The sequence below is a fragment of the Haliotis rufescens genome, unplaced genomic scaffold, assembly GCF_023055435.1.
Source record: "Haliotis rufescens isolate VD_foot unplaced genomic scaffold, xgHalRufe1.0.p SCAF_119, whole genome shotgun sequence".
Lineage (NCBI taxonomy): Eukaryota > Metazoa > Mollusca > Gastropoda > Lepetellida > Haliotidae > Haliotis > Haliotis rufescens.
In genome coordinates this window covers 186,050-236,956 of record NW_025963801.1, presented here as the reverse complement: position 1 = coordinate 236,956, position 50,907 = coordinate 186,050, and the positions used below count along the sequence as shown (strand labels likewise).

The 50,907-nt window shown below is 42.0% G+C and overlaps 1 protein-coding gene and 1 long non-coding RNA gene across 2 annotated transcripts; one reads left to right on the top strand and one right to left on the bottom strand.

Annotated features, from left to right (window-relative positions):
- Window positions 1-14,734: 14,734 nt before the first annotated feature.
- On the top strand, window positions 14,735-43,399 carry LOC124119975 (synaptotagmin-6-like). The gene is made up of 7 exons (XM_046482687.2): window positions 14,735-14,888; window positions 24,094-24,305; window positions 33,075-33,240; window positions 34,073-34,210; window positions 36,706-37,019; window positions 37,580-37,700; window positions 38,224-43,399. Exons 2-7 carry the CDS (start codon window positions 24,114-24,116, stop codon window positions 38,526-38,528), a joined length of 1,236 nt encoding a protein of 411 aa, XP_046338643.1. The 5' UTR covers window positions 14,735-14,888; window positions 24,094-24,113; the 3' UTR covers window positions 38,529-43,399.
- On the bottom strand, window positions 29,600-30,286 carry LOC125378205. The gene is made up of 2 exons (XR_007220097.1): window positions 29,945-30,286; window positions 29,600-29,662 (listed from the first exon to the last, which is right to left on the bottom strand). It is a non-coding gene; the product is annotated as an uncharacterized LOC125378205 (long non-coding RNA).
- Window positions 43,400-50,907: the final 7,508 nt, after the last annotated feature.

Sequence of the window (50,907 nt, the reverse complement as noted above, 5' to 3'; positions counted from 1 at the left end):
TATGACTCCCCTGGCCAGGTTCAAAACACTCCCTCCAGGCTCATCTAACTCCCCTACTGGGCCCATATGACTCCCCTGACCAGGCTCTACTGGGCCCATATGACTCCCCTGGCCAGGCTTAAAACACCCCCTCCAGGGTCATCTAACTCCCCTACTGGGCCCATATGACTCCCCTGGCCAGGCTCAAAACACTCTCTCCAGGCTCATCTAACTCCCCTACTGGGCCCATATGACTCCCCTGGCCAGGCTCAAAACGCCCACTCCAGGCTCATCTAACTCCCCTACTGGGCCCATATGACTCCCCTGGCGAGGCTCAAAACACTCTCTCCAGGCTCATCTAACTCCCCTACTGGACCCATATGACTCCCCTGACCAGGCTCTACTGGGCCCATATGACTCCCCTGGCCAGGCTCAAAACACCCCCTCCAGGGTCATCTAACTCCCCTACTGGGCCCATATGACTCCCCTGGCCAGGCTCAAAACACTCCCTCCAGGCTCATCTAACTCCCCAACTGGGCCCATATGACTCCCCTGGCCAGGCTCAAAATACTCCTTCCAGGGTCATCTCACTCTCCTACTGGGCCTATATGACTCCGCTGGCCAGGCTCTACTGTGCTTATATGACTCCCCTGGCCAGGTTTAAAACACTCACTCCAGGCTCATCTAACTCCCCTACTGGGCCCATATGACTCCCCTGGCCAGGCTCTACTGGGCCCATATGACTCCCCTGGCCAGGCTCAAAACACTCCCTCAGGGTCATCTAACTCCCCTACTGGGCCCATATGACTCCCCTGGCCAGGCTCAAAACACTCCCTCCAGGCTCATCTAACTCCCCTACTGGGCCCATATGACTCCCCTGGCCAGGCTCAAAACGCCCACTCCAGGCTCATCTAACTCCCCTACTGGGCCCATATGACTCCCCTGACCAGGCTCTACTGGGCCCATATGACTCCCCTGGCCAGGCTGAAAACACCCCCTCCAGGGTCATCTAACTCCCCTACTGGGCCCATATGACTCCCCTGGCCAGGCTCAAAACACTCCCTCCAGGCTCATCTAACTCCCCTACTGGGCCCATATGACTCCCCTTGCCAGGCTCTACTGGGCCCATATGACTCCCCTGGCCAGTACTTGGCCAATATGACTCCCCATGCCAGGCTCAAAACACCCCCTCCAGGCTCATCTCACTCTCCTACTGGGCACATATGACTCCCCTGGCCAGGCTCAAAACACTCCCTCCAGGCTCATCTAACTCCCCTACTGGGCCCATATGACTCCCCTGGCCAGGCCAAAAACGCCCCCTCCAAGTTCATCTAACTCCCCTATTGGGCCCATATGACTCCCCTGGCCAGGCCCAAAACGCCCCCTCCAGGCTCATCTAACTCCCCTACTGGGCCCATATGACTCCCCTGGCCAGGCTCAAAACACTCCCTCCAAGTTCATCTCACTCCCCTATCGGGCCCATATGACTCCCCTGGCCAGGCTCAAAACACTCCCTCCAGGCTCATCTAACTCCCCTATTGGGCCCATATGACTCCCCTGGCCAGGCCCAAAACGCCCCTTCCAGGCTTATCTAACTCCCCTACTTGGCCGATATGACTCCCCTGGCCAGGCTCAAAACACTCCCTCCAGGGTCATCTAACTCCCCTACTGGGCCCATATGACTCCCCTGGCCAGGCTCTACTGGGCCCATATGACTCCCCTGGCCAGGCTCAAAACACCCCCCCCCCCCCCCCCCCCCCGTAGGCTCATCTAACTCCCCTACTGGGCCCATATGACTCCCCTGGCCAGGCTCAAAACACTCCCTCCAGGGTCATCTAACTCCCCTACTGGGCCCATATGACTCCCTTGGCCAGGCTCTACTTGGCCCATATGACTCCCCTGGCCAGGCTCTACTGGGCCCATATGACTCCCCTGGCCAGGCTCAAAACACCCCCTCTAGGCTCATCTAACTACCCTACTGGGCCAATATGACTCCCCTGGACAGGCTCAAAACGCCCCTTCCAGGCTTATCTAACTCCCCTACTCGGCCTATATGATTCCCCTGGCCAGGCTCAAAACACTCCCTCCAGGGTCATCTTACTAACATACTGGGCCCATATGACTCCCCTGACCAGGCTCTACTGGGCCTATATGACTCCCCTGGCCAGGCTCTACTGGGGCTATATGATTCCCCTGGCCAGGTTCAAAACACTCCCTCCAGGCTCATCAAACTCCCCTACTGGGCCCATATGATTCCCCTGGCCAGGCTCAAAACACCCCCTCCAGGGTCATCTAACTCCCCTACTGGGCCCATATGACTCCCCTGGCCAGGCTCAAAACACCCCCTCCAGGCTCATCTAACTCCCCTACTGGGCCCATATGACTCCCCTGGCCAGGCTCAAAACACTCCCTCCAAGTTCATCTCACTCCCCTATCGGGCCCATATGACTCCCCTGGCCAGGCTCAAAACACTCCCTCCAGGCTCATCTAACTCCCCTATTGGGCCCATATGACTCCCCTGGCCAGGCCCAAAACGCCCCTTCCAGGCTTATCTAACTCCCCTACTTGGCCGATATGACTCCCCTGGCCAGGCTCAAAACACTCCCTCCAGGGTCATCTAACTCCCCTACTGGGCCCATATGACTCCCCTGGCCAGGCTCTACTGGGCCCATATGACTCCCCTGGCCAGGCTCAAAACACCCCCTCCAGGGTCATCTAACTCCCCTACTGGGCCCATATGACTCCCCTGACCAGGCTCTACTGGGCCTATATGACTCCCCTGGCCAGGCTCTACCGGGGCTATATGACTCCCCATGCCAGGCTCAAAACACCCCCTCCAGGCTCATCTAACTCCCCTACTGGGCCAATATGACTCCCCATGCCAGGCTCTACTGGGCCCATATGACTCCCCTGGCCAGGCTCAAAACATTACCTCCAGGCTCATCTAACTCCCCTACTGGGCCCATGTGACTCCCCTGGCCAGACTCCAAACACCCCCTCCAGGCTCATCTAACTCCCCTACTCGGCCTATATGACTCCCCTGGCCAGGCTCAAAACACTCCCTCCAAGTTCATCTCACTCCCCTATCGGGCCCATATGACTCCCCTGGCCAGGCTCAAAACACTCCCTCCAGGCTCATCTAACTCCCCTATTGGGCCCATATGACTCCTCTGGCCAGGCCCAAAACGCTCCTTCCAGGCTTATCTAACTCCCCTACTTGGCCGATATGACTCCCCTGGCCAGGCTCAAAACACCCCCTCCAGGGTCATCTAACTCCCCTACTGGGCCCATATGAATCCCCTGGCCAGGCTCAAAACACTCCCTCCAGGCTCATCTAACTCCCCAAATGAGCCCATATGACTCCCCTGGCCAGGCTCAAAATACTCCTTCCAGGGTCATCTAACTCCCCTACTGGGCCTATATGAATCCCCTGGCCAGGCTCTACTGGGCTCATATGACTCCCCTGGCCAGGTTTAAAACACTCCCTCCAGGCTCATCTAACTCCCCTACTGGGCCCATATGACTCCCCTGACCAGGCTCTACTGGGCCCATATGACTCCCCTGGCCAGGCTCAAAACACCCCCTCCAGGGTCATCTAACTCCCCTACTGGGCCCATATGACTCCCCTGGCCAGGCTCAAAACACTCCCTCCAGGCTCATCTAACTCCCCTACTGGGCCCATATGACTCCCCTTGCCAGGCTCTACTGGGCCCATATGACTCCCCTGGCCAGTACTTGGCCAATATGACTCCCCATGCCAGGCTCAAAACACCCCCTCCAGGCTCATCTCACTCTCCTACTGGGCACATATGACTCCCCTGGCCAGGCTCAAAACACTCCCTCCAGGCTCATCTAACTCCCCTACTGGGCCCATATGACTCCCCTGGCCAGGCCAAAAACGCCCCCTCCAAGTTCATCTAACTCCCCTATTGGGCCCATATGACTCCCCTGGCCAGGCCCAAAACGCCCCCTCCAGGCTCATCTAACTCCCCTACTGGGCCCATATGACTCCCCTGGCCAGGCTCAAAACACTCCCTCCAAGTTCATCTCACTCCCCTATCGGGCCCATATGACTCCCCTGGCCAGGCTCAAAACACTCCCTCCAGGCTCATCTAACTCCCCTATTGGGCCCATATGACTCCCCTGGCCAGGCCCAAAACGCCCCTTCCAGGCTTATCTAACTCCCCTACTTGGCCGATATGACTCCCCTGGCCAGGCTCAAAACACTCCCTCCAGGGTCATCTAACTCCCCTACTGGGCCCATATGACTCCCCTGGCCAGGCTCTACTGGGCCCATATGACTCCCCTGGCCAGGCTCAAAACACCCCCCCCCCCCGTAGGCTCATCTAACTCCCCTACTGGGCCCATATGACTCCCCTGGCCAGGCTCAAAACACTCCCTCCAGGCTCATCTAACTCCCCTACTGGGCCCATATGACTCCCTTGGCCAGGCTCTACTTGGCCCATATGACTCCCCTGGCCAGGCTCTACTGGGCCCATATGACTCCCCTGGCCAGGCTCAAAACACCCCCTCTAGGCTCATCTAACTACCCTACTGGGCCAATATGACTCCCCTGGACAGGCTCAAAACGCCCCTTCCAGGGTTATCTAACTCCCCTACTCGGCCTATATGATTCCCCTGGCCAGGCTCAAAACACTCCCTCCAGGGTCATCTTACTAACATACTGGGCCCATATGACTCCCCTGACCAGGCTCTACTTGGCCTATATGACTCCCTTGGCCAGGCTCTACTGGGCCCATATGATTCCCCTGGCCAGGCTCAAAACACCCCCTCCAGGGTCATCTAACTCCCCTACTGGGCCCATATGACTCCCCTGGCCAGGCTCAAAACACCCCCTCCAGGGTCATCTAACTCCCCTACTGGGCCCATATGACTCCCCTGACCAGGCTCTACTGGGCCTATATGACTCCCCTGGCCAGGCTCTACTGGGGCTATATGACTCCCCTGGCCAGGCTCAAAACACCCCCTCCAGGCTCATCTAACTCCCCTACTGGGCCAATATGACTCCCCTGGCCAGGCTCTACTTGGCCCATATGACTCCCCATGCCAGGCTCTACTGGGCCCATATGACTCCCCTGGCCAGGCTCAAAACATTACCTCCAGGCTCATCTAACTCCCCTACTGGGCCCATGTGACTCCCCTGGCCAGACTCCAAACACCCCCTCCAGGCTCATCTAACTCCCCTACTCGGCCTATATGACTCCCCTGGCGAGGCTCAAAACACCCCCTCCATGGTCATCTAACTCCCCTACTGGGCCCATATGACTCCCCTGACCAGGCTCTACTGGGCCTATATGACTCCCCTGGCCAGGCTCTACTGGGGCTATATGACTCCCCTGGCCAGGCTCAAAACACCCCCTCCAGGCTCATCAAACTCCCCTACTGGGCCCATATGACTCCCCTGACCAGGCTCCACTGGGCCCATATGACTCCCCATGCGAGGCTCAAAACACTCCCTCCAGGCTCTTCAAACTCCCCTACTGGGCCCATATGACTCCCCTGGCCAGGCTCAAAACACTCCCTCCAGGCTCATCTAACTCCCCTACTTGGCCAATATGACTCCCCCTGGCCAGGCTCAAAACACTCCCTCCAAGCTCATTAAACTTCCCTACTGGGCCCATATGACCCTTGGCCAGGCTCAAAACACCCCCTCCAGGGTCATCTAACTCCTCTACTGGGCCCATATGACTCCCCTGGCCAGGCTCTACTGGGCCCATATGACTCCCCTGGCCAGGCTCAAAACAGCCCCTCCAGGCTCATCTAACTCCCCTACTGGGCCCATATGACTCCCCTGGCCAGGCTCAGCTAACTCACCTACTGGGCCCATATGACTCCCCTTGTTTTGCATATTGTCACTTTGAATCCGGAAGCTGGCAGGTATTCTTTTTTTCAGATAAATACCCCGTCCGCACTTGGCAAGTAGATATGACGTAAATAGTAATAATCGTAAAAACCATCGAATCATCCACGTGTCGCTCTTATATAGGAACCACCAGCCTTCTAGAAACATCACGAAACTTCTTGAAAGATCAAGCTCGTCATGGTTGTTTACATCAACAGGGGCGGTAACACTTAATCACACTTTCCTGTTTTATCTTACCGTTCGACATTTTACGAGCGTTTCATTCATTTGCTGCCACTGACAATCACTATAAATATACTTACTTGCTCGGTATATAGTCGGAATCGACTTAGCAGAGATTGCTTATGGTTCTGTAAATGTTTTTATTTATAACAATCTCTCTGGCCACATAACAATCCTTCACATTGATAGTAATGCAAGAACGACGATTGAACGCTTTAAAATGATACATGAAATCATAATACTATCGTAATAATATTGATTTCTTAAACATATCGTCAACAAGTCAACTGGAATAACAATCAAGGGACACAAACAACCATCTATGCTTTGACTACAGTGCCTACGCATGTATGGTGATTATTGCTTCCATTGTCACCACAGCCCATCAACGACTCGCATCAAATTTGCGTCCACTAACAGATGATAACGACTGCTGTTATTGCTCATAACCTTATGATCACGTCGATATCAGCATCCTCCTCACTGAAACATACTCAGTTATATCACTCGGTCAATAGGCATGATCAAATGAACTGCGCCATGCCCCTTTCCTTGCAAAGGTTAATTTAATACTTTCTAGTGAAAGTGATAAGACATGTTCGACTGAGGCCTTATGTGCAGATGTGTTTAGTTTATGTAACGTGTAAAATAAGAATACATATGAGCAACAAACCCTTTACATAATCATAGGAAATCTGTGTTCATGAAGCACGATTTATTATATAACTAGCGTTGATTTCAAGTGTTTGCGAACAGGTGGGCGTATCCATTCCCACCAATGGCGCCTGTTACACATACATGCAAAGGCAAGACAAGTGTTCACCTAAAACATCACGGGAACATATGGTACACATACAGACCCACATATTCTTATGCCATATTTTTGCTGACGCCATATAGTATATATTGCCTGCATATTGTCCCGCTGTTTGCGATATAATAATGATCCCGATATCTGAAGCCGTTACGATACACATGACGATAAATCGGTGCTGATAGATATGTATTACGGCATGTGGGTGCTGATAGATATGTATTACGGCATGTGGGTGCTGATAGGTATGTATTACGGCATGTGGGTGCTGATAGATATGTATTACGGCATGTGGGTGCTGATAGATATGTATTACGGCATGTGGGTGCTGATAGATATGTATTACGGCATGTGGGTGCTGGCAGATATGTATTACGGCATGTGGGTACTAATAGATATGTATTACGGCATGTGGTTGCTAATAGATATGTATTACGGCATGTGGGTCCTGATAGGTATGTATCACTGCATGTGGGTGCTGATAGGTATGTATTACGGCATGTGGGTGCTGACAGATATGTATTACGGCATGTGGGTGCTGATAGATATGTATTACGGCATGTGGGTGCTGAAAGATATGTATTACGGCATGTGGGTGCTGATAGATATGTATTACGGCATGTGGGTGCTGACAGATATGTATTACGGCATGTGGGTGCTGATAGATATGTATTACGGCATGTGGGTGCTGACAGATATGTATTACGGCATGTGGGTGCTGGCAGATATGTATTACGGCATGTGGGTGCTGATAGATATCTATTACGGCATGCGGGTGCTGATAGATATGTATTACGGCATGCGGGTGCTGATAGATAATATGTATCACGTTATATTGGTACTCGTGGATATGAACCGCGGTTCACGGGTACTGATAAATATGTATCACGGTACATGGGTGCTAATATATGCATCACCATGAATGGGTGCATCATGGTACATTGTTGCTCTCCTTTAACATGAAGAAAGACATGTCTGTTTTACCAGGAGGAAGCATTCTACACCAGTGGGATCCAGACACTCCAGCATCTTTGGTACATGTGTGTGGACCTCGGAGGAACCTGCTCCATCAACGCAGTCGATCATATCAACGCTCTTCAGCTACCCCTCGTATGTGTGAATCGTCGCTTTGAATGCGACAGCAATATTGGCAATCGTTGAGCAGCTACTAAATACAATAAAATGTGTTCTCAACTCGCTCATGAGTGATGCCTACTGTACAGGCTATGTGACGGTGAGTCGTTGATCATCCGTAATAACATCACGTGTTTCATCAATAGTGTCCTCAGTGGTGGCATGTTATCTCTTCCCCTCTTGAACTCCGCTGCCAACCTTTTTAACACTGGCAAGAAAAGAGCATCATCCCCTAAAGGTGACGCCATGTTTGTACAGATAGCTGTTTCATTTGAAGAAACCTTATGATAGCGCGGTAACCAATGTCTGTGTATTTTCATCAACAGAGAATACCTAGTTACTTTCTAGTTCTACCAAGATTCTACCAAGATTCCAAAGAGCGTCAAGGTTTACAACATTCAAGGCCTCAGTAAAGCGTTCAAAAAAGGTTTTATGTTAGACAAGTGGAGGACATTTCCAAATTGGGCGCATCAGTGACAAAAATGATGTCCGATGAAATTCTCTTTTGACTTGTACCATATGTTCCCATGCTATTTTCAGGTGAACAATTGACTAACCTTTGCATGTGTTTGTGACGGGTGCCACCGGTGTGACAGGATACAATCCCCTTTTCGCGAACACCTGGTATAATTACTATTTGACAGTGATTCATAAACACATGCTCATGATATAGTCGGAATTGTACAATCGACTCTGCTTTACGCAGATATTTCTATTGGATATGGAAAGGATTTTGTCGCTTTATCTGTCTGACGCCCACGGACATATTCTGCCCGGTTGTGTATTTTGTTCAAATGCAGCTTGTGAGCATGGAAAGTATTGTACTCAATAAATGCAAACTGTTTTCAGCAACCCCTTGTATGTATTGCTCTATATTGTGATAATGGTAGCTGGTGTCCCTGTCGGTTTGCTTTATGGCATTCCGAGTTCCAAAACGGCCTATGATATAATATATCCTTCATACACCAGTGTCTGAGCCTCTGATAAAACAGGCAGGAAATCCCCTTCATTATCGCCGTTTTGGTCCTGCGCTGTGATTTGTAAGACCGAAACAGTGTCTCAAATATTAAAGCCCGTGTTAGGTACTTGATCGACCATTATCAAATTGTCTGGTGAACCTTCCCAAGGTTTAGAAGTTCATTGACTACACGAACGCCGTGTCTTGATGAATTAGCTGCGTTTAAACCATTCCTGCCATCGCTCGTCTATGGCCAAACTTGCTGAACTGTGTTAGCCTTGTGATATGGTAATTGTCATGATACAGGGCCCACACAGCCAGTACCTCGCCTTGGCTCGCTACATCTACCAGAACGCTACAGAGACAAATGGTTCAGCATCACGCGCCGATCACAAAGCCGTTATACTGGAGGTAACCAGTACTGTTGGTGAACTGTCCAGCGTGGTCAAGGCGTGTGCGAGTCACTGCAGCGCTCACATCAGCCGGGCAATTCCTGTCCATAAGTCAATAGCATCGTAAAGGACAGGACAATCCACTTGGCGTCATTGGCTACGGGTGACAACGGGGTTACAGGTCTCACAGAGCCTACTCAAGGGATTATTTCTGGTCTAATCGCATCTGGAAGTGTCCATATATCAGATTCCTTGCTGCAGCGTGCACCAAATCCAAGGATAGGGAAAGCAATATGTTTTGAGTCTATATGTACTCCCACCCTAAAGGGAAAGACTTTCCTGGAGATTCACCCACAGGTTAGTATAGATACTAATACTTTGAATTCAATGATTCTAGATGGTCAACTACGATCACGACATTCGTGTTTGTTTGGTAATGGTAATGGTTGTCTTATCGATTTGATGCAGGGCCTTTTATTGATTTCACTGTGGCTTGAGACAGAAAGAAAATATTGATGGATATGCTTTTTGATCGGATGCTCAACTGTGTATCCCATAACATGTTCCAATAACCCTTGGGGATAGTCGTAAATGTTAAGTCTAAAACCAAACATTACATTTCTGACATGTGAAGAAATCAATTTGCTCAGTGGATACGTGTGTTTTCTTCATTGTCTGGTATGAACTACGTACTTGTGTATTAAAGAATACATCATCGTTCAAGTGTATATTCATAACATTTACATAAATGTTTGTTAAAACTCATCTGATAGATGTTCGTATATTTTCTATGCATATGAAATCCCACACAAGAGGGCTTTTTATACATATTTACAAATGTAGCATGAATGATTATCAATTATCTCTTTAGTACTGTTTACTTTTGCATGAACATTTACGTGTTTCTAACAAACATAGCCTCTCATTCTTCCTTGTGTCCTCATCCATTGATAAACAGTCGACGTACTACTCACTGCAAGAATCTCTTCCTCTAGAATAATTAGTGCCCGCAGATGAGACACAAGGGATTGTTAGAAAACCATTGCAACGAGATTTGATTACCATAATATTGACTAACTGTGACAATGGACGATCTTTGCTTTGTGTAACAGCAATATATCTGCCATCCATTTATACTCTCTGATTCCAGCAACCGCGGTGTTCTACTGTTAAAAAGACTTTCGTTTTAATTAAAAAAATATAGCTGCTCTGTAAGTGTTAACGTCAGTAGGTTACACACCGTGTACACAGCTGATCACGTATTAAACGACAAAAATGTATGAACTATTACAGTATTCAAGTAAATATTTCGGTGGTGCTACGCCGTTATAATTGTGAAAGGATTCTCTGGCGTTGACGTTTCATATTAAAACGTTGAATGAGTTGACTATTTAACGCGGCTTAGGATAACCCAGTGAAACGGGATGAACATCTGATGAACATAAAAATACTAAATGGGATATTAATAATACCATCAACCTTTTTTGGATTCATAAAAGCTGCAACAAAAATATATTATTTTGACAGTTAAATTCTGCTGTAACAAACTCCAGAGAAACGTCGGGGGCACGGGGTCCCAGTCGTCTAAGGCGCCGCAATTGGCTGTGCAGAGTTGCGTCCCTTGGGCACGCCAGAAACCTATGACGTTGGCTTCGAATCCTGTTTCGCCCCGATTATATTTCTCGATTTCATGCTTATGTTCGTGGTAAACGTATGAGACCTGCATCACTTCGGGCTTTCCTCTCACATCAAGTTGACACGCCGTGATATAACTGGAATATTGTTCAAAGCGGCGTTAACCCTAACTTCTTCGCTTACTCACCAGGAGAAACGTCGACAGTATGTCGTTATGACCGCAATTCGGTGCAAAACGGTACATTAGCATAGTGACATGATCAATGAGAATTGACTTCGTCATACATGACGTTTCAATTTAGCAGATCTCACGTTTCTAAAAGCAGAACTTTTCACTTGACTGTATATAGTGCGTGACAATCACACAATAACTGTATCAACAACCTCCGACGTCAAAGCGGACGTCACTAGTGGCTCTCTGTGTATTGTATTATCAAACAATACCCTCAGTTCTAAACGTTTCCAAAGTAAAACATATTTTTAACTACGATCTATCGGTCAAATGTCATATATTACGACAAACTCGCACCAATTACAGAATTGACTTCAGAGATAAGTGACAAGTCACGAACGTATAGGACAGTGCTGTCTGTTATCGTGACATGCAATACCACACGGCGCACTGTTGATGTCCCAGCCTTAGGCGGACGATAATAAGCAACGATATGGTTACGTTATCTGCCAAAATCGAGCTTTCAAACGTCAGGGCCTTCTGGGTATATTATTTGTAGCTCTGCAGAAGAAACAAATAACCTTTCTGTGACTGCTGTATTCATTAACACATGCTCATGATATAGTCGGAATCGTGCAATGAATTCTGCTTTTAGTAGAGATTTCTTATGAATATGGAAAGGGTTTTGTCACTTTTATGTATTTGCGTTATCATACCCAGCGATTTCTGATTCATGGAGGATCCTTCAACCTGAGGGAAATGATTGATATCCTGTGGTTTGTAGTTCTAATACACCACGTCGTGTTTGCCTACCTATTGGCAGAATAAATATTAGATTGATCGACATACAGAGTCTTATCGATTTCGGACAGGTGCTCTGGTTCATCATCAATATAGAGAGAAAACAGGGGAAGAGTATACAGAAGCTGTTAAGGTCCATTGCCAACTATGACCATGAGATGTTGGGTTTATAACTTACAGTGGTATCTCATTAATCCGCCGTTGCACTTAAGATAACCATCAGTAAAGTCAATTTTCTGGTTTTCTGCATGCTCTTTTCAAGTATTTGGAGTCGGATGTTTGGTCACAAAAGATGCATCGAAGGTATCACGTCAATGGTTTTAAAAAGCATCTTTAAAATGTTTAAAAGAAACATGAAACATACCCTCTTCATAACAAGGTCACTAAAGGGAGTCGAATGAATTCTCCTTAGTGGTGCTTCAACGGCAGGACATTTCTGATCTAACGACATTTGAACATGATATTAAAGTAAGTGCTTCGCCAATATTCCCAATTATATCATGCTGATGACATTGGGAATAGGCTGTATATATTGCACCCATATGGGATCGCACAAGCGTTTTCAGCGTGATGGGCAAAAGCTTGAACTACTTTCCTAACTAATGATCCCAGTACCAGAAACAATCTGTTTCTGGTGAGTAGATTAATACATACCTGTCACATTTCAGATGGAATCCAGTATAATCTTTCTATCAGAACGTACGTGTGATGGTTCCTTGTCTTATAGTGAATGTTGAGCTTTCACTAATGCGCAATATTTCATTACGCAGACATTAATATCGTTCGTTAACCCCAGCGTTGCGTGGATTTGTTCTTTCCCTTCCAAGATCATGTTGTTTTTGTTATTTTGTCAGAATCATATATTTCATAGTGTTCATGGGTTTTATTACAATGAAACACATCTACGCTGTTGTCGAGCTTAGAGCTGACGCGCCGTGATATAGCAGTGTTAGTGAAATATATATTAGTCCAAAGGGGCCCAGTAGCACAAGAAGCAAAGGTTTGGCTGATCATGAATATCGTGTTGCATACAATGTGATTGCAACAAGGCTGAGTGACACCCAACTCCTTACTAAGTAATTAACAAGTGTCTGTATCTGCAATACTGTTGTTCAAGCCGCGGCGTAGACACAAGTTTTAATGTTAATTTATATCACATGCCAACGCATAAGAAAAGGTAAACTCTGAACACCCTGTATACTTGAATACCATGGTGCTCTTTCAAACAGTTTGCCCACTTCTTCATTCCCTCCAATCAGAAAGAACCATCAGTTTCCAGCCTGATATTTGCAAACCGTTAGCACGTTTCAAATTCATCAAGAGAATTCTATCTGAATGTCAAATGTTAAGACCACTCCCACGCCTTGTCATCAGCGTCACAGATCAATGCCTTATCACAAGCATAAGGACTCATACGTAAGGATATCCGACATGTGCCCGTTCTAATTAGGAATTGCATAGTCTTTTTGAAGAGTTTTATTTTTTATTTTTTAAAATTTAAATTTAGTAGACTTATATCTGTAACATAGGTACATGAGGTTTAGAAGTGTAGCACTTCATAGGATCTTGAAACATTATCAAGATGTGGGTACTATACATAAATTGGATTGACTAATATATCATAATAAGTAGGTTGGTAATTCTTTCCATTTTGTGTCAAATCTACTAATACTACTATTTTTGTCATTGCAATATTTATTTTATTTTTTTAAGAGTTAGAATATCAAGTTGAAAGGTGGTGGTAGATACGATGCTGTTGATGCTGTTGATGTGCTGTTATGTTAACATAGGTCGTGGACGTCATCATAGACATACAGAATATGTTGGTTCCTTGTACAGAGGGCCTTTCCTTGTGCAGAGAAAGTAAACCCCTCGGGTTTTAATCATTTTAAAATGGTTATGAATTCTAAAAGCATCGATCATGTCTGAAAAGGAATGTTATCATCTCCCACAACATATTAAGTGGTGTTTCGACAAAAACACATATACATGAATTTTGAAAAAGGATAGTTTAAGCAAGAGAATAATACAACTATATACATCGTATCCAAGGGCAAACGCTACACTTTCTCAATTTAATTTCAAATGCAGTCACTACCGAAACATTCTTTTCTTGATAGCGATATTATGGTCAAAGTAGCTAGATATAAGCTCTTACTATTGCCCACAATATGTTTGCATCAAATGATGACTATTTATGGTTATTTCTCCTATTTGAAGAAGATAATAACATCGATTCCCCACCAAGGACGCGAATGTGATGCTTTTGAGGATACTGGTCACATTTTCGAACCGTCGTAAACAAGTCCCCACTGAGCCAAACACAGGGATTGAGCTAATCCACGGATAATCAATAAACATGACCTTTGACCATAGCTCTTTCTCGCGTTAAGAGCAACAGAGACCTTGGTGCCCCTGAAGACCCATGGCAACCAGATTCTTGGACCAATGCCATAGTAGAAACGTATTTACATTGTATGATTTGAAATGACGTCAGTATGACTTCGGGAAGTTGTTGGTAATCTGAAACACAGCGAGCTTTTATCAACATGCCAGTCTGTAAATCGTTTGACGGTAATGACCCTTTAACAAGCGCCAACATGGTGCACAATGAGAGTCTTGTTAAATAACCTACATTGGCAATTCTATGCTTGACTAAGCATCAACTGATGACAAACAGTCACTATACATTGTTATACGATAGACCAACAGTTGCAAAATCGCAACCAGTTGTCATTATTGATCGGTTCAGACGTACATACACGCTAAGTGGGACGGGACGCGGTGCTCGGCCATGATACACCGAGGGAGGACTGTCATACGTGTACCACATAAACATATCCAGCATGGGGAAACCTAAAGTGTCGATCGTTTTCCCTGATTGTGAAACATCTAGGGTAAGTGTTTTGTTTGTCTGAATCCAGTTAGATAGGCTTGTCAGCGCTGCTGTCCCAGTTCGTTCAAATACGACGTGGGCTAGGCTACAATTTGACAGCAGGTGTTAGGCGCGAGTAATGCTTCGTTATGTTGAGGCTCTGTGCCACAAACAGTCTACCACTGAAGGGAATACATACAACGGGGGCAGGTCATATCGCTATCTTTAGCATTGCACTTCATCGATATGAATGTTGAGGGAACTACATAATCCTGCTACATTCTACATTAAAGCCAAATACCAAATGGTCATATTCCGACAGGTTGACAAAATGCTCTGTCTGTGATATCACTCTGGGGCTATTTGAGATATACATCTGTATTATGAACAGACTGATTGTGTAAAAACAAAGCATATACACATGTATTCAAATTCATTGCTTTTGTCAACCTGCTTAATCACATGGGCATCTATGTCAGATAATGTAAAAGCTAAATGAATTATGGATAATCATATGTGAAATGTTTAACATATCAATACAATGGCCACCTAAATGGCACGCACTGCATATACTAGTATATCAAATATACAACTAATATACACTCTGGCAGATATGTCTAATGGTTGCTACCGCGCCCTCGAGTTTTGAGTTGACGATTTCAATGGTAATGACAATTGAGAGCTGCGTAATGCTTTACCGTAAGGTGCAGAAGACATTTGATTCTTATGTAAGCTTTACCTTATGGTGGAGAAGACATTTGAGACCTATGCGATGCCTTACTGTATGGTTTAAATGACCTTTGAGTCATGTGTAATGCTTTAGCGTATTGTGTAGACGACTTCTGAGATCTGTGAAATGTTTTACCATATGGTGTAGAGGACATTTGAGCGAGAGAGTGAGTGAGTGAGTGAGTGAGTGATTTGGGTTTAACGCCGCTTTTAACAGTATTCCAGTTATATCACGGCGTGTCAGCTTAATGTGGGAAAGCCCGAAGTGATGCAGGTATTAGACGTTTATCACTTCGGCGAAACCCACGAGCACGGGTATGGTGATGACAAACCTTGAAACATAATCGGGGCGAACCTAGATTCGAACCCACAATCATAGCTTTCTGGCGTGCACAACGAATCGCGGCGCCTGCGACGACTGGGCCACCCGTGCCCCAAGGGGACATTTGAGACCTATGTAATGCCTTAGTGTATGGTGTAGATGACATATGAGACCTGTGAAAAAATATACCGCATGGCGAAGATGACATTTGAGTGCTGTGTAAAGCTTTATCGTATGAGGGAGAGGACATTTGAGACCTATGTAATGCTTTATCGTAAAGTTAAGATGACATGAGAGATTTGTGTAATGCTTTAACATTTGGTTTAGATGACACTTGAGTCCTGTGTTAAGCTTTACCGTATGATTTAGATGACATTTGAGATCTGTGTAATGCTTTACTGTATGGTGGAGAGGACTCTTGAGTCCTGTGTAACGCTTTTTCCGAATTCTGTAGATTACATTACATGTCAATGTAATAATTTACCGCATGGTGAAGATGACATTTGAGTCATTTGTAATAATTTACCGCATGGCGAACATGACATTTGAGTCATGTGTTATAATTTACCGCATGGCGAAGATGACATTTGAGTCATGTGTAATGTTTTACTGTATGGTGTAGAGGACATTTGAAATCTGTTTACTAATTTACATATAGATGACATTTGAGATCTGTGTAATGTTACTGTATGGTGGAGAGGACATTTTAGTTCTGTCGAACCCTTTTCCGTATTGTGTACATTACATTTGAGACCTGTGTAATGCTTTACCGAATGGTTAAGATGACATTTGAGATACGCTTTACCTTATGGTGGTGAGGACACTTGAGTCCTGTGTAACGCTTTTCCGTATTCTGTAGATGACATTTGATGTCTTCATTGTACAATGTACAGGACATTCGTGTTCTGTATAATGTTTTACCGTATGGTGTACAGGACATTCAAGTCCCTGTAATGTCTAACCATATGGAGTTGATTTATTTATACCATTTGTAATGTTTTACCGCAAGGTGGAAAGGAATAATAGGTCACTCGTATAACCAGAAGAGAAAATATCCCGTGTAATACTTCACCGTATGCTGTCTATCCCAGCTTGACATAGAGCAACAGATGTCGCAGTCCTAGTCCCACACACGCATCGTTACCCCACCATTGTGTACACCCATATTGATCTGTACATGCACACCGACATCACATGGATAGAAGATCCAATCGGATTATATTCCTTCGTAATATTATGCGTTGGTAGAACTGTATCGAATGATCCAACATACGATAATGTTTGTGAAACTAAATAACCTGACATACATACCGTTGGACGATTATAATATAATAAGAAATGGTAGTGTATTTTAGACATATATAGAAACTCAAAATATGAATTATTTGGTTCAATAACACGAACGTGACTAATACAGCCTATATACTTATATGTAGGTCACTTTATTTGAAGCATGACCTGCTACTGGAGTCATGACTATTGCATCCAAACACATTTTGATCTTCGTCACAAAGCCACACAGACAGCTGGTATCTCTTATCGTGGTAAGATAATTATCCTTTATGTTATGTATAGTTTTGTTCTCTACCATCAACCTATCCCCCCACGGCCATAATGCATCGTAGTCTATGAGCATAATCTTCAATCAGTGATATTTTCTACTCCATAGAAACTCATAAACTACGTTATTACGTTATGAAACAGAGCCTTATCCAATTATAAAGTTCTTGGTCATAATGTCCTATAAGATGTAGCCTTATTGTATAAACAATCATGTTCTGGTATTGTTATTATCCTTGTCCTGCATGTTCTGGTATTGTTATTATCCTTGTCCTGCTCGTCGTACTATACTCACTATGTTAGTATTTATAGGGATACGATCTTTTTCCCTAAACAATAGTATTGACGATATCACCTATGGCACCACACTAAATGCAGCCATTATGTACTAGGGATCGAATCCTTGAACTGTACTATTGTTCTTAATTTTCACACTGTGCTTATCCTATATTTAATATTCAAGTGTTCATGTTCACATAATACAAGATAACAACTGACAGAACGAACAAGTATACCTTATTACAACAGTTAATTAAAATTCATCTGTGTGATATAAAAGCATGATGATTCAATTCCATTATCACAATCATATTGCAGAAAAAGAAGCATTCAATCATTGTCGCCCGGTTCGGTCTTACGTGCAGAGATCTGTTATGGGTTATTGATATTTATGAGCGATGGGAGTCAGAGAAGAGAAAGAGAGAGTGAATATGGCTTTACGCCGCTTTTAGCAATATTCCATCAATATAATGGCGGGGACACCCGAAATTGGCTTTACACATTGTACCCATGTCGGGAATCGAACCCGGGCCGTTGGCATGACGAGAGAACACTTTAATCACTCGGGTACCCGGCGGAATGAGGAAGATGATACAAAGAAATATATTATGACCTTAGTCATTGCTGAGTGGAACAGGCCCCAGGCAACAAACACTATCCTATTTTATATATATATTGTGCAACGACATGCTGACCCTGTTCGCAAGCACCCGGTATCATCACTGATTGTTACTGATCCATTCATATAATTTTAACCACCAGTTGCATTTTACACCCAATAGAATCTGTTTCGGCAGATAATCATGACTGATTGTTCTCCGGAGCTGACGTTTTGTATGTACTTCTCATATGTTGATAATTGAAATCTCGACTGAAATTTCACCGCGCATTTTTTAAGTAAACGTTTAGATGGAATCTGAATTTGACCCGACTCAAAGGTTACAGTAGTTATCAAAAATAGCGTGGCGTCAGGTTACAGCGAAACTCCATCTAGTGAGAGCATTTATTATACCATTGGGCAGCTGTAGTTTACTGTTACCAGTGTTCCCTGTGGTATAACATGCTGATTACGTTCATAACGCGTTGGGTCATGTCATTTGTATGTAATTATTTACCCATTATGCTCAGTTATTGCTCGTAATATGTATAACTTCCTGGCACGACAAAGCATTCTGCATAGGTGTCGTTGAACTTATGACATGATGCGATAACGAGTCTCATAACAGATTTGCGTTACAAAATCACTGTTGATGATAAAATCAGCAATAAACACGATAATAACAACCAAGTTGTGTGTAAATGATGACGCTCACTATCATCATCATTGTACGTTTTTTGACCGTGTGTATATATATATAATTTTTATCAAAAACGATACAATTCATTCAAAATCATGCTCTGCACAAGACATGAATGACGTACAATTGATTCGCAGCTCGAGTATTCACGTCAATATATTTTTAAAACATAATTAGTCACCAAAATACATATTCTGACAGTAAAAACATGTTTTGGAATGTATGCAAAACTTGTTTCAGCATTTCAGGAAAAACATCTTGTCATCATAATTGACACGGTGTACTCCGGGGATGTGAAGTTATTTTTCAATGAAAAATGCTCATAATCAATAATAAAGGACGATCAATGCGCTGAAAATATCTGCAGGCACTTTTATTTTGCAAATTAGGAAAAACCTGACGCAGAGCTTTGGTCGAAACCGTGCGTACGAACGTGCTTTGAAGAAAGGTAACCTTGTCTTCAGAAAAAAACATCATTACAATTGACAAATTGACGGCAATCATACGTTACGGCAGTGCCGTCCAGCTGGCGCCCAGGGGACTTAATTTAGTCGTCCCCGTTAGGGGAAAGCAAGTGAAGAAAATAATTGTACATTAATGTCCAGCATCTCAAACTATTAGGAACGTGAAAAGTCTTGCGGAATCTATATTTGGACACAAACAGATGGTACACAATTGAAGTCAAGGTTGCTTTATGTTTTGTGTTTTCTTCAAACCTGAAATTGTCACTAAGGCTTTCACATCTTATTGGGTACAACAAATATGTTGTTCTCGTAAGTTTACACCACGATAAGTGTGTAAGAAGTGGGTAGTTACTGCATGAAAAGTATTCACATTTAGTGTTCGTAACGTCATCAGCTAAAATTTGGTATGTACTCCACATGGTATAACGGTCATGACACACACTTATAACGTTTGATAAATATATTCCAAGTGATTCCGTGTCATTTGGTTGGATGACAAACAACTGTTTTACGTTTAAGTGTCCATTAACTGAAAAATAGACTAGGCCACTAAATGAATACTCTTTCCTGATTGGTGGTTATGAAAATGGGCGGGGCTTGTGTTGGACAGTGAACCATGCTCTGAGTGCTTGTTTAAAGAATTGAGGGTGCGTTAACACGAAGACACTGTGAGGTGCGTTCAAACGTGTGATAAGCACTGGAACACGATGAGGGATGCATGAAAGTGTGGTTAACACTGATACTCAGTGAGGGATGTATAATAGTGTGGTTAACACTGGTACTCAGTGAGAGGTGCATGAAAGTGTTGTCACCACTGGTACTCGGTGAGAGGTGCATGTAAGGGAGGTTAACGCTGGTACTCAGTGCGAGGTGCATGAAAGGTTGGTTAACACTGGTACTCAGTGAGGGATGTATAATAGTGTGGTTAACACTGGTACTCAGTGAGGGATGTATAATAGTGTGGTTAACACTGGTACTCAGTGAGGGATGTATAATAGTGTGGTTAACACTGATACTCAGTGAGGGATGTATAATAGTGTGGTTAACACTGATACTCAGTGAGGGATGTATAATAGTGTGGTTAACACTGGTACTCAGTGAGGGATGTATAATAGTGTGGTTAACACTGATACTCAGTGAGGGAGGTATAATAGTGTGGTTAACACTGATACTCAGTGAGGGATGTATAATAGTGTGGTTAACACTGATACTCAGTGAGGGATGTATAATAGTGTGGTTAACACTGGTACTCAGTGAGGGATGTATAATAGTGTGGTTAACACTGGTACTCAGTGAGGGATGTATGATAGTGTGGTTAACACTGGTACTCAGTGAGGGATGTATAATAGTGTGGTTAACACTGGTACTCAGTGAGAGGTGCATGAAAGTGTTGTCACCACTGGTACTCGGTGAGAGGTGCATGTAAGGGAGGTTAACGCTGGTACTCAGTGCGAGGTGCATGAAAGGTTGGTTAACACTGGTACTCAGAGAGGGGTGCATGAAAGGGGGGTTAACACTGGTACTCAGTGAGAGGTGCATGAAAGGGGGGTTAACACTGGTACTCAGTGAGAGGAGCATGAAAGGGAGGTTAACACTGGTACTCAGTGAGAGGTGCATGAAAGTGAGGTTAACACTGGTACTCAGTGAGAGGTGCATGAAAGTGTTGTCACCACTGGTACTCGGTGAGAGGTGCATGTAAGGGAGGTTAACGCTGGTACTCAGTGCGAGGTGCATGAAAGGTTGGTTAACACTGGTACTCAGTGAGGGATGTATAATAGTGTGGTTAACACTGGTACTCAGTGAGGGATGTATAATAGTGTGGTTAACACTGGTACTCAGTGGGGGATGTATAATAGTGTGGTTAACACTGATACTCAGTGAGGGATGTATAATAGTGTGGTTAACACTGATACTCAGTGAGGGATGTATAATAGTGAGGTTAACACTGGTACTCAGTGAGGGATGTATAATAGTGTGGTTAACACTGATACTCAGTGAGGGATGTATAATAGTGTGGTTAACACTGATACTCAGTGAGGGATGTATAATAGTGTGGTTAACACTGATACTCAGTGAGGGATGTATAATAGTGTGGTTAACACTGGTACTCAGTGAGGGATGTATAATAGTGTGGTTAACACTGGTACTCAGTGAGGGATGTATGATAGTGTGGTTAACACTGGTACTCAGTGAGGGATGTATAATAGTGTGGTTAACACTGGTACTCAGTGAGAGGTGCATGAAAGTGTTGTCACCACTGGTACTCGGTGAGAGGTGCATGTAAGGGAGGTTAACGCTGGTACTCAGTGCGAGGTGCATGAAAGGTTGGTTAACACTGGTACTCAGAGAGGGGTGCATGAAAGGGGGGTTAACACTGGTACTCAGTGAGAGGTGCATGAAAGGGGGGTTAACACTGGTACTCAGTGAGAGGAGCATGAAAGGGAGGTTAACACTGGTACTCAGTGAGAGGTGCATGAAAGTGAGGTTAACACTGGTACTCAGTGAGAGGTGCATGAAAGTGAGGTTAACACTGGTACTCAGTGAGAGGTGCATGGAAGGGAGGTTAACACTGGTACTCACTGAGAGGTGCATGAAAGGGAGGTTAACACTGGTACTCACTGAGAGGTGCATAAAAGTGTTTTAACATTGGTACCTACTGAGAGGTGCATGAAAGGGAGGTTTACACTGGTATTCAATATCAAGATGTCAGGAATCCTACTTAAGTTCCTCGACATTCGCAGACCATAACAATTGTTTGAACTTATAAAGGCATTGGCCAAATATAGTATTTTATTGGATCTATCATTATCTTTTTAGCCAAATCATAGATTATGAAGAACTGCACGAGGTGCCGAATATCAAACACAGGCTAGGAGTTTCTTAATATCAATTGAAGGAGCCAGAAAAAGTAACTCTTTTTTAAACATTTTTACAATCCTACCCAGAATAATTCACATTTTGGAAATATTTCCCTGCGAACTCATCCCATATTCGAAGCAGATGGGATGGCACATTAACAAAAATATGTCTGCAGCCAGACCAGATTGTTCTGCTCCTTAACGAGCTCGACGCCCTGTGACAGACTGGGGCATGTTCCTTCCTGACACAGTGGAGCTTGCACACCCTGCTGTGAATACCAATCATTGGGCTATATTTGGTACATCATGGTTCTGACACTCTTATTACTATGGGAGGAAGCTGTCGGATTAGCGGCGAGTATCCCCTTCTGTTAGCGTGTATTTTTGGCAACGCGTTATCTCTTTGAAATCACCCAGAAACGTGGCAGGTGAAGGGAGATTCGGCGAATGGCAAACAATTGCGATAACAATAATAGCTTCTGCAGGAGGCCGAGTCAAACGAATCCCAGGTCATTTACACCCCCGCTTTGCCGCGAGGCTCTGCACGGGAGTCCACCAAAGGACGGCCAATATAATAATCAATCATCAATATCGATTGTTCTATATTTGCTCCTCGAAAGTGTTCAGTGTCGGTGAGTTGTGATTTTTTAGAACAAACAATTCCAACTATAGTTGATGCAAAAGGCCGGTCTTGTAAATATTGCAGCTATTGTTGCAGTGATGAGGGAGACAGGCGGAGCTGTTATTTTTACACTAATTCATTGCAGGTTAATGCTGATGCTGTGAGAAACAGCTATATCGGAAATGTCGCGCTTTACATTCTCACAAATTATGGTCGATAAGAGGCTGAGATTGATTCAAATAACAGTAAGTGGCAAGACTAATTACGCGAGTGGGCTACAGTCGGGTGAACCAGGCATTGTTGCTGATAGATTCTATAGCTGGATCTTACCCATGGAGATAGTGTATTGATAACGTACGCATGCGCAGTTGTGTCACAGTTCTCCTGGACAAATATTAGGCATAGAACTTTGTTTACATGGCATGCTGTGTATTTATACAAGGTTTAGGTGTTTTATATTTTTCAGATCATGCAGGAAAGTCGGTTAACGTCACCAAGATTTTACCCTGAAGTGATTTTCCAACAAGGGATCAAGTTATTATTGAACTAAACCTTGTTTTACAGTTGTTGTGTGTCAGTAAATGGGGAATGGCGAAGCATGCGCAAGGAGAGAGTGCAAACACTCCAATAGAAACTATTCGGTGATACATTATATGATACATTTGATCAGAATGATGATTATTAATAATAAGTTATTATATAATGATAATTTGCATACGCATTTGTCTTTCCAGTCACATAAACATAATCGCCAATTCGGTAAATTTATCTTTTCTATGGACTATTTGGCGACAATAAGAATGAGAAATGTATGCAACAAAATATATTTTAATATAAACTGTCAACTGTCACTGTTAAAATACCGATATTATTTAACTGATTGAATGACTTTGGTGTGAATAAGAATGAGACCTTTCTCACTTAATTTTTCCAAGGATGACTTTTTTTCAGATTTACATGTGAACAAGAAACATGCGGCAAATTCTTTAACTCATTCAGTACTAATATATTTCAAACTTATAAATACATAGGATATACTTTCTCTACGTGAATTTTTTGTTTTAAAGTCTCTAACTCATTTAATCTCTGCTTCAGATTTTGGTGTGCGAGTTGCCATGGTTTCCCCGCTGCTTCTTGGTGCGGTGTGTGGAGTCTCTGTGGTAGCTGTTGCTGTCGTCATCATCATCGTGTACATACTTTATCGTAAACGGCACAGAGCAACGTCTTGTATTACAAGCCACAGCGGATACGAGGCTGTCGGGGAGTGCAAGCCGCCATCTTTGTTGTCTTTAACGTCAGGGTCTCAGGTAGGAATCATGATTGTCCATATTATTTTTTAAAGATTACATTTAAAAAATGCAGTAAAGAGGGTTTGGGGGATCCTGGCACAGTCAGGCTTGTTAGGCTCGTCATCATATCAGGGCCCATGTCTTATTATCATCATCATCATCATCATCATCATCATCATCATTATTATTGTTGTTGTTGTTATTGTTATTATATGCTGAGCTTATCCTGCCCCGTCACATCTGTTACAAACACAGACAAAGCCAAGCCTACTGTTCACCTAAAAACATCATGGCGGCCTCTAAATAATCGAATCTGGGGCAGGTAAACCATTGGTTCCCCCGCCATGCTATATTGGTTAAAGCTGCTAACGACAATGCTCACGCACTCCTGTCTTCAGTCCCGTTTGCAAAAATAAACATCAGTGCTACAATTTTAGATAGGCGTACAGTAGTTTGCGCCAACAACGTTGACCATGTTGAAGGAAGGATATGTGAACATGTGCGACTGACGTATCGATGTACCGTGAATTTACGTGTGAAGCGCTTCGTGACACCCAAACCATAACAAATCGATTCACATTTGGATTCTGTATCGCTTTCCAGAGGTAATATTTATTAAAATTTTGCAACAGCTTTCTTTGTGTCACCACCAAGGACGAAACAATAATTGATTTAATTAATAGTATTAAAAGGAGAGCCGAAATTAGCTGACGATGAGAATTTTAAAACACACTAGTTGACAGCAAAGACCCATGAAGATCCGGGGTAGAATAGGTCTTCAGCAACTCATTCTCGTCCTAAAAGGCGACTATGCTTGTCGTAAGAGGTGACTACCAGGATCGGGTGGTCAGTCTCTCTGAACTTGCATGTCATGTTATAATTGCGAAGATTGATGCTCATGTTGTCAATCACTGTATTGTCTGGTTCAGACTGGTTAAGTGCGGCGTTGAATAACAAACAAATAACAAACAGACAGCAACAATCTCTACAACTAGGTATGAAGGAACATTGAGAATGTCAATAAGCAAAAACGACGCAAAATTGTAAGATAATCTGCACCGTAACACGATTATGACAATAACCTGGCTTCGAGATACACCAGTTCGTACTTATTCTCCATTTACTGTCATTACATCGATTGCAATGATTACAATAATGAGAACAACTACACGGAGATGTCCATAAAACAGATATTTGGGGTCATCAATCTCTTTATTGAACACGTATAGTGTATTCAAGGCCTAATGGCATGTCGATCTATTCTCCACGGCAGTTCATGTGTTGTTTGCGTTTGCACTCGTTCAGATACAACTTCATGATGTTTCATGTTAAAGAAGCCACGGAGTCACCACACTGCCACATTGCTTTATTTGTACTCGCCGCATAATCCGATTATCTGCTCTGCTGTCAGTCACAACCGTGTAAGGCCTCAGCATCCCTAAATATAGAGCTACTAATAAATATATTTATAGCAACACCGAACCAGTGAGACATTTCGTATGTTTATTCTCACCCAGCTCATCTCTCATTTTATGGTGGTCGTTGTACTCTTCGAAGAGCAAAATTGGATTTTGTACGACTCAATTTAAACTTTTGACTGTAAAATCAGCCTTTGTAACGTCTTAAGGCAATTTGTAACCTTTTACGGCAGTCAGTATCCTTTTTGCGTCATCTGTCACTGGTTTAGGCGCTGATTGCTGTGTCGTTTCTTCTATCTTTGGGAGTTATTCATACAACATTACTGTTGCTGCCCGTGACATTTCAGTCGACCAAACATCTAAAATGTCATTTCACTCACATATAAATTCTAACCTCACATGAGTGGTCTTTTTTTAACGCTTACCAGAAATATTAGAGGCATTAATTATGAAAATAATCAAGTCTGGACTCGACAAGCTAGTAGCTGCACCATGTTCAGCAATCCAACTATGATGGTACAATGACACACAATCACCAAGGTCAAACTGTGGAACGGATCAAGACCTGTTGGAGTGGGCTCTTACGACCAACTCTAACAGGCAATTCCACTGAGAACTAAATCCGAATAAAAGGGGCAGCAAATTAACGGTATTACCATATCAACAACCATAAATATCATCAAGTGCATGGCATTTCATGTTCAAGAACATCTGTGGGTAAGACGGCGTTTCAGCACACGGGGACTTTGCAAGGCAGATTTACTGTTGCGTGGGCGGTGTAATATGGTTATCCTGAGCGGTCTGTCCTACCAGCTGTCAATTTCTAACCCTAATGAACATTGACAAGGTATTTTATTCTGAAAAATATCGCATCGCGGGCTCAAGATGGACTTCTAAATATTCTATGCTCAGCTTAGGGGTGCTATTTCCAGCTGCCTCCCTATGTACAAAACGTACGCGTGTCAATTTTGTATAGACGCAAATAGCAATATTTTTAACAATTAAAAGCAGAGGTCCATGGAGGATTGCATACCGTATGGATCTATTGAAGTAAATATATACCGTTACGACGTTCCTGCATTACATGCAAAATGACATATTTGTCATACTTATCTTATTTGCGAACACCTGGTGTCATCACTGATCTTCAGTAAGCCATTCAGAAACTTTATCAACGCTAAGTTGCCTTTTAGGCCAAACAGAATCTGTTTCGTCGGATACTCGAGGCTGGCGTTCACGTTTTATATTTACTACCTGCCATCGTACCCCAACGTAATGGACCGTTGCTCATGCTAACAACCATTGGTTCGCCTGCAAGAAAAGAATATAACAAGCGCCGTGTCACGTCTGATATATTGCTGACTACGGTGTAAAACAACATTCGCTCACTGTATGATTTCAAACTGCTTTTCAAGATTTAAACAACATTTCTATGTGAAGTCGCGTCACCTATAAAAAAAACTGACAATGGTATTCTTTAGAAGAAAGAGAGGAGGTCTTTTGCTGATGAGCCGTTTAAAATGAATTTGAATGGACAGGAAAGACGGTAAAGATGATGCGAGGTTTAATTTCCTGGTGAACATCGATTGTTCTACTCACAGTCTTATTCAGATCAAGCAACATGTGATGCAATCTGGTCGCGCAAAACAAAGTTGATATTTTTTCGCGTTCATGTACAATGAATTTGATTCAGATGCAATCAAGAAGCGATCTCCTGTTTGTATCAATTACATCACTGGCACGTCGGTAAAGGTCACGTGATAGGCGGCAGACCGCCTGGTAACTTCCTGGAAACTTCCTGGGTATAACCTTTCTGTTCTGTATTGTTAGCGATGTTTGGATTCGAGACGACATCTTCAAGGAAATTGGCTGTCTCTGCACAAGGGACGAGATCCAGAGCAGCACAATAGGATAATCTGTTTTGTCATTGTGAGCGTGAAGAATAGCTTCAGTTTCAGCCTTATTGCGTTGTGGCGAGCGAAAGAGGCTTTTTCTGAATACTGGTTATTTTAGGGTTATCGTCCTAATCACCATTAATCTGAAACAGCAATAGCTATCCCCGACTTCAGTGTGACTTGGAAGTCAAAATAGCATCAATAACAGTTTAGATTGAGAAGAGTGTTAAGTAAGAGGGTTAATAAGCTGCCGGGCTAAGGAAAGTACACTTCCATGTTTGATGGTGGCTAAAAATGAAACACGAAATGGTTATTCGATGGCAGTTTGAGTGAGTGAGTATGTGAGATGAGTTTAACGCCGCTTTTAACAGTATTCCAGTTATATCACGGCGTGTCAGCTTAATGTGGGAGGAAAGCCCAAAGAGATGCAGGTCTCAGACGTTTACCACTTCGGTGAAACCCACGAGCACGGGTATGGTGCTGACAAACCTAGAAACATATTCGGGGCGAACCGGGATTCGAACCCACAATCATAGGTTTCTGGCGTGACCAAGGGACGCAACTCTGCACAGCGAATCGCGGCGCCATAGACGACTGGGCCCCCTCGATGGCCGTTCCCCCTCGATGGCCGTGCCCCCTCGATTGCGTTTGCAGTGTTTCAGCGACTGTTTAAGCCTAGTAACGTCTTGATAACGTTTTTAATTTTTGGTCTAATCCAATTTTCATGTCTACAATTTCATTTGCCCTGCAGTTTATTGAACGTTACATCTCCAATATAGGACCGACAAAGCGATACAGTGAAACGTAATATTCAAATAGAAAATTTGCAAAGAAATATTTATTGTTGTCAATGGTAGTAAAAAATGATTAAATACTATTCGCAAGTATATTATCTACTACACGTCAATCCGCATTTGCCTATATTCGTACGCAACTAGACTACCGAATTAATATCTGAAAATATATAATTTTGAACTAAATAACTCCATTTAAATTGAAAAGGTTCCCTTGTGAGATGGGAGATTCAAAACCCGAGGAAAATCAAGACTTGCTTCATTCAGCTTTTGCATTACAGAAAGGGCTGGAAGGAACATATTTTTATTCAGTTACTGTGAGACGCAACCAGGAGTCCTTCGCTTGGATGAAGTCGACTGGCCTGAAAAGTGAAACACTTCTCTCTAAGGCTTTCTGTTTGCTGATCGAGACCAGTCACTTCCCACTCGAAACCGTCAATGTGTGATTTTGCATCAAAATGTAAAAATGAAATGTAGAATGCAATGGAATGTATGCAATACATTTAACGAGACTGTCCAACACAAGATCAGTGGATGCCCAACTTTGGCACAAACACAGTATCTTAAGCGACATGCTTGTGGTTTTGACACAGAGGTCCATCCATGGTACGACCTAGAATATGAAGAGGGCGTCATTGAAAGTGATAATACAAATTGTTTGGGAATACGCAGCGATACAGCCTGATCTAGTCCTTTTGATAAATCTAATGAAATCATTGAATTGTCTGTCACTTTTGTCACTAAAATCATGAAAATCATGGCAAATATGCGGACTTCGCTTTCGAAATGTCACCCTTGCATCCCAAGTGCCAAGTTGTCCGACTACCGATTGTTCTCGGTGCCTTAGGTTTGGTACCTTCCAAACTGTTGACTGTTATTTGGGAGAGTATCCTTGTTTGCTACCAGGAATACAGCCCTTCTGACAATCTGGGTAATGCAGAAGGCTGCAGTGTTTGGAGAGTCTTCACATTCTCCGAACTTATATCCAGTGTGAGTTGATCCAGATGCCCATGGTGTTAATCATTGATTTGTCTGATCCAGACACGATTATTTACCGACCGCCATCAGCTGAGGCCTTGAATGTTGTAACCTTGATCACACAGCTTCTGAGCTCTTTGAAATGTTCGTAGAAAGAGCATGCTCGATTGTACCTCAACAGTTGTAGCAGTTTAGTGAAGGTCTTTTTAGAGCGAACAAACACATGCTACGGGGTTGAGGTCTTTATTGCGATGCGTTGAGTGTGATCAAGGATCTATATATCATACACCCTGAAACACATAATAACACAATAAATACTAAGTAAAACATTATCATTAATGCTAGATACATAGCATAGGCTTATTACAAGTAAGTATTTACATATATTAGTCATCCATTAAACACAAGATGTACATGATCAACAATACCGACATTCAAGGGAGATAACTCCTTGACTTTCATTTGACTATAATATATACAAAATATATATACATAATATAAATGCATAACGCTTAATGATATGATCTTACATTAAATGTGGTCATCACAATTATAAATAACACAATGCATACCCTGTGGGTGATACAAGGGTGTGGATCCCAACTGCCACACGTATGGCAACACCATAGATTATCTGATTTAATATTGTCTCTTTACACTTTGCTGGTCTGAGCAGTTCTGTCAGTTTATGTGCTGAGAGAGTATGCAGTGTAATCAAAGCATGCAGTTTAACAATAGGTGTTAGCTTGGCCAATCAGCAAATGAAGCTTCTGGCCATGGGGCAGTTAGTAGGTAAGACAGGTCAGATACACTTTGTTATAGCTGACTGAAACGGACAACTAGTTATATATGATAAATATACGTAAAAACCTAAAATGAAATTAAAACAAATATATACAAAAACTACATCGGCCACATAGACACCAGAGGCTTAGAGCTGCTGGAATACTGCTCGACACAAAGGACAAGTTGACAATTAGAAAGTTGTATGAGTTGTTGTCACTCGGAATCTGTATACATAGATCTAAGCATGAAACAGATGAGGCGGTCTCTTTTATTGCTCGTTCAGGTGGGTAAATGTGCTATTTGAACATTCTTGAGCAATATCAGATAATCGATAGACCTGAGGCTTAACTTAAAGTTCTTGGCACAATTATAAGTTTTGACTTTGCCAATCCGAGTAGAAATTCCGTCTCATATGCACGAAGAAACATATCAGCAAGGCCTGGAGCACACTTCACCGCCTTCAATACAATTCTCACGTATTATCCACTATCAATTACACTTTATTCAATACTGCACCCATTACCAACTATCCATCACACTCTATTCAATACTAGTATCCAGTATCAGTTACCCAGTGATGACCAAGGCTAGAACTGGTGTTCAGCAACCCAAGCTTGGTGTAAAAGGTGGTCATCGTATCCCATCGTATCATCGATACTCTTTACGTCAATCACTAGATTGTCCGAACCAGACGCGATTCTTCATCCCATATTGATGGGTTCAACAACAATCGAATATTATCAGTTACACCGTATTGAATATTATTCGCATCTATTATCCACTATTTTAGTTACATTGTATTGTATTCGTAAATAATTTTTCTACCATTCATTATACTTTATTGCTGCTATTGGTTATATAGACTTCATACCCTTCCATGTAGGTTAGAACAGATCTTCAGCAACCCATGCTTGCCGTATAAGGCAACTATGCCTGTCGTAAGAGGCGACTAATGGGATCGGTTGGTCAGGCTCGCTGACTTGCTTGATGCATGTCATCGTATCCTAATTGCGGAGATTGATGTTCTTGATATTAATCACTGGATTGTCATGCTAATACTCCGTTATATACAGAGCGCCGTCATATAGCTGGAATATTGCTGAGTGTGGCGTTTAACAACAAACAAAAACAGACAAACAAGTTGTCACGTCCATTATCATCGTAAGCCTCCCTATGTGACAAGGATACGAAAGCGAAAACATCAGACTAAATAAGTCGTGTCATTTCCATGACATAGTACGAATAGCACATACAATGTCCAAAATAGATGGTCGTGTCACCCAGCATACAGACAGCTAGTTACATGTTATCCAGAAAAAATGATATGACAATGTAGCACTGAACGAAGGTAAATGCAAAACCGTTCAACTGGTCATAACATTTTCTTCCCACATAAACAACACGCACACCTGATGTTGTTGTTATTGCTTGAACGCAGGGATGAAATTGTATCCACTGCAATTCAATACCGTAAGTGGTTTCAATGGAATCAATGTTGATGGCGGTTGTCGCGAAAACGTCCTCGAGTTAATGAGAAATATGTAAATGATTTATATGATTTTGTAAGCCTAAATCTGCCCTAATGAATAACAGTGTATCGTGTATACAATGTGAGGCAATTATGCCTGTTCCATCTATGTTGTTGTTATAGGAAGATATGCCCGATGTCATGCTAAACAACCTAAACGTATAAACGCAGCAGGTACTTGTATTTTCAGGCAATAATAAAGGATATATCCGCTGACATGCACACCTCGTGTATGTTTTGATGCTTTGCTTCAAATACTCTGTGGGAGTGATAAGCAGGGGCATTATCCTCCTTCAATCGGTATGAACTGATGGCAAAATGTCGGGCTAAATCGACCCATGGATGGTTGTCAAGGATATCGCGATATGTTTCATTACCGCTTCCGTCGGCAGTGTCGTGAATATCCCCTAGGCCTTGGTCCACGCCCTCCGCTGCCAGCCATAATCATGTGATCTACACCCAAAACACGGGAATTTTTCCATTACACGACAGGATTAATCCCTAAATTATAAGCCTTGACTTACTGACAACAAGCCATAGGAGAATCATTATTGTGGCGAACTTGACACATCTTATCAAACTCCATGTGCGTATTTTCAGATGTGAGATTTCCAGGTAATCACGGTGAATTTACCGACTGTCGAGATCACGAAAACGGGACAGAAAAGTGTCGTGACACACGCAGTCATGACTGACGTTAGCTGTAAAACCTGATTCGCCACTGTATATTTTCCTGTCGGGTTTAGAGTTTGTGAATTTGAAGCGGTATTTGAATTTTCAGTTTAATATCCTCCATGATAAATCCGACCGGGTTCGAATCCCGATAGATGTGTTACTGTGTGAAAGGCTCGGGGACGTTGTTCATTATATCGATCACTGGTAGGTATGAGACTCGGGCACAGGCATAAAGGCCTTCGTCATACAGCTGAATATTGCTTTACGGCGTTAAGCATCAAACTAAAACAAACAAACAAACAAACAAATTGCAAAATGGGTCCATGTTCACAGTCATATACAGACTTAAATACGTACTGGGATATGGCACACGTTTGTAAGGCCTTCAAGTTCCATGGTATAAGGTGCTTTAATTGGCTATGGAGAGATGCGTCCCTTAAGTGTGTCTTGGTTCGAACCCAAAATTCTATCTGATTTTGATTCCAGGTTTATCAGCACCATATCTGTCCTTCTGGGCTTCACCAAAAAGTTCAACTTCTAAGACTTGCATAACTTCGGTTTTCCTCCTACATCAAGTTGACACATGGTGTAAAACCAAACTCACTCACTTCTCAAGTATCCGAATACAAAATGCATCGTTTGACACTGGTTCCATATAATTATGATAATGTAAATAATGCACCTTACTAATCATAATGCATTCAATTATTCAGGAAATTTCTATCACCAAAGAGAATCGGCCGGTACAGCCTCGTTCTGCATCCATGTCTACTACGTCACGTGGGAGTCTGCGCAGTGAGCAATTCACCGACGACACCAGCAGTCTCAGTGCTAAGAGCGACGCTAGTGTTGACAGTCTGGTGTTTGAAGCCAACTTTGGTAAGAGAAATCCGTTGACGATGACATACTGGTTTAATATTCTACGAAGCCTATCGCATGTAGTTCAGTGACAGCATGTAACTGACTTCGCACACCTGGCTGTGAATGAGTGGGTGGTGAAATGGTTTAATCGGTCACAGATTGCATTCATGGTTACTGAGAATGTAGTACTCCTATAAATTCATGACGGCAAGGACCCATAAGAGATCCTTAAAGTCATTGATGGTCATGAGTTATCAGCCACTGATAACATGCGTTTCAGATTGGTCTCGGATGTTTATTCTGTATCCAAGGTATCGATGTTGCTCGATTCTTATAACCTCTACAAATGTCGGTGAAATATGTGTTCAAGGACCCTAGTGGGGCTAAGGCTGCAAGCACATCCATGGGTACTTGGCTTTAGCATTTCATAACAGCACAAATATGTACTCTGTATTCTTAAAACACAGAGCCATATTACATGTCATAGTATTATAGTCAGGGTCAACGATGTGTATGTTGTAATAGGGTTTTCAACTCTCACGCCTTACCCTTTCCTTTATGTACCACGGACGCTGCAGCCCTGTTGTCTAAGGTGCAGCAAGTCGATGTTTAGAGTTGCTTCCTGATCCTGAGATTCGTTAGTTGTAGGTTCGAATCCCAGAATTTTCCCGAATATTATGACTTGCAGTACCATATCTTTTCGTAGATTTAACAAATTGTAAACGTTTTCGAAATGACTGGGCTTGGCTTTGCCTTCAACTGGTGCATACTGTTCAGAAAAGGCGTTGATCTCACTCACTCACTCACTCACTCACTCACTCACTCACTCACTCACTCACTCCTATTACAGGTGCTATTCGTCCAGATCTGTACCCTCGTCGAGACGTTGTTCTTCAGCAGTCTTCCCTGGATGGCGGGCACGGTCGTCTTCACACAAGGCTCAATTACGACTTCAGAACGTCGGATCTGGTCGTGCACATGATCGAAGGTCAGGCGAGTCTTAGTGATAATGTCGTGCGAAGTAACGTGTTACTAATTCAGCTGTCATTTGTAACGGCACCACCCTCAAGAACATAATTAGGAGTTATTTTGTTAAGACCTTGATCCTGACATTTGTGTAATCAATTCATGTTTCTTTCTTTACATTTTTTGGTCATTTTGATAATGGTTTGTTAGTTTTGTTACATATAAACATATTAATGGACGGACAATAAAACTATAAAAAACAGTTTGCGAACTACACTTGATTACCACCTGGGTTTCTGACAAAGTAAAATGTCGGCATCAGTCAACTTGACCTGTTGGATAAAAGCTGTTTAACCTTTAGTGAGGACCTAATGTAGAATGGTGAAGATAGCTCATCAAATGGGACTATTTTGGTTTGTCTGAATTACACAGTTTCCATTCTTCCTGGTGTACTCCTCGTTAAGCAATATGTTTGATTGCATCTTCTACTTTTGTCTGGAATGTAAATGCGATCTTGTTCATACTTCACTACGAAGGAGACCATATTATTATATTTCATGTGTATCACCTTCCGAGGGTCCACTTTGCCCTTAAACCTTTCCATCATAATCACCAGCAACCACCACTACAACCACACCCACGCCCCCCCCCCCCCCCCCCCCACACACACACACGACCACACCCACACCTACATGTACACCTACACCCACACCCCCACCCACGCCCCCGCCCCCGCCCCCGCCCAAGTCCACGTCCACGTCCACGTCCACGTCTTCACCCACATCCATGACCAAACCCACCCTCCCCGCTGCAAACATTAACGAATCATTTCAGTTATTGTCAATAATAATGGTCAGATGCTACTACTACTACTACTACAAGGAGAGCATATAATGTACACAACATAGCATTGTAGCATAAATGTACACATGTGTTCACACTGAGCGGGGTGCACGGAGAGTCCAGTCGTCTAACGCGCCGCAAATTGGCTGTGTATAGTTGGCTGTGCAAACATTAACGAATCATTTCAGTTATTGTCAATAATAATGGTCAGATGCTACTACTACTACTACTACAAGGAGAGCATATAATGTACACAACATAGCATTGTAGCATAAATGTACACATGTGTTCACACTGAGCGGGGTGCACGGAGAGTCCAGTCGTCTAACGCGCCGCAAATTGGCTGTGTATAGTTGCGTCCCTTGGACACGCCAGGAACCTATGGTCGTGGGTTTGAATCCCAGTTCGCCCCGATTATGTTTCTAGGTTTGTCAGCTCCATATCCGTGCTCGTTGGTAACGTGGTTAATGCCTGAGACCTGCACCACGTTATGCTTTCCTCCCACATTAAGCTGACACGCCGTTATATAAACGGAATAATGTTCAAAGCAGCGTTAAACCCAACGCACGCACGCGCTCATACCGAACGTCAGTGGTTTGAAGTTAACTGCGGATAGAGTTTGTTGGTGAAGTCTGCAGTGACATGAAACAAATTTTATTGGTCAGCCAATGTTGCAGACACACTGTTTCTGTAAGTAAATAGTAATCAATAAGTCTAGACTCAATCGCATTAACACAAATTTACAAAAAGTGAGTCTTTTGGGACAGTGCTTTTGATCTCATTGTGAGCAGCTCGTGAAATTGTTTCCAGCCTAGGAAAAGAATAAAGAAGCCATGCTCACCCACATGTGCTGTCTGGATACGTAATGGATCTTTAAGGGTATTGTGTCCGTGCTGCATGTATGGTATCATGTGATAAAACGTCTCAGGTTCTTTGGGACTGGAGTCTATATTGGACCGAGACTGCATCTGTCACTGATCCATAACATCTAGAACTCTTGACTGACGCATGTTGTGTTCAGGATGGCTGGACCATATATTGATGCTTTCTTCAAATTGAATTTGTAGGCAGGCTATATGTAAACAAGTGTCAACCGCGATATCGAACTAAAATGGTCAATATTGATAATGTCTAAAGCCATATTACAAAGCTGAAATGGTTTAAACACGGCATTAAGCAACATAAATGATCTCACGTACAATATTAGATTCAGGACTCCCGCTCGATTTACCTGAATTTCTTCATCTGGACGACGACAAGTTGAACTTGAACGTTGGTTAAACAGAATTACAGAATATTTTGCATTGCTAATGAATTCCCATGACAAGCTTTACGATTAAACATGAGGAAAGAAGGATGAGTTCATATACCTCCTTGCATGAAATAAAACTTATTTTGGAAAGGATGATTTACATGTATAAGACAAAATGGATTGTTTCATAATAGTGCAAAGCCAGTTGGACCTGTAAGATCAGGCTGTTCGATTTTCGATTATTGTGTCTATCCTCCATGCGTTGCTTTCCCATAATCCCATACATGCAAGATTGGTCGGTTGGCTTTGTGGCATCATATTTTTAATTATGCAGCTCTAGTGAGCCAAAGGGATCCTTATCAAACGCCATGCATTTTCTTTGCCTTTCTCCGTGATTAACTGATTACAACTTTGTGCTCCAGCCCAAGACCTGCCGCTTTCCGAACTTCTAGGAGGATTTAGTGATCCCTACATACGTATTGCATTAGTGCCGAGTGTTGATGAGCGTATCCGACAGTCATCCGTCAAGAGGAAGACCTCTAACCCCTACTATAACGAACGCTTCAAGTTCCCTGTTGCCTTTGACGAAGTGAAGGACAAGCTGTTGGTGTTCCATATATATGATTATGACAAGTTCTCTCGACATAACGTCATAGGCGAAGTCCAGGTTGACCTAGGGAAGGTTGAAATCAGCAATAGTGTCGAGATGTGGTGTGACATTCAGAAACATCAAAAGGTGAGACCCAGTAGCTGTGATGATGACCTTCAGGGTTCGTCAACGTGAACAACAATCTCTTTACACATCATGATCACGATATGCTCACTTAAGCTATAGTCTGAGAGAGGTTTCTTTTTCCTACAAAGGGAAGACGGTTCTTTGATGTGAAGCTAAGATTACAATTCTGTCTTTAAATGTATGAATGTCTGAAAATAAACGTATTGTCTTGATGTCATATTAATGAAGCTAGATTGACGAAAGATTGTTCTAAAAAAAACCCATTAAATCTATTATATGATGTTCTTCATTACTACAACTGTTCTAAGAGCCAGTAAAGGGGCACTTGGCTACGGCAAATTGGCAGAACTAGCAAGTCGTTCAAACATCACTTCGCTATCTGCTTACGCCAAATTTATAATATATTAATCTGGCAGTTAATGATTACCCATTTAACCCAGAGATTATGTCTAAGTGGCACAGATTTACAATTTACTATTTACAATGTCTTAACCTGGACTGAAAATAAGGTCAAAACCGTGAAATCACTGCCTCCCTTTAAACATAGTGCTTCCTTCTAGGCCTCTGGTATACTGGGTGAGCTGCTGGTGTCACTGAGTTATCTCCCAACAGCCGAACGACTCACAGTGGTTATAATGAAGGCAAAGGAACTGACCGTCTCCAACAACCCACCCTCTGCAGGTAGGCTTAGTGAGTTCTGCCATTCGTCGCGCAATGAAATCCTATTGCAATTGATATATTGGAAAGCGGTTTCTGTATGTGAAACTCAAGAGGCAATACATTATACAGAGGATGTTCATATTATGGATACGACCAGAATATTTGCTGCTTACATTGTAGGCACAATGGCGAGTGGCGGTGCTACAAGTAGGGCAGGACATCCTGATCCTTTTCGCGAACACTTGGTGTAATCACTGATTTCAATGACCAATTCATATTATTCAACCGCCATTTTGCATTTTACACCAAGTGGAATCTGTTTCGGTGGACATTCGTGACTGCCATTCTTTGGCGTTGGCGTTTTATTTTTAACATGCGCATGGTTATCGACCAGTAGATTGTTTGTTTTGAAATTCCCTCGCCGTCAATAACTGAAAGTCCGAAGGTTGTAACATTTGCAGATAGGATACTTCATACAAAACATCTAAAAATAAAAACGGATATGAGAGAACCTTGATAACGAGTTTGCACAAATCTCTTCCAGATCCCTATGTCCGGTTGACTCTCCTTGTTGAAGGAAAGAAGATCAAGAGAAAGAAGACTTCTGTTATACGTAGTTCAACAAATCCAGTCTGGAACGAGGCCCTTACTTTCAACGTTCCGGCGGATGTGCTGCCAAAGGTGGGCCTGGAGTGTTGTGTTATGGACCATGATCTGATTGGACACGGGGAAATCATTGGCCGGTGTATGCTGGGCCCGGAGAGGCCCGGGAAGGAAGGCAATCACTGGAATGAAATGCTCCATAATCAGAGAAAGTCAAATGCCATGTGGCATAACCTTAGGAAGTAACTACCAAGTCCTTGTGAAGTCGTATAATTGTTCACTGCTAACACTGATTGCTGTTCAAACGTGGCTCCAGGGAATGCGCGACATATGCAGTCGGTGTACTGAAGAATACCTACAAAACTACAAACACATTGGAAATCGTTTGCGTTTCAAGTTGGTATTTGTAATGACCTTATAAGATTTGAGCAGAATTTGAGACCATTTTTCGCATGGGGCAATACAAGCCACAGTTACTGCCTGAAGATGGAATCGATACATGGATTGTTTTAATGTAACTGTCACTTGGTGCCAACTAAAATGGACTCGAGTGGCTTTTAGGCACAGGTGCTAGACATTGTGAACGGATTGAACAGTGACAATGACCAATGTTCAAACTCGAATTATTGTTTATCAACAGCAACCATTCCTGTGTGAAATTTCTATTTTGGTATTTATATTATATAAATTATATACTGAGAGATGAGACAATACGATCCATCCGGACCACCTTTTAAGCAAGGTTGGGAAAGTAAAGTGACAGCAGAGAAAAGTATGCTTTCCGGGTCCTTGCTGTATTTTGCACATGCCTTTATATGTGCTTAGGCGTTAACTAGCCCCTCCACGAGCTACGGATAAGTCAGGTCTCTGTTTGACTGCTGAGTGAAATAACACTTGTACGTTATTGATACAGATCAATATACGTACCATTTGTATCCTGAATAGCAGAACATGGCTTGGACCTCATACGATGTCATTTGTTTGTACATAAAACTATTGTAAACATTGTACATTTTGTAAACTGAATATAATGGTTTAGTTGTAATGTTTGTCTATGGCCATTTGTCTACCAGAAACACTACATCTTACGGATACTTACCTGTATTGTTTGAATATTATCTGAATGAATTGTAACCACATACAGCTCGTCATGTATGAGACACATATAAACCAAATCAACTACGTTCTAACTTCATATTCGTTGAGTAAGATATGTTAACATAGATGTAGTGAACCTATTTTCACTGGAGAAAACAACATACAAGAAAAACCATGCAATGTGTCGAAAAATTGTGTGTAACGTATATACTATCTATACAATATTTCATGAAGTGAAATTTATTCCATTCCATAATTGATGATGACAAAATGCTTCCAAGCATGTGAAGCGTCTTAGTTGTTTGTGTAGACATTTAAGTGATGTAACGTATTTAACAATGTAGTTAAAACTTGTATTAGTATTGTGATACAGGTATGAGTAAGTCACAAGCAAGTTTCAAGTTATGCTTTCTTCTATGTACCATTTCGGGGTATGATGTTTAGGCAAGAAGTGGCATCCTGGTGGGCACCACTTACGCTCCCTTCTTGCTGATCCGTTTCGTTATGAATATGAATCAGAATTTCTGCTCGGGTTGGCAAAGTCAAAACAAGGTTATTTGGCCAAGAAGTTTAACTCAAGCTTCTTGTGTATCGATGATCTGATATCGTTCTTTTACCCTCCAGTAGTCCTTCTGATTTACTCAGCTGAACTTAGAATAAGAAGACCAGTGAGACCGCCTCGTCTGTTTCTCATTTAAATCTATGCATTAAGATTCATAAAGAGTGACTCTCCACAGGACTGTATGACAAGACAGATGATTTCGACTTTCCAATAGTCAACTTTCCAATTATGTCGATATTCATGTAGCTCCAGCCCTTGGTGTCTACATTTCAACTTTATTTTGCACCATCATTCAAAATTTCAAAGAGCGTCATACATTGCTCAGAAGTTGTCTGAAGTTCTAACAAGTTTTATTGCGGACATGTGGAGGACATTTCCACATTTGACGCATCAGTGACAATATTTACAAAATATTACCTGATATTAATATTACGAGCATATACATATCCAATTGTTTAGAGAATGAGTTGTAAAGAACATGAAAGCTTGTCTGCATACAGAACGACGTTTTGTCAACAGGAGTAAAGAGGTGATAACGTAATTTTAATTTTTAAAAAGGTGAAATATTTCAAATATTTTTCATCATTAATATAACAACAGTATCACTTTACAGCATCCTTTTGTTGTACAAGTCAAAGTAGAAGCCGTATAAAGTTAATATAAGGCATGTGATAAATTCATGCTTAAAAATCAGATATGTCCCAGACATGCAGCACATTCCAGCGTAGAATCTTGTTACAGTAACACACACTTGGCAGGTGACTAGAACTAGAATTAGGTGACCACGGTGACTGACCTCAGCTGATCACCGACTTTCGGGCCTTGTCTGGCTTCATTAGTAGGAGGTCCAATCTTGACAGCACGACTTAGTGGACAAACTGCCAACTAGGGTTTCTTGTCGCAGTCTTCTGGTCTTCTAGTCTATAACCATGTATCTCATATACTGATGCTGTGATACTCGAACTTAGTAGTACGGTTCTTGTGTGTGATGCTGTAGTTGTATATTACACGATTCCTGTATGCATTATTATACATATATTCGTTAAGAGGTCTTGTTTTAGGTTATGTCTTTGTACATAACTCTGCACTTCTTGGGTGTTTTGAAACCTTTTGAAATATTGTACAAATGCCTTCAACTCAACTGTCTCCATACCCTATAATCTTTCATCTTAATGCCTTAAGTGTTTATTATCTGAATACTGTAGCACACCAAGACCAGCTACGTTGGATTTGTGAATGAACAATAGTTGTTTGTTCTATACGTTTTCTTACTTAGCTTTCCACCAGCATGTAACGTTTACTGTTTCAAAGACAGTCGTGGGCGGTTCTTCAACGCCAAAGGTTTCGAATGCTATCAGAGGATTAAATTGCGGCAAAAGGTATAACAGTCTTTTGAATTGTAATATATCACATTGCAACCACCTGGCAAAATGAGTTCCATAGATGCTTCCTCCTGCAGCTCATCGCGAAAATACAAATTACGACGAATAGTACTAGTGAATAGGGCAACCTTAATGCAACTTGTTTTGATGTTCTTCCATGTATCAAGTGTTTCCAACATAGTGTTTATTATGGATAATTCAGGCCACAACTATTTGATTTATTGCTTCTTGTTACCGTTATTTATACTTCGTGTTACCCTTATTTATGCTTCTTGTTACCGTTATTCTGGTCAGTCAGAAATGTTTCTAACATGAATATGTCATAACAAGGTACAAATCACCACATTTATCTGCAAAATTACATCTGATGGAAAATATTCCCCGTCCGAGGTTAAAAAAAACCATTGGTATATTTTCACGAGTAAATTATTGTTATATAGATATAAGTGTAATGGCATAACATTCATAAATCAAGAAAGATAATATATGTGGTATGATTATAGCAGATAGATCGTCATACAGCTCCTATTTTCGGGAAAATCTGAAGAACAAATAATCAAATTGTTATGGCCTTATCCGAATCGTATTGAAGAGTTGGCGTTTTATCATGATATATTTTCAGATGTAGTCTTAAGTTATATTTTCATACTGATCTAATGCAATGTGAATGTCATTGTATGTTTATATAGTGAGGGCTGCTCAGAAGCTACGTTCCACTTTAAATCAGTCCAAGTTTGTTCTTGTGCGTCAAGAAAATCGATTGCAGCAATACTAAGATTTATCTCACCACACAGCGCCCTTAAATATGGAACTCCGATTCAGTGATATAGTTGTATTTTCTTTTGATCCTTTACTAATTGAAGAGCCGGCGTCATTGTGCTATGTCATGAAATCGATGTTCCCCTCCCCCAAATCCTGCCAGTGTCTACGTGCATGCATGTGGCATTAGTATTCCATACATATTGATGACTGCCCACGCGCTTGGCATAATGTAGTACCTTTGGCATGATAGATTACACGGCGACACCCCACCCTACTTCAATCTACTGCTGATCCTAGCGCAACGACTATTTTAGAGCATTGGGATTACCGCCGTCTGAGGTCAATTTGATGAACAAGGCTCAGTGGTTGAAATTGTTTACTAAGAGTTTTTGTGTGATTGAAATAAAATAAATGCGGATGTAAGCAAAATACAGTTTTCAAAATCGCATTGTTTATGTTCTATTTTAAATCAAATCCACGATATAGAACAGTGCCAAGGGAAAAGAAGACTTTAGGTGTCACCACGATACAATCCGCAGGAGTTAACTGGATCCAAGGTTAACGGCATCAGGTGGTGTAAGTACTCGGTGACAGTTCGATCTTAAATATAAGTTGTCAATGCAAGAGACAAACCAGTCTGGATTTTCCACCGAAACAGATTAAAAGCCATTGATTCCTAATCATCAGAATTAATATCTATTTCGATAGTTAATAACACTACATCAAAGTCACGTTTGTCCGCTAGACATATCAACCTTTATTATTGTGTCATAATGATAATATATAATGCAGTTTCAGCTTTATTATTAAATTCATTTACCTATATTTATGATATCCGTAATGCGGTGACAAGAGTTGTTATATACACCTTGTGTCCTTTCATGATCAATATTTATCAAAGTGTTCAATATTGATTACCCCCACAAAATTTGCCCTTTTACAGTCTGTACACAGTGTCTGTGTATGTTGCCTCTGTATTGTTATTGAAGTCGATGTGGATATTTATGTGCCAGTTATTCAAGAGCATTGTGTACATACGTAAATTAATGCATTGTGGTATACGTCATGCACGGTCAACTAAGATTTTGCCGTTTATGCCTCCAAATGTCGTTGGTCTTAAACACGTATTCTTCTTGTTAATGTTCTGCTTACCTTGTAATGCCAGATGTAAATATATGAAACTATATTTTTATGTAAAGTGATGAAAGCGATCGTGTATATTTTGGTGACAATTTTATGTTACAATTTCATTTACATTGTTTTTGCCAGTCTGTCAGTGCGTATTTGGATCAAATAAACACGACTATAAAATATATATGTTTTCGTTTCCTTGCATGAGGCATTCGTTGGTATAATTTAAATGTAAAGACGCTTGAAGTTTGGGTCAGCTTCAATGGTGTAGATATTAATTTCCTATTTAACTAGGCAAACCTTCATTTTATAAGGAGTTTAAGTTACTGATACTGAGTGAGTGAGTGAGTTTAACGCCGCTTTAACAGTATGCCAGCTATGTCACGGAGTGTCAGCTTAATGTGGGAGGAAAGCCCGAGGTGATGCATGTCTCAGACGTTTACCACTTCGGTGAAACCAACGAGCACGGGTATGGTGCTGACAAACCTAGAAACATAATCAGGGCGAACCGGGATTCGAACCCACAGTCATAGGTTTCTGGCGTGCCCAAGGGACGCAACTCTGCACAGCGAATCGCGGCGGCTTAGACGACTGGGCCACCCGTGCCCCCACTGATACTGAGAGTCTAAAGGAGTCAAACTGTTTATCACGTAGTCGACTAACAACCTATGCTGGTCGTAAGAGGCAACTTAATGGATCGGGTGGTCAGATTCGGCGACTTGACCGATGGCGTATCGTTGTACCCCGACAGCATCGATCGTTTGTGAAAATATCAATCACTGGATTGTCTGATCCAGACTCGATTATCTACTGTCAGCCGTCATACTGCTGGACGCTCATACCCGCACGCAGTCGTGTGATTACATAAATATAATGTCTTAAGTCTTTGAAAGGCATTTAGAAGTGATAAACATAAGAGAATTTATGGATGTCAACTTCTTCTTTTTTAGGAACCATCGTTTCGGAGTATATGCTTACTCTTTCATCAGGTGAATCAATGCTATGCTTACTTACTTACTTACTTTGGAGATTTAATGTGCGCTTTCCGACTGATGCGTATTTCGCACACGGGCCCGGCCAGGCCATTTAATGTGTTTCCGAAAGGGGCGAAAGTGGTCTGTGCAACCCAAGAGGGGGGTTTAGGGGTTGCTTATATAGAATTTGGGAATTTTGAGATTTGGAATAGATGCCGATGGGGTTGGGGAGGAGAACTAAGGGAGCTGGGTATGGTCGATGTTTGTTTGTTTATGTGATTTTGATTTGGTAGGTTATTGTGTTTTTAGATGCGTTTTATTAGTTCCGTTTTTATTAAGAATACGCCTAAGGCCTTGCAGTTTTCTAGTTTATTTTGTGGGTTTAGTATTGCTTTTAGAGTGAGAGCCTTGTTTAGATTGAGGGTGGTTTGTAATGCGGTTCGATGTGTTAGGTAGTGTGTGCAGTGGATGAGTGCGTGTTCTGGGGTTTCTGGTTGTTTGCAGTGTGGGCAGTTACCTGTAGTGTGTTTTTTTAATTTTTTTAGGTGGTTATTTAGGTTGGTGTGTCCTGTTTGGAGTTTAGTGATTACTCTGTCGATTTCTTTTTGATGGATGGAGAATTTTTGGTTTGGTTAGTGGTTTGCTGAGCACTTTTTTGATTTGGCTATTTGAGTTTAGATAAAGGTTATGCCATTTTTGTGTGATTTTTTGCTTGTTTACACTTTTAATTTCTGATTTTGAGATGGGTAAGTTTAGCTGCATTATCGGCGTTTTCATTACCGTATATTCCTACGTGGGCGGGTATCCACAAGAAGGTTATTTGTTTGCCTGCCTTAGTTAGGTTGCTTAGTTGGAGCTTTTAAGTATTTGATTTATTAATTTAGGTCGGTTTTTGGTACTTTTGTTTTGGATCGGAGGGCTTGCAGTCCACTTAGGGAGTCGGTAAGTATTAGGATTTTTTTTGTGGTTTTTGGATTCTTGATTATGGAGGGCTGAGGCCATGCCCATTAGTTCTGCCGTGAATATTGATTGGTTGTTTGGGAGTCGGAAGGATTGTGTGGTTTTAGTTGGTTGTGTGGTATGGACTCCGAAACCTGTGTGTTTGGAGGTCGGATCTGAGGATCCGTCCGTGTAAATGTGACACCAATTTGGCCAATTTTCGTGTATGTATGCTAGTGTGGTAGTTTTAGCTATGCTTGGGTCGGTTTGTTTATTTATTTGGCTAGCTAGTGTTGTGTCTATTTTGGGTATTTTAAGTTTAGGGGTGAAGATACTTGATTGTTTGCAGTTTTGTTTAAGATTTTTAATTTGGTGTTCATTTAGCTAGTTTGTTATTCTTTTGGATATTGGGGTAAGTCAAGGGTGTTTACGAGCTAGAGCTTGGTTTTTGGGGCTTATGTTTTGGTTTATTAAGTTTTGGATGAGAGAGTTTGATTGGGAAGCGGCCCGGAAATTTAAGCTTAGCTGTTCCCTGCGTAGACTTAGTGGCATTTCTCCTGTTAAGGCCTGAAGTGAGGTGTAGGAGGTGCCATGTTGGGTGCGTGTAATTAGTTTGAGAGCCTGATATTGTATTGAGTCAAGTTTTTTAGATAGAGAGTTGTTTAGGGTGCTGTATATGGCGCAGCCGTAGTCTAGTTTTGATCTAATTAGTGATATGTAGAGAGAGAGGAGGGTATCTTTGGAGGCTCCCCAGTTAGAGCCAGTTAGGCATCTTAGGGTGTTTAGGTCTTTACTGCATTTAGTTGTTAGGTTTTGGATGTGAGCATCCCAGGTGAGATGTTCATCGAAAATAAGTCCTAAGAATTTGGTTTGTTTTTTAAATTTGATTGTTTGATTGTTTAGCTGGAGGATTGGGGAGGCGGGTTTCATGTTTTTATGTTTGAATACTATTCCTGTTGTTTTTTCTGAGTTAAGGGAGAAGCCCCATTTGTCAGCCCATTGTATTTTATTAAGAGATTTTTGGAGTAGATTTTGGACCATTTTCATGCTTTTAGTGCGGATCCAGATGGCTCCATCATCCGCGAATTTTGATGTGTTTACTTTAGGGGATAGGCCCTCGAATAGATCGTTTATCATTATATTGAAGAGGGTGGGGCTGAGGATACTGCCCTGTGGAGTGCCATTTTCTAGGGGACATTGGTCCGATAGAGTTTGGTCTATACCCACGGTTATTTTACGATTGTTTAGGAAGTCCTGGATGTAGTTTATTATCTGATCTTTGAGTCCTATTTTTTTAAGTTTTTGTATTAGCCCATCGTGCCATACCATGTCGAAAGCTTTAGAGAAGTCTAAGAAGATGCCTGTGGTATATTGTTTATTTAGTTGTCCTGTCTTAATATCTTGTTCTAGTCGGGCGAGGTTATCTAGGGTTGAGCGGCCAGGAGTAAAACCGCTTTGATCTGGGTTTATGATGTTATTTTGGGTTAAGTAATGTTGTAATCTATTTTTAGCCATTGATTCCATTACTTTACATAAGTTTGAAGTTAGGGATATTGGTCTATATGAGTTAGCTTGATTAGCTAGTTTATTAGGTTTAGGGATTGGTATGACTAGGGCCTGTTTCCAGGGAGTAGGAACCTGTCCGTTTAGGTAGATGAGATTGTATAGTTTGAGTAGTGCCTGGAGTAGTTTAAGGGGGAGTTTTTTAATTATTTGGTAAGAAGTTAGGTCTAATCCTGGGGCTGTGCCCTTTTTCCTGTTTTGGATTACGTAGAGGAGCTCCTCCATTGTGTAGGGTTGATTTATTTCTAGATTTTTATTGTTTGGTTCTTTTGTGGGATTGTTTTCTGTTTTAAGTTTATCTTGGAATTTTTGACTGAAGTTGGTGTTACTGCTAACCGCATGAAAAGTGGTTGGCGAGATTATTTGCTTTTTGGGCGGGGTTGGTTGAGTTGTCAATGTTAAGGTTTTTTTTATGTCGTTTTAAGCCTCTGATGGCGTGGATTTTGCGCCAGACCATTCTGGCATCTGTACGGTTATTTATACCTTCGCAGAATTTTTTCCAGTCTCTACTTTTGGCTATTTGGACTAGTTTTTGAACCTGGTGGTTTAGTTCGTGGGCTATGTTTAAATATTTGTAGTCGCGTTTTGCTTTATTGAAGGCTGATTTACGTTTTCGTCTAGTCTGTTCTATTTCCTCATTCCACCATGGTACTGTCGGTTTGCCTGCAGCTGTCTTAGATGTTTTGAAGGGGATGGAGGTTTTGGCTGCGTTTATTATATAGTCTGTTAGGTTTTTACAATAGGTTTCTGGATCACTATTTTCTTTTTCGTTTAATTTAGCTTCGTTGCAGATATCTTGGAATTGGTCCCAATATTTATGATGTTTATGTTTCGGTTATTTAATATGATTTTAATGCCGTTGGCTTCTAGGTTTGGCGTGTCTATTTTTATTTCTTCGTAATTTATATCTTCCCTGATAAATATGATTAGTCCTCCTGCGGCTCTTCTTGTTTTCGGTTTAGCTCTGTCAGTTCTAACTGAGTTGTGGTTAGGTAGTGTGAATTTGGATTTTGTTTGAGAATTTGGTTTCCTGTATACAAACAATGTGAGGGCCTTTATTTAGTTTAAATTTAGTTTTTAGTTCATGGCCGTGGGAGATGAGTCTGTTGGCGTTCGTCTGAAAAATATTTAGTCCTTCCATTATTGGGTTCGGGTGATTGGTGATTTATTTTTTATTTTTTATTTTATTCGGTGAGTTCTTTTCAATGCTATGAGGCAGAGAGCATATATATGTACATGTAAGAACAACAAAAGTAATAAGATACGAAAGGGTTGAAACTAAACAAGGGAAGCCAACAGAAAATTGACGCTGATAGGTGATTAGCAATAGACAATGAAAGCCAACTCTTTACAGTAAATAGCGCTGATAGTAATGGACAACTGGAAGCCAGGTCTTAAATTATCACTGTTTAGTAATTGGCAATGGACAATGGGCAAACGGGAAGCCGGAGTAATTATCACTGATAGTTAAAAGAATAGAAATAGCCATGGGCAAATGGAACCACGCTTGATAATTAGCACCGACAAATATATATTAAGCAATAAGTCTTACTTTGTAGGGCGTTACTGACGATATATAACATGCCCTCGGGAAAAGTCAAGTCCAGTTTTGTGAGATTACTGAGATTTGACAAACACAGCTTATACTCTTGAATTGTCAGTCAAACCGAAATGAATACAAAAAGGCGACCAAGCCGTGGGATGAGGCTTCATCATCTTTACCCTTGCAGTGAGAACACCAAGATTTTAATCTCAGTGACCTGGAGACTAGCAGTACATCATTACTCCAATCGAAATTAAAAACAAACACAACGTATGCCAAGATGTCGAAGGACAGAGACTGCGCTGTTGCATCTACGTCCTATTCATGTAGACGGTATCTATGACAACGATGGGTTCTGTGTCGGTCGCCTAAAAATGATTATTTGACTTTTTCAAAAGCTATTAGAGATATTTTGTTCTTCATACTTTTACGATTTTCATGATGGTGATCAATATTTCATCAACTAATAGAATATCAATGATTGTATTGGTTTCTGTGATGGTGAGCCCTGACAGCTGTGTAAGACATTTTATTTAAATTGTGAAATTCAGCAGCTATCACCTCATCATAACCTGTATCTGATCTTGAAGTCATTAAACAGTTTGTAAACAAAGAGTACCACACTATGAAGAACATGTTACCGATTATTTGACGCCTTCGTCAGATATTTTCATATTCTGTAATTACATATACGTTCAGGGCGCCGTTATACAAAGCGATAACATGATGTAACACAGACTTACAACCGTAGCGCTAAGATCGCTTTGTGGATCCCGGCCCACAACTGCAGTAGAAGATGGTGTTGAGCAACTTAAAGAGGTAGACCATTATCTCAAAGTAGACAAGCATAATGGAGAAACGCAATTTGTTAAAGTATATGATTTATCATCAGACTTATAGACGTATGGATAGGCGATAGCGTGGGGTACCTTAACTCTTTGATACTATACTTGAGAAATAATCCGAAGTGGACTTTGTTTAGAAAGGTTTTATGACTTTTACCTTCGTCATACGTCGTATTACTCTTGTTCTGTTGTTCGATCAGATCAACATCCCCTTCTTGGCCTTAGTAGAGTTTTCAAAAAGGTTTATGGAAGACATAAAGAGGATATTTGCAAATTTGACACACGGTTCATGTAGTTCATTTCTTGTTGGAAAAAGTAATTGTGAAAATGTCAGCAACAAGGGATTTGAAGTCACAAAATTACCGAAATGAGACTCAATATGGTGGAGTGATGTTACTTACAGAGGCGAGTGTCACGTTAAGGAATTACTGCTCTCGCAATGGCACACCGACTGGAGCAATTGGTGCTAGGGCTTCGTCCGGTCTTTTTGTAGACATCAAGTCTTTGAATGGCATTTAGAACTGATACACATGAGGAAGGAAGTCAATGGATGTCAACTTCCTTATCATGAGGAAGACACAGTTCGGAGTGTATGCTTTCTCCTTCATCGGGTGAATGAATTCTAGGAATCAGAGATGTACACGTATATGTTCTCTGCTTCTAGCATTCATTCTTCTGATAACAGAGTAAGCATATACTGCGAAGTGTTGTGCTCCTAACAATCAAGAAGCTGGAATCCACAAACCATCTTCCTTATTGTGGACTTGTGGAGGACATTACCACATTTGACACACCAGTGGCGAACATGATGTCCGATGCATTTCCCTTTTTGACATGTACATGTACATGTAAAATATGTTCCCGTGGTTTTGGTTTCAGGTCAACAATTTACGTGCCTTTGCACGTGTTTGTGACCGGTACAGCTGCTGAAGCAGCATGCGTAAACCTATTCGCGAACACATAGTATCATCTGTATCTGATAGTGATGATTCATTAACACATGGTTACGATTAGTAGGCATCATACTATGGACTTATGACTATGAAACGTGTTATATTTACATTTCAAACATGAAAATAAAGCGACAAAACCCTTTCCATATCCAATAGAAATCTCTGCATAAAGCAGAGTTGATTGTACGATTCCGACTATATCATGAACATGTTTTTTTTATGAATCACTATCAAATAGTAATGATACCAGGTGTTCGAGAAAAGGTGAGCGTATCCTGCCCCACCGGTGGCACTCGTCACAAACACATGCAAAGGCAAGTTAATTTTTCACCTGAAATAAACACTGGCAGAGTTGATTGTACGATTCCGACTATATCATGAACATGTTTTTTTTATGAATCACTATCAAATAGTAATGATACCAGGTGTTCGAGAAAAGGTGAGCGTATCCTGCCCCACCGGTGGCACTCGTCACAAACACATGCAAAGGCAAGTTAATTTTTCACCTGAAATAAACACTGGAACAAATGGTACAAGTCAAAATAGAGAATTGTATCGGACAAATGTAACAGCATCATGTTGCCATCATGGTTTGACTGTTCACTTCGGGTTAAAGTGCGAAGAATTGGATACATCCACAATGGACCCGGCCAGTAAGCACGTCAGACAAGTCTTTGCAGACGGACATAAACGTCGTGTATGACATTCCGACGTAATCTGTTGACCACGCAACTAATCAATCACATTCTATATCAATAGGTAATAATAACTGAAAATAGATCATAAAACCACTTGGTATGTATGATCATTAGTATTAATAATTATGATGATATCGATTGGGATTGTTTATAGATCAACCTTCCAATAGTGTGT

What these genes read in the sequence shown, in the direction of transcription:
- LOC124119975 (XM_046482687.2), top strand. Translation starts at nt 24,114, where the DNA reads ATGGTTTCCCCGCTGCTTCTTGGTGCGGTGTGTGGAGTCTCTGTGGTA. An exon ending in GGTGTTTGAAGCCAACTTTG is followed by an intron (nt 33,241 to 34,072) that starts GTAAGAGAAATC and finishes CTCCTATTACAG; the next exon opens with GTGCTATTCGTCCAGATCTG. An exon ending in ACATTCAGAAACATCAAAAG is followed by an intron (nt 37,020 to 37,579) that starts GTGAGACCCAGT and finishes GCTTCCTTCTAG; the next exon opens with GCCTCTGGTATACTGGGTGA.